Genomic DNA, 72089 nt, shown 5'->3' on the forward strand with positions numbered 1-72089 from the left:
GACAAAGGAAGCACAAGTGGTCAAAAAGAGGCAGGAAGCAAGAAGAAGCAGGATCCCAAGAATTAAGAAGAACCAAGCGATAAATAAGAGGTAGTCTCGTTCCTTAATAATCAAATGATAATTGGTGAATTGTCTTTATGAGCTTTCTTTCATCATAAGTCATTTAAGTTTTATGTGGAGTTTTTTTTTTTTAGTATGAGTGTCTGTTATTGCTTTGAATAAAGTGAATGCCTAGATGTTTGGATATAACTTCACCTTCTTAAACAAGTGCTTGCCATGCTTGTTCTGTTTCCAAAAATAAAAGAAAAGTTTGAACAAAAGTAACTTGGCTAAATTAGTGACAAATCAAGTAGAATTAAGTGGTGGTATGCATGCTTGATTGTTCAGTCAGATCACTGGAAATAGAGTGTAGAATTATCATTTTTTATGTAGAAATTGAAAACTGTCTATGGATCTTGATGAATAAATGTCTTTGGCCATGAAAAAGAAAGAAAAAGAAGAAGAAAAAGCCACTGAAAAAGGGCAACCAAAAAGAAAAAAATTTGAGAAAATAAGCTAGGCACCAATGGTTTGAACTTCTGAGACAAATGCCTGTGGTGTTCATGTATTAAGGATATGCTTGGATGAATAGGTTCTGAGGAGTGTTTCAACACTTGGTAACTTGGGTTAACTAACCTGGGATTATCAACCAAAAGTCCATTATCAAGAGCAACCTAAATACAAAACATTTAGTCACACAAAGAGGTGCTGGGCACCAATGTCTCAAGAAGAAATGTGAACTAAAATGCCTGAAGTGGATATGTGTAGTGCACTGATAAGAAAAAGAAAATGCCAAAGGCTTGTGCAACACATGACACCAAGCAAACAAGGAGCAAAGGAGCTCTAAGAAAAAGAAAAGAAAAACAAAGAAGAGAAAGGTGCCAAGGACATAAGAATAACAAGAGGCCATAGCAGTGTTTGATGGATGCAATGAAAAAGTGATAATCTTACCTGATAAGTATGAAAAAGTGATGCTGCAACTTTCTGCATAAAACCCTTCTGATGAACTTCAAATGCTTGCTACTATAGCCAATGTAATTGCTTTCTGTTTCATACTTTCTTCTCAAATAACTCAGGACTTGCTTAGGGACAAGCAAGTATTAAGTTTGGTGTTGTGATGCCAAGGCATCTTAGGCTAGTTTCACTAGCATTTTTTTGATAGTTTTAGATGTTTTATGCATTTTCTTGAGATTAAAGTAACCAAGAATGGTTAAAAGAAGAACAAAGCAATGAACCATCCAAACAATATGATTTTGATTCAAATTCCATGAGTTTTAGTTATATTACTTGAATGCTATGAATGGAAGATTTCTCATGAAATTTTGCAAGACTTTGATGCAATTGTTTGGATGATTTCAGGGAAGAAGAGGCTAGGCAAGGAAGCAACAAAGTCAATAAAGGAAGCTTGAATATCACATGTGGAGTTTAAGTTCCAGTTTAAGCCTAAACTGGAGCTTAAACGCCAGAATCATGAAGGCTAAGAAATGCTGGAATTGAAGTTTAACCTCCAGTTTAACCTTAAACTGGAGGTTAAACGCCAGAATTAGAATTCCAATCAGGAAGCACTTCCACGTTTAACCTCCAGTTTAACCTTAAACTGGAGGTTAAACGCCAGAAGTGAGAAGAGCACCAAGGGGGGCAGTTCCACGTTTAACCTCCAGTTTAACCTTAAACTGGTGGTTAAACGCCAGAAAGGGGAAAAGCACCAGGGAGCCATTTCCACGTTTAAGCTCCAGTTTGACCTTAAACTGGAGCTTAAACGTGTTCGACCAAGTTTCTCCTCCAGGGTTGCTTTCTCCATTTCCACGTTTAAGCTCCAGTTTAACCTTAAACTGGAGCTTAAACGTGTTCGACACCTCCAGGGCTACCTTTCTCCTCTTCCACGTTTAAGCTCCAGTTTAACCTTAAACTGGAGCTTAAACGTGTTCGACCTCCAGGATGCCTTCTTCCATTTCCACGTTTAAGCTCCAGTTTAACCTTAAACTGGAGCTTAAACGTGTTCGACCTCCAGGGCTGCCTTTTCTATCACCACGTTTAAGCTTCAGTTTAACCTTAAACTGAAGCTTAAACGTGTTCGACTAAGTTACCCTCCAGGTCTGCCTTCTTCCATTTCCACGTTTAAGCTTCAGTTTAACCTTAAACTGAAGCTTAAACGTGCTACCACAAAAGGCATCACTGGAAGTGTCTGGCGTTTAAGCTGCAGTTTAAGCTTAAACTGCAACTTAAACGCCACTCTTGGAAAAGGTTTCTGGGCCAAAAATATTGCGGTTTAAGTTAGTATTTGAGCACAAACATTAACTTAAACTTACTCTGGTATGAAACCCAATTGAATATCATGGTTTATGGGATTGGGCCTGAAGGATTGATGAGTCTGAAATTTCAATTTATTGAGTCATGTGTCATTATTTGATTATCACTAAGTTGGCTCAATGAATGTTACAGAATTTGGATCAACAGCCTCATCAAGATTATGGATCATAAACCCAAGGCAAAAGGAAAGCAGGGAGAGGCCTCAAAGCCCAAGAAACTCAACAGAAGCTCAATATAGAAAGTGTATAAATAGGATAGAATTTAAGTTAGGAGGGACTTTTGACTTTCATTTTTAGCTAGTTTTCATATCTTTGTAATTGAATTCAGAGCTATGACTCACTAAACCCCCTTTCATTGGGTTAGGGAGCTCTATTGTAATTCAATGATTCAATAATAGTTTATCTTCTTCTTCAATCTTTTCTCTTGAATTTTGTTAGAAAGCTTCTCGATCTAATTCCATTGGGTAGTTGTCTTGGGAAAGAAACTACCCATAATTGGAATCCTTCGGAACCTTGGGAAAGGAATGGAGGATTCATGCTAGAGAAGCTTTCTCACAGTGAATTGGATTGGGGTTTGGATGGATATTGTGACATGTAATCCTACCAAATTGTGGTTCATGAAACTGTGTGGTATAATCAGTGATCGAGCATCATCTCTTCTTATGAACATTTAAACCAAGGGATTGGGAATTTGTTCGTTTTTAGAGAGAATTGGTGAGCCAAGGGATTGGGATCCAATCATATAAGATTGCCAAGCAAAATTCAATGAACGCATTGCTTGAGGAAGAGATAAACATGTTTTGATTTGGAGATCTCAATATCTCCTATAACCCAATGAATTCCCCATTTCTGATTTCCACTTTCTCTTTACATTCTGCAATTACATTCATGCAATCACCCCCATTCCCTTTTAATTTCAGCAATCTAGCTTCTGCTCTTTACTTCATGCAATTTAAGATTCCGCCATTTAAATTTCTTGTCATTTACTTTTCCCGCCAATTTTACATTCCGCAATTCTCATCTAAATCTTGATTCCGCTCAACTAGAACACACTTCTAATCCGAATTGCTCACTCAACCAATCCTTGTGGGAGTCGACCTCACTCTATGGTGAGTTTTTACTTGACGATAACTGGTGCACTTGCCGGAAGGAATTTTGCCGATCGTGCAATTTCCTAAATCGTAGCATAACAAGTTTATGCGCATCAGTAGTGAGGGTTACTCTTGATAGTGGACTTTCAGCTGATAATCCCAGGTTAGTTAACCCAAGTTACCAAGTGATAAAGCACCCCCAAGGGCTTATTCATCCAAGTAGATCCCCCACACAGGAGCACCACAGACACATGCTTCAAGATTAAAACCATTGGTGCCTAGCCTTATTGCTTTACTTTTTTTTTTATTCTTCCATTTTCATTGTTCTTTCCCTCTTTCTTATTAGGATCTTTTTATTTAGCTAGTCTCATGGGGTGTGTCTCAAGCATAGTATTCATGACAGATAGTTGTCTTCCCACCTTGTGGTTGAACCAACTTAGCTAACTTATGACCACACCACAAACTCAGGAACTTACTCCATAGTATGAACTCTACTCTGGTCTTCTATAAAACACTCATTCTCTTTTCATTTGATTCAAAAGGGACAAGCATACTAGTAAGTAAAGTAAGGATGCAGTAATGACATTCAGACTAGAAAACACAACCTTAATCAATAAAAAGTTTAAAAGACAGAATTGACATGCTTATTCACAAGGAGAAAGCACATATACATACACAGAATATAGAAGACAATCATGCAAATTAAAGTGCTGGAAATAAGTAAGAGGAGAAAGGAACTTTACCACCTTGTATTTTATCTTCATTGTTGTTGCCCTTTTCCTCCTATTCTTCCCCTTCCCACACCAGACATAGAATGATTGCTTATACTCAAGCAACAATTAAAACAGTGGTGACGGGGTTTATAATGGATCATGAATGTCTTAAAATAAAGTGTGAGTATGCATGTGTTTCAGCAAGCAAGATTATGGATCACAACAAAAGCACAAGAAGTAAAACAGAGACAATGTGATTGCATTAATAAGTGGTGTTGGCATGGTACTTTGTATGAAAGTTAAGTGGCAACACCAAACTTAGTGTGCCACTGTCAATTTAGAATGTTGCAAGTACCCAGTGAAGATTGAAAATCAAATTGTTGCATGGCAACACCAAACTTAGAGTGCAATCATATGCCAAATTATTGAAAGTAAACTAAGCAAAGCAAGAAAATGTTACCTACGGTTGGGTTGCCTCCCAACAAGCGCTCTTTTAATGTCATTAGCTTGACATGTTATTCACGACTTTTTTCCTCTTCTTCCAGTTTGTTAAGATGAATGACCTCAAGAGGAAAGAGGAGCCAGTTAATGCCCCTTGTTTTGAGTGCCTCTCCCCAGCAAGCCTTCTTCTGTTGTTAGCTTGAGTAAACTTGCTTGTTGGGGTAGGGGTAGGATGGCTTTTGGTTGACCTTTTCTTCTTCATGAATATTGTCCTTCTTTTCTTGGTCACCATCCTTTTGTTAGTGTTCATGTTGATTGCATTTACCACCTTGATTTCAGGACTTGGGTATTGTATGATGGTTGGAGCATCCTCTTCATCAAGAACTTCTTGAATTGGTGGTTCAATGAACTCACCCTCTATGCAACTCTCTGTTTCCTTGGAGTGTGGACTCCCTTGATTGACTTCCTCATTTGTTCTTGACCTTTGAATGAACTCCTCTGTTTCTGGAGAGAGTGAAGTGGTCTCTCTTTGTGCTCTCAGCTCTTCAATGAATTGTTCTTCAGAATAGAGTTGTGCATTCTGTCTCAATTTTTCTTCATGGTCCCTTCTTGCTATTTTCTCCTCTTCATTTGTCTTTATTATTTCTTCAAGGAGGAGCTCTATCCTAACGAGTCTCTCTTCTTCTCTACTTCTTTTGAGCTCTTCCATGAAGAGTTCCATCCTAGCAAGTCTATCTAAAGGTGGTTGGGTAGGTTGTAATGGTTGGACGGGGTTGGTTTGTGAATGGAATTGGTTGTTTTATGGTTGTGTGTTCTGAAAGTGGTATGACTCTTGTGGTTAGCAGTGGATTGAGTTTTGTGGATGGTGAAATGAATTGTATAGATTTTGGATAGACTTTTGTGCTGAGGCATACTCAAATGATGAAGGATTTAGGCATGTGAAACTTAGAGGTGAGGTTGTATAATTGAGAGGTGATGGCTCTTGATGAATGGGGTATGAATGAGTGAAATCTCTTTGACTTTGATCTTCACAGCCACAACTTGAGTAGTGATCAAAGTCATCAAAATATGGACCATTTTGTGGCCCTGGGAAGCACCCCATTTCATGTTCTTGATACTCCCACCCACCATGAGCATAGTAAAGTGAATCATTCTGTGGTGGTGAAGAGTTTCCAATGAAATTTGATTGACTAGAATATGATGGATGCTCCTTTCTTTCCTGCAGAAAGCTCTGTCTCAAATAATAATCACCAAAAGAAATTGGAATCTCCATTGTCACAGATGAGGAAATTTTCAGTGAGGCAATATCACAAACAGTTAGTGAGCAAAAGAAAATAAAGAAACAAAAGAAAACAAAGACAAAAGAAAAGTGTCTAATCTAGTAAATCAATCAACCGGTAGTTTGTTAATCACGATTAATCCCCGGCAACGGCGCCATAAACTTGATGCACGAAAAACTTGTCTCTCAACAAATTTCTTTCAGCAAGTATACCGAATTGTCGTCAAGTAAAACTCACAATAGAGTGAGGTCGAATCCCACAGAGATTAACGGATTAAGCAATCAATGGTTAATTGATTATCCTAGTTAGACGATTCAGATTTGGATGATGAGCAACAAGGAAATGTAAATTGACAGAAAAGTAAAGAAAGCAATAAAGTGCAGAAAAGTAAAATGGCAAGAAAAGTAAATGTAAGAACTAAAAATAAAATAAACATTGGGATCAAGAGATATTGCAATCCTCCGGATCATGTTCATTCTCATCTCTTCCTCAATCAATGCACTCATTGATCTCCTTGGCAATCTTAAGTGATTGAATTACAATTTCTTGTAATTCAATCTCTCAAATCTTGATCAATAGCCAATTCCTTGGTCAATTGCTCATGAGAAGAGATGAAGTATGGTCACTGATTATACCACATGCATTTCTCAAATCAAGTGTTGAGAGGATTATAGTCACATATCCATCCAAACCCAATTTGGTCCAGCATGAGAAAGCATTTCTAGATTGATCTCTTCATTCCTCTTTCAAGGTTCAAAAGAGATCCAAGTATGAATAGCTTCTTTTCCAAGATAACTACCCAATTGGATGAAGACCGAAAGCTTTCAAGTAAAATCAAGAGAAAAGAAAGAAGAAGAAGAATAAGAACTACAATTGATCCATTGAATCACAATAGAGCTCTCTAACCCAATGTAAAGAGTTAGTTGATCATTGCTCTACCAAAATAGAAAAGAAAGAAGTGCATAAAAGTAAAGATGAAGATTAAAACTAAAATTGAAACTTCAAAATTCATAAATGAAAAGTGCAAAGAAAAGAAAGAAAAGGAAAAGTGTGTGAGGGGAGGGAGTCCGAAGACCCCTCTCTAATCCCTCCTTCCAGAATTCCCAGCCTCTTCTAGCCTCAGATGATTTCAATGTAAAAACTAAGGCCTTTATATAGGCTCTCCTAAATTACAAAATGAAATTAAAAGCAAATTACAATTAAATGAAAATTCCTATTCTAGATGCTTCTTGTGGCCTTGATTGGTTGACAATTGTGGGCTTGCTTGCTTGAGCTTTGAAGTGGGCTTGAGAGAGAAGTGAGTCAAGTTGAGGTCTAGGTGCTAAAGTTAGTGCCAAAGTTAGCCAAACTAACGCTACAAGTGTGGTGTTAATGCTGAAGTTATTGTGGCTAACGTTGCACTTGCTGCCCAGTTGGTGTTTTTGGGGCTTAAAAGATGCCTCTTTTTGTACTCCTATTTCATGCCCACTATAGAGTATTATATATCGTTAGAAAGCTTTGAATGTCAGCTTTCTAACGCAACTGGAATCACCTCAATTGGACCTCTGTAACTCAAGTTATGCTCCTCTGAAGTGAACATGGTCGCTGGCATATATGCCAACGTTACTGGAAATGTTGATTGCCAATATCGCTAGCGATTTTCCGTTTTTGAAGCTCAAACTTAGTGTCCATCCCATAATATTATATATCGTTGGAAAGTCCTGGATGTCTACTTTCCAATGCCTTTGTAAGCGCATCATTTGGAGCTCTACAACTCGAGTTATACTTCTTGGAAGGTGAAAAGGTCAGTTGGCCTAAATACAGGCTGATACCATGTTCATCATTGCACTTTCGGGGCAGGTTTTCTCCCTCAAATTTAGTGTCAACCATGTAGTGCCATATATGCTTGAAAAGCTCTGGAATCCTACTTTCCAATGCCACTAAAATCACCTCATTTGGAGCTTTGTGGCTCAAGTTATGCATGTTTGAAGAAGGCATGGTCAGGCTGCCAGGTGGGACTTTTGCCCACGTTAACTACCACATTAACTAAGTTAACGTGGAAGTTAACGTGGCTTATTGGGGGCTTGTGAGTTCACTCCAACATTGGTGAGAATGTTTGGTGTCACTAACGTTGTCGATCACCACCTTTCTCCACGTTAGCTTCCACGTTAACTAAGTTAACGTGGGAGTTAACGTGGCTTCGTTGTAACTTGGGCCAACGTTAGTGACAATGTTGAATGTCACTAACGTTGGCTTTCCCCCTTTCTTCTTAACGTTAGAGGCCACGTTAACTAAGTTAACGTGGCAACTAACGTCCCCACTTATGAGCTTGGTCCAACGTTAGTGATAATGTTAAGTGTCACTAACGTTGGCTCCATTTCCTTTCTTCAAAGTTAATGCCACTAACTTTTCTCACTAACGTTGGGGCTTTCCTTCCTTCCACGTTAGTGCCTACGTTAGTGTAACTAACGTAGCCACTAACGTGGCTCTTCTCTTCTTCTTTTGGCCTGAAATCAATCAAACAAAGTGCATCAAAGTCTTGCTCTTAATCATGGGATCATGCATCATCCAATTTATCATATAATTCATGCAAAATTCTCATGAAATCATGTAAAGTGCACAATGTATGCTTGAATCAAGATGTAAGTGAATATCTACCCAAAACTAGCTTATTTTCTAAGAAAATGCATGAAACTACCTTAAAAACAGTAAAGAAAAGGTCAGTGAAACTGGCCAAAATGCCCTGGCATCACATTATAATTAGGTTTATTGTTGGATTGCTCTCTAGTCACTAACACCAATCCTCCCAAGAGCGGATTGGAACTTGTGGATAGAAACAGCATTCCAACTTGTTTAACTTTCCCTTACTTAGTGAGGTACAACTAAACATAATAACCCTCAATTGTCAATTAATCTTGAGAGTACTCCAACAAGAATAGGGCTTCCAGCTAATCAACTCCCAGTCAAGGCTTTTATTTAAATTTATATAAATTATCTAATTTAATTTTCTGCCATTCAACTCAAACCTTTTTGAAAACATCTGATTAATAAAATAGCACACTTTTCTGCAACTCGTTGGGAGACGACCTGGGATTCATACTCCCAGTATTTCAATTTTAATTTCTGTGACACCCTTCTAAATTGATAAGCGGATTTCTGGTTGGTTGAGAACTATACTTGCAACGCATATTTTATAATCATTCTTAACTCGCCAATTTCCGCCCACATCAATGTCCCATTCATTGAACATTTCAGGTGGACATTTTCTAATCAGGGCCTTGTATCTCTTCCAAGCCTCATAGAGGAATTCTGCATCCATCTGTGTGAAGGTTTACACCTCTGTCTTCAATCTGATAATCCTTTGAGGTGGATAGAACTTGGCCAAGAATTTACACACTAGATCCTTCCAGCTAGTAATGCTTCCTTGTGGGAAGGCTTCAAGCCATTGAGCAGCCTTGTCCCTCAATGAAAATGGAAACAGCAACAATTTGTATATGTCTAGATGCACACCATTGGACTTCACTGTATCACAGATCCTCAAGAAGGTAGATAAATGCTGATTTGGATCTTCTATTGGACTTCCTCCATAGGAGCAGTTGTTTTGTACCAAGGTGATGAGTTGTGGCTTCAATTCAAAGTTGTTTGCATTGACATTTGGGGTAAGGATGCTACTCCCACAATGCCTAGGATTAGCAAACGTATATGAAGCCAAGACTCTCCTCTGGGGCTGACCATTGTTCTTGGCCACTCCCACTGGTGGATTTGTTGGATTCTCCTCCATTTCTTGGTACTCTTCTTCAGAAGTTTCCAGAGGTGGAAACCTCTCTCCTTGCTTCTGTCATACAACCAAAACAACAAGAACACATAGAGCACTCTGTAGCTTGAGTGCGGTGAGAATTAGTAGAGACAAAGTCTCAAATAGTTAGTGTGCTTGTTAAAAACAAAGAAAATGAACAAAAATAAAGGAAAAGTGCTTACTCTAGACCACCACCTTACTTAATCATTGTCAATCTAGATCAATCCCCGGCAACGGTGCCAAAAACTTGATGGGTTGAAATCGAATTCCAACACCTAAACTCACCGGCAAGTGTACCGGGTCGTATCAAGTAGTAATTACTCACATGAGTGAGGTCGATCCCACAGGGATTAAAGGATTGAGCAATTTTAGTTAGATGGTTGATTTAGTTAAGCAAACAGTTGATGATTTGAGTGAATTGTAACTAACAGAAGCTAAATTGCATGAAACTAAAAGGGAGAGGGAGAATTGATAGAAAACTAAAGTGCAGAAGAGTAAATTTGCATGAAACTTAAAGTGCAAGTAATGTAAATAACTGAAACTTAAATTGCAAGAAATGTAAATAACTGAAGCTTAGAGAGCAAGAAATGTAAATTGCTTGAATAGTAAAGGGATGTGGGATGCTGGGATGCATAATTTAACAATAGAAAGTAAAGAAGATGAAGTAAGTGCAGTAGATCTAAACAGAAATGGCAAATTGCTAGAAGAACAACACAGAAAGTAAATTCAGCTCAATTGTAAAAGCTAGAAAAGAAATTCAAGATCTCAGGGGCTCAATGAGACTAGAAAACAGGTCTAGATCTCAATTCCTTCCTTGATCCAACAGAGAATAATTTGCAGAAGAAAAAAATAAAAGCAGTAAAGGAAACTCAGATTCAAATTTTTAATTCACTAAGATTACGCAGAAGAAGAACAAAGAGATTTCAGATCAAGATTTGAAACAGAATTCCTTCAATCTCAATCTAAAATTCCAAAATAGAAAGTAAGAAATGCAGAAGTAAGAACAAGAGGAAGAGAACTCTGATCTCAATCCCAATTCCCCAATTCAAAGCTAAAATATAAAAAGTGAGCTAAAAATAAAACTAAAAATAAAAGAAAGTTCAAAAGTGAAAGTAAAGGTCCTTTACAAATTAAACTAACTCCTATTTATACACTTCCTAATTTTTATCTTCAGAATTTGGAGTGGAATTTTCAAATTGGTGAAGAATTGGATCCAAAATTGGTTACTGATTGAAATTGGGCTAAAGAACCACCTCCAGTGGAGCGCTCAGTTATGTAAGGTAACTGAGCGCTACATATGCTTCTTCCCAGGCTCATCCCAACCTTCTTGGCAAGGCTTTGCATAGCGCTAAGTTAAGAATCCAAACGTAGTGCCCCTTTGCTTGAATATGGGTTTCCAGCTTCGAACCATAGCTGTCCCATTTGAGTCAATTCCCTTTGTGAAACATTGTAGCGCTTTGTTAAATCATTTCACGCAGCGTGATGAGAGAACTTTTGCGTGGTCTAGAAATTTGCGGATAAATCCTCGTTGCACGTATAGTTTCTAAACCTTCAAAAGTCCTTTCATACAAACGTTTTGGGTGTCACAAGTAACAAACCCCTTTAAAAATTGTTAACCGAGTATTCAAACCTCGGGTCGTCTTCTCAAGGAACTGCAAGGAAGTATGTTCTTACTATTGGCTATAAAGGTTGTAATCGGGGTTTAGAAGGTGAGAAGCAAGTGATTTAAATGACAAGTAAAGTAGAGGGTAATTAAAATAAATAAATACTGTAAAGCAAACTTCTGGCAAGGTAAGAGAAATTGGAAGTCCAACTTAGTTATCTCTCTCAACACTAATGAAAGTTGAATCTAAATTCCACTTAGTTAACCTTTGCTAAAACAAAGGAAAGTCAAGGGACTAATTAGTTGGACCTTCGAATCCTATTTATTTCCTAAGAAAAAGTTGGGATTATTGAAGTTCAGTTCAATTAGCAAGATAACGATTATCAATTATGTTGAGTTTGATAACTGTTGAGTTACTGATTTCTTAACCAAGACCAAAAAGGGAAAAAGTAAATTTGCTGGAATTAAATATCTTCAGATTGGAAAAAATGGTAACACAAATTAAAGAGAAAGCAATCAATAACTGAAATACCTCAAATATCATTAATTCAAATAACAATCTGTAACATGGAATGGGTTCATAAGTCAAGTTGGCAACATTTATAGATACGAATAAAAGCATTAAAGTAAAAGTAGCATAGAAACATAAATTAAAGTAAATACTAAACCTGGATCGAGAGTTACTCTTAAAAACTAAGAGAAGTCCTAAATCCTAATCCTAATCCTAAGAGAGAGAGGAGAGAATCTCCCTCTCAAAAATAAATCTAAATCATGGAAAGTAGTAAAAATGCGAGCTCCCTTTGAATGGATGCATTCCCCCACTTTATAGCCTCTAGTCTGTGTGTTCTATACTTGGATCTGGGCCAAAAGGGCTTCAGAAATCGCTGGGGGCGTATTCTGTAAATTCTGATACGTGGCCTCTGTCACGCGTCCGCGTGGGTCACGCGGTCGCGTCATCTGGAGTTTTCCTTGTGGCGCGGTCGCGTCATTCACGCATCTGCGTCGTATGTATTCTACTTAAGTCACGCGGCCGCGTCACTGCTTCTTCGCTCTTGGCACGCGATCGCGTCGTCCATGCGATCGCGTGGATGCCAGTTTCTTCAAAACTCCGTTTCGCACTTTCCTTCCATTTTTGTACATTTCCTTTTCCATCCTTTAAGTCATTCTGCCTTAGAAAATCTGAAACTACTCAACACACTAATCATGGCATCGAATGGAAGCAAGGTAATTAAAATAATTAATTTTAAAGCTTAGGAAACATGTTTTTCACATACATCACATAATAAGGAAGGGAAAGTAAAAGCATGCAATTAATATGAATAAGTGGGTGAAGGATTGAATAAATCACTCAAACTAAGCACGAAATAACTCATGAAATATGGGTTTATCAACCTCCCCACACTTAAACAATAGCATGTCCTCATGCTAAATCCAAGGTAAAGAATAAGGTAAGATTAAAGTGGTGGAATGTTATGCAATGCAACCTATTCTAAATGCATCTACCTAAATGAGTCATGCAATTCCAATTTATCCACTCATATATAAAGCTTACATGTAGTCAAATTAATTCACATTCTCAAGGAGTCATATATATATATATATATAGCCAACTCTTAAATAATAAAGCATTTTAGCAAATGAGATGGGAAATAAAAATATTGTACAAACTTGCAAAATAATTATTTAAATTAAGCACAGATATATGTTGATGAGTTATTGAACCCTTACTGGATTTTGTGTTTACCCTCTAGTCACTCAGTGTTTATTGGGTTTATTCACTCTACTTTTCTTTTTATTCCTACTTTCTATAACTTTGTTCTTCATCTAACCAATCAACAATTATAGAGTATAGTCATACCGAAAATCATGAGGTCTTTAATTAAGGTTGTAATGGGGCCAAGGTAAAGGTAAGGATATATGTATAAGGCTAAGTGAGCTAATAAGTGAATCCTTAATTAGACTAAGATCTCACCTAACATACATATTTAGTAGAACAAGCTTCTTTACCAATTTTCCCATATTATCCCACTTGTTGTTACATGCTCATGTTTCAATTTTATTTTTATCCCATGTGCATTGCTTTTATTGGGGAATTCTTTTGTATCCCCTTTTATTAAATGCTGAAAATAACTTTTTTTTTAATGCACATGGTAATTGAATCACTTTGATTTCTCATGAGCATGCTTCCCAAATTTTATTTTATTTCTTTTAACTTTTCTACCTTTTGTTTCTATCATCCATGTTCCCAATAGGTCTCCCATATTTTAATCTATTCATAATTTTCTATCTTAAGCTAACCAAGGATTCAACTTGAAATTTTATTTTGTTTTTCTGCTTAAGGCTAGTAGTGTGGCTAAATAGAATAAAAGGGATTTTAAAGGCTCAAGGGGGCTAACAAGGGTGATGTGAAAGGTGGGTTATTTTGGGGTAAGTGAGCTAAAATCAAATGATGGCCTCAATCATTCTTTTTGGTATGTATCTATATTCTATATTCTATAATTGGACATATAGATTAAAGCAAAGTAAAGAACATCAGAATAAAAAGAAGCGAAACACACAAGAATGAAATTATGGTTTGAATGCAACCATACAATTAAGCTCAAGACTCACTGGCTGTGTGTTCTCTAACTCAAGCATCATATATCATTCATATATGTTATGCAGGTTTAGTTAAAAATTCCCATTATTCTCATAAAAAAAATTATTTAGGGTAGCCTTTAAATTTTTAATGTTCCTCCTTGATGAAATGTTGTCAACTTAACTATATGATGTAATGCTATATATACAAGGTTTATGGATTTAAATCTGTTATGTTCAATTTCCTAGCTTACTTCCTTTTTATATTTTTCAATTTAACTATGCTATCTTATGCTAAAAAGGGTAAACTATACTAATTAATCCACTAATAAGCCAGAATTGCAAACTAAACTAAATAACTAAAAATATGAACTAAAAATGTAAAATACAGAAATAGAGTAAAAATACATAAAAGTAGCAATGTATAAGTACTCAGAAAATAACAGTAAAAACAAAAATACAGAAAAATATCCAAAATAGAAGAAAAGAAGAGATGTAGTGGTTCACCAAAATAAAACGCTAGAGATGGCGACCTCCCCACACTTAAAATGAAGCATCGTCCCTGATGCTCAGTCAAGCCGGGTGTGAAGGAGTGTCATCACTGGTAGGGATGGTAGCTGGAGGCTCTGTGGTGGTGGTGGGCTGAGCGTCTGGCTGCTGTAGAGGCGGTGCTGACTGGATCGGGATCTCCGGATCTGCAGCCTCAATCTGATGCGTAACTCCTGATGTGGTGCAGCCTGCTCTGTGTCTGCCTGCTGATCAGTCTCCTCCTGGAAGTGAGTCTCCTCTTCGTACTCATCCTCCTCCTCCTCTGATGGCTCTGATGGTGTGTCGGGCTCGGAGGGGATGTCACCACCCTGTCGGATCATCAGCTTCAGATGCGAATAGCGTCTCATGCCGGCGCTAGTTACGGCGCTCCATCTGATCAAGCTGTCAGAATAGGTGGTGCACGAGGCAGTATACGGGCTCAGAGGCAGGTGGAGGTGCAGTGGTGGCAGCAGGGGCAGCCATGGATGAAGGGGGTCCAGCAGACGGTGGGGCTGTCTCATCAGTAGCAGTGAAGGGTGGTGGTCTGTAGCCCAAAGCTAGGAAGTTTCGGTTGTGAGGAATGATCTTCCTGCAGTCCGCCGCTGGTGGTCTCTCATCGGCATCCTCCCATGGCACGTCAGCTCGACGCCCTAGTTGTGTAACCAGATACGAAAAAGGGAGGGTGCCTCAGACGTGGACCCTGGCCATATAATGCCGGATAAAGCGTGGCAGATAAAGGTCCTTACCCTCCATCACACACCATAGGAGGGTGATCATAGCAGCCGGGATCTCCGTCTCATGAGTACTCGGCATCACATAGTTGCTCAAGATCTGGTGCCATAACCGAGCCTCATCATTTAAGTATGCCCTCTTGATCCCTCTAGGCATGGTGGTGTCCTGACCCATCTCCCAAGGAACAATCGAGTCGAGAGCTATCCGTGCCTTCACAGCATCCCAATCAAACTGCATCAGGTGCATGTCCTCCTCAGCCTTTGAATAACCATCAGGCTGATCGGACTTGGCCGGGAGCCGGAGAATGTCCTCTATGGCCTCCTCAGTGACCAGAATCTGCTTTCCTCTCAGGTTCACTGCATCGAGGGTGGTGATGTAGTAGTTGCAGTAGAATTTTCGGACCCAAGATGCATTGACCTCGGTCAGTGTTCTCTCCAGAAAGAACCAGCCTCTTTGCTTAATTTGCTTAGTGGTGTACTGCTGGAGTGCTTCTGGAATCTTCAGAGTTCTCTCCAGGTATAGATTTCTGGAGTTTGCAAAGGCCGGATACTTCAGCTCGCAGTATCGGTTTGCAAATTTTATTGGATCATTTACAGGGAGCAGCTGGTCAGCTTTTTCCTGCTGTGTAAAGTTCTTCTCCCGCCATGAGGAATCATGCATGAGGGCAATGATGGACTGGGAGGAATCTCCTCTTTTGCGCTTGCCAGTAGCTTTGCCCTTTCCTTTCCTCTGTGAGGCAGACATCCTGAAAAATGGAAAAACCAGGATATATAAAAATAGGAAAGCAAATAGGCAATTAAACAAAGAAAACTCAAAGCGGCAAAGGAGAATGGGAAGTAGGTAAATGAGTTAAGTAATGGCGTATTAAGGATTGTATAGTAGTTTAAAAGTTGAAAGGAAGAATTTACAATCCAAAATGTATCAGAATTCAAGTTAAATAGAAAAATTGTCATTATGTCATGGTTAGAAAGTTAGAGGAAAGTGAAAAATCAGAAAAGAGATTTTGAAAAGGTTAGTATGGTTAGAAGTTGAAAGAGGAGTTAGTAAATTAAAATTAGTGAAGCAGTAAAATGTGGGTTCAAGTAAGTGGCATAAAGAAAATATTCCATGTAACAAGGATTCACAATTATGACTAGAAATAGCTCACAACCTAACAAGGAAAACAGGGTAATGTTGATTCTAATAGATATAAAGAAAGCAAGAACTGGAATCAAAATATCACAGATGCAGTTTATAAACCAGGAAATCAAAGAGGATAAGAAAGTCTGCCATAGCATTCATGAAATGGTTTGGGTAAAGCAGAGGACAAATTTGATGAGAGAACTTTTGCGTGGTATAGAAATTTGCGGATAAATTCTCGTTGCACGTATAGTTTCTAAACCTTCAAAAGTCCTTTCATACAAACGTTTTAGGTGTCACAAGTAACAAACCCCTTTAAAAATTGTTAACCGAGTATTCAAACCTCGGGTCGTCTTCTTAAGGAACTGCAAGGAAGTATGTTCTTACTATTGGCTATAAAGGTTGTAATCGGGGTTTAGAAGGTGAGAAGCAAGTGATTTAAATGACAAGTAAAGTAGAGGGTAATTAAAATAAATAAATACTGTAAAGCAAACTTCTGGCAAGGTAAGAGAAATTGGAAGTCCAACTTAGTTATCTCTCTCAACACTAATGAAAGTTGAATCTAAATTCCACTTAGTTAACCTTTGCTAAAACAAAGAAAAGTCAAGGGACTAATTAGTTGGACCTTCGAATCCTATTTATTTCCTAAGAAAAAGTTGGGATTATTGAAGTTCATTCCAATTAGCAAGATAACAATTCTCAATTATGTTGAGTTTGATAACTGTTGAGTTACTGATTTCTTAACCAAGACCAAAAAGGAAAAAAGTAAATTTGCTGGAATAAAATATCTTCAGATTGGAAACAATGGTAACACAAATTAAAGAGAAAGCAATCAATAACTGAAATACCTCAAATATCATTAATTCAAATAACAATCTGTAACATGGAATGGGTTCATAAGTCAAGTTGGCAACATTTATAGATACGAATAAAAGCATTAAAGTAAAAGTAGCATAGAAACATAAATTAAAGTAAATACTAAACCTGGATCGAGAGTTACTCTTAAAAACTAAGAGAAGTCCTAAATCCTAATCCTAATCCTAAGAGAGAGAGGAGAGAATCTCCCTCTCAAAAATAAATCTAAATCATGGAAAGTAGTAAAATGCGAGCTCCCTTTGAATGGATGCATTCCCCCACTTTATAGCCTCTAGTCTGTGTGTTCTGTACTTGGATCTGGGCCAAAAGGGCTTTAGAAATCGCTGGGGGCGTATTCTGTAAATTCTGATACGTGGCCTCTGTCACACGTCCGCGTGGGTCACGCGGTTGCGTCATCTGAAGTTTTTCTTGTGGCGCGGTCGCGTCATTCATGCGTCCGTGTCGTATGCGTTCTACTTAAGTCGCGCGGCCGAGTCGCTGCTTCTTCGCTCCTGGCACGCGATCGCGTCGTCCATGCGATCACGTGGATGCCAGTTTCTTCAAAACTCCGTTTCGCACTTTCCTTCCATTTTTGTACGTTTCCTTTTCCATCCTTTAAGTCATTCTGCCTTAGAAAATCTGAAACTACTCAACACACTAATCATGGCATCGAATGGAAGCAAAGGTAATTAAAATAATTAATTTTAAAGCTTAGGAAACATGTTTTTCACATACATCACATAATAAGGAAGGGAAAGTAAAACCATACAATTAATATGAATAAGTGGGTGAAGGATTGAATAAATCACTCAAACTAAGCACGAAATAACTCATGAAATATGGGTTTATCACAGCGCTTCAAGCTTGTACAAAGTTCCAAATTCCAGCCTTGTTGAGGCCAATTTTATGGCCAATTTCCTTGGCCCAAGCGTTCTTCACAGCGCTACGTTAATGAAGAAAGCGCAATGCCTTTGCTTTGTATGTGAGGTTCCCAATTCGAACCATGGTGAAGCCAATTTGGCTCACTTCCTTGTACTAGTGCTCAGTTAAGTAAGGGAACTGAGCGCCCTTACCTTTCTTGTGTAGCGTTTCTCTTGGCTCCCTAGGTGCAAGGTTCGAACCTTGGTTGCTTCACTCCTTGGTATTGCACCTTGATTTTCTTTTGGTTGAGGCACGATAAAGGTAAATGAGTTAACTGAGCGCTCCTCATTTTGCTTGCTTCCTTGGGCGCTCAGTTAACTTTTCAACGCAGCGCTATGCCCCTTGCCTCCTTGGTCATGCTCCCCTTTCTTTAGCGCTCACTTTTTGAGCGCTACACTCACTTTTTGAGCGCCATGGCCTTGCCTTGGTTGATGCTACACTTTTGTTTCCTTAAGCCACGCTTTATGGGCACGCTTTCCTTGTTTCTTTCTTTTCTTCACCTACAAGTAATCAAACAACCAATCAAAGTATCACCACATTCACAAGGTTTATAAATCATTCAAAAACCAACTAATTCTAGCTTAAACCTCATGATTTAGTGTCAAATAAGGGATGGTTGATTGATTCATCAAAACCATGCAAATTCACTCCAAATTACTTACTTACAATACAAGAAAATGCATAAAACCTAATGAAACAAGTTAAAAATGCTTGAAAAGCTAGCATAAGATGACTTGTCATCAATGATGAGATGAGTTTCAAGGTAATTCTGAAAATAATTTTTTCAAAGTAATAATAGAATCCAAGGTAGAAATAGAATATTTTCTAATACTTCTAACCATTAGTGATGAAGAACAAAACTCAATCTTGAAAAGCAGAAAAGCATGAATTAGAATAAAAAAAACACTCACATTATAAATCCATAAATCAAACAGAGCTCCAAACCTTCAATAACAGAGCTCCAAACGTATGTGGATTACCAGATGTCCTGGATGTCTCTCCCTTGTAAAATTTGTTCACTTATTTATATTCTAAGTTCTATCTAAAATTCAAATTCAAAAACCAATTCTAATCTTATCTTTAGGAATGATAAGATAACTACCTACTTAAATTCAAATCAAATCTTAACAATAATTCAAATCAAATATATAAATAAATCCTAACAACCAAATCTTATCTTTCTAAAAGGAGTTAAATGCTAACTAATCCCAAGAGTGCATAGTGAAATTGGGCCTTAGCAAGTATTGCATCTTGGGAGTTTGGAGCTTGAAGTGTTGGGCGCTACTTCTTTAGTTTGGGCGTTGGCCCATTTTTGCCTTTAGGGGGACAAGGGGCGTTGGGCTCCGTTGTAATATTTTGGGTGCCCAGTCTTGATGTTTTGGGTCCTAGTTGGGCTTTTCTTGGATTGTACTTGTGTTTTCTTGTTAAAAATACTTTAATTTTTTATTAATTTGAGAACAAAACTTTTGAAAACACAAAAATACTAAAACAACTCCAAATACTTGATTAGTTTTAAAACTCCACTGAAAAACATAAGAATTTTGATTAAAACCTAAGAAAACTAATGAAAGAGAAACCTAAAAACTACTAAAGAAGCCTAAGCATAATTTTTGGAAGAGATCGATCTGATCTCCTCAACCATGTGTGACAATGGAAAATTGTAACGACCCACATTTTTGAAAATATAAATATAAATAATTTATAATTTAGTTTATAAATTTGAGTTTCTTATTTTTAGAAATTATTTTGTTATAAGTAATTGAATTAATTTTATAACTGTTTGAATCCAATCAAATTCATATTCTTATATATATTTTTGTTATGATAAAATATTTTACATAATTAAAACTATAATTTTATTAATTTATAAATAATAAAAATTATATATATTTTAATTTAAGTAACTGATATTTTAATTTAAAAACAAAGTTTATTTAATAATATTATTATCGAGTTCGATATTCGCCAATATGAGTAAATATAGGTATTTCTCGGTGAACGTAGCTTTGCTAATGCTTCACCGTATACCTTTTATTGTTATGCTGCTAATGTCATTTATATTAATAACTTATATATATTATTACTTGTATTTTAATATATCCCGCTTTCATAATTATCCGTTTAAGATATTTATAACTTGAATCGCTAATTCAGCAGCTTGAAACTACGACACCCAACCCCCTTAATGACATGTAGCCCACTATTTCACTATAAAATCATCACCACCAGCCCTTAATTTCCCTTTTTCATCACCGAAAGAAGAATGAAAACAATAGAGAGAGAACATGAGTTTCCATGAACCTGAAAGCTTCTGAGTTTAATTTCTTGAGATCCGTAACTCCAATAAAAAATCTAATCTGATAAAAGTCTTCGTATCTTCTTCCTCTTCACGTTGACTTTACTTTTGTTCGGTAGAAGTTGATGGTGACATAGCTCCCCTTCCCCTTGAGTTCAACCAATTGGAGTTCTAGGAGGCACAGACGATTTCTGACATTTTCTTCTTCAGCCGCTCGGTTAGAAAGCTTCTTCGGAGCTTCAATTATTTTTATTTCGTATAGAGGTATAGTTTGGTAATTTTATAATAATTAAATATGAATTTTATAAGTAAATGTTGGCTTGATTGATTATTGTTGAGTTTGGTTGAGTTTTATGTTGAAATTTTGTTGAATTATTGTTGTTGCTTGTGAATTGTAGTTGGGCCATGAAGACAGCCCAGCTGGGGTTATTTTGATGATTTTGGGGCTGTTGTGAATAAGGATTATTGATTAAAATTGATGAGGTTTGATGACCGATCGGTAATAATAAAGCTTAAAAACGGATTTAAAACTCAAGCTGAAAACTTGAAGAATTTTGGAAATAGGGTTCAATCCTTTGGTACAGTTATAATCAGGGAAATAAAATTTATAATTTAGATTGAAATAGTAATTTAATAAAAATTGAAGTTATTTTTGTAATTATATATGTTTGGGGGTATTTTGAGTAATAATTAAGAAGTTCAAGGATAAAATGGGTATTTTAAAAAAGATGTAAGGTTATTTTGGTAATTATACTATATTTAAGAGTATTTTAATAAATTATGAAATATATTAGGGTAAAAATATAAATATTTTAGAAAGCTCAAAGATTCAGAATAATTTATAAAAACTTAATAATAAAGCTTAAATTATAAGTTTTGAGTAATAAAGAAAATTATTATTATGATTATTAATTTATTAAGATTATTATTAAAGTAATTTTGAAATATTATACATTAGTAATTTGTACTATAACAAAATAGAAGAGTTAAATTGTAACCTACTTAAAAGTTATAGAAAGACAAACCTAAGTTGAGAATTTTATGATTCACTCTTCATAAAACATCTAGGAAAAGATGAGGGAAGAGTGTCAAGATGATTTCTGGTAATAAAACAAGAAAAATAAAAGAAAAATAAAAGAAAAGATTAAAAGAATCTAAAGAACCTCTACCACAGGAGAGCAGAGAGCAGGAATAAAAGAAACAAAAGAAAGAATAAAATAAAAAGGAGATTAGTAGAAGTATTGTTTGGCATTGAGGACGAGCTGAGATGATTGTGTACCTGCTGAAAATGAGCAGAGATATGGTGGTGAGTCCACCGAAATTTTCTTCCAGAGATACGTCGGCCAATCCAGGGGATGGTCGCACCTGTAAGACAGAGGTTGCTTACAGAGGTTATCGATACATACATTGGCTAAAGAGAGCATCACCTGTAAGACTGATGTTTTTTACAGAGGTTATGTTTGCATACATCGGCTTAAGAGAGTCGCACTGGTAAGACAGAATTTGCTTACAGAGGTCATGGCACTGGAAACCAAACTCAGACAAAGGTTGCTGAGTTATGCGGGAGCGGGTCAAAACCGACAGATGGTCTCATTACCTGCAATAGGGATAGACATGCATCATACTTGTTTGCACATATTTGTTTGTGAGTGTGTTTTCTGTGATTGTGGGTGTGCTAAATGATTGTTGAATTATGTGTTCTATAATTGTTGAATTGGCTGGTACTTTGTTGACTGTTGTTGCTTACCAAGTATATATAAAATGAATATAACTATACACCCCGACCCTACTAAGAACTCTCCAGTTCTTACCCCCTATTTCCACCCCTTTCAGCTATAGGAGCGAAGATTTAGTGCGGAGCTACAGAAGCATAGAAGATTATGTTCACAAGTTGAGTTGTTAGAATTTATCTTCCTCTCGTCGTTTATTATTTTGGTTTTTAGAGGGGATAGGATATATATATATATATATATACCTTTGTGGTTAAGTGGCTTAAAATAAAGAATCATCGTTTTCTTAATTAAAGTATCGGTACGTATTCGCGAAGGCTCAATATTAAATAAAGATAGTATAGAATAAAAAGGTTTAGAGGTACGTGACGTCTGGACTTTTAATACGATCATGAGGTGCTAAAAGTTAGGGTGTTACAAGAATCATTATCTAATAGATGTATTTTTGGCAACAATTAACTCTCAGATACAAGAGTTGAATAACATATTTAATGAGCAAATAATAGAGTTTTTGACTTTAAGTTGTGCTTTAGATCCCAAAGACAATTCCAAATCATCTAACATCGAAGAAATTAGCAAGTTAGTAGAAAAGTTTTATCCCCTTGACTTTCCTTCTAATAAACTAAATATTTTGAAATCTCAGTTGCAACATTATCAGCAGGATATACCAAATCATTTGAAAAGTGTTGGTGCATTTTTTGAGTTGTGCAACAAATTGGAAAAAAAAAATCAAGAACTTATCACATAGTTGATAGATTAATACGTCTTGTTTTGATTATACTAATATTAGTGTCTAAAACAACAACAGAACTTTTTCAACAATGAAAATGATAAAGACAAGATTCCGAAGTAAAATGACAAATAAATTTTTTACAGATAATTTATTCATCTACATAAAAAAAATCAGTAACTACTTTTGACATAAATTTAATAATAGATAATTTTAAAAATAAAAAAACATTGAATAACCTTTTTTTGATACAAAAATTATAAATAATAACTTTTATAAATTATTGTTTTACTTTATTCATGATATGTATTTTTATTTACTTATAAGATTATTTTATTTTTTTACAAAGAAAAATGTATAATATATCTATAACAAGATATAATGGAAATACGGGGGGTTTGGTATCCAATTCTTTTTTCCTATTTTACTCCTATTTTTATAATTTAAAACTACATACTCACTCACATACTCACGTTTTGTAAATTCTCCAATAATTCACGAGAGAATCATGTAACTGCTTCACTTTCAACCGTAAAAAAAATTTAAAAAAATTGCTCACTCTCAATCCTAAAATTATTAAAATGGCTCCACTTGCAAAATAGTTTAATCAAGGTAATTTTTTTAATTAAATATATAAAGAGTAATTTTTATTTTTAAATTATTATCATACTATTTCAATATACTCTTGATACTTATATATATATAATGATAATTGGTGTCTAAATTTAAGTTCCAATATTACTCTTAAAAAGACTTTATTATTAAAAATATTCTTTCGTCAATTACGTTAAAGAAAAAAATTTTTACCCATTTTTTCCTAGTAACCTCATTAAGATATTCCTATTGGATGTAAATTATTGTTACAAATTTTTTTATTAGCATATGTTTTTAAGGAATAAAAGTAAAATAGTTCAACAAGGATAATTTTTTTAAAAAATAAATTTACACAAAATAATTTTTCTCTTCAAATTATTAACGTACTCTTTTAATATATTCTAAGTACCTACACAATATATAATATCAATTAGGTTAAAATTTAAGTTCCAATATTATTATTAATGAGCGAGGTTTATTATTTTTTTAAAAAATTTACGCACAATAATTTTTGTGTCAATCTGTCATGATTCATTTTGCATATAATATTTATTCATCTAAGTTCATGGAGTGCTTTAAAAAAATTATATTTAAGTAATTTTTTTATCTGTTAACTATTTTATATTTTGAGATTCAAAATTTTGTATTTTTATTTTTATTCAAGGTTTATTTTTATATTTTATTTTAATTATGTTAATCAAAACTATGAATATTTTTAGGATAGATAAAAAGATGAAATATTTTTTTATAAATTAAATTATTGTAAAACTTACTAATTATAGAAGAAGTCAAGTCTATTTCTTGACTATAGGAATACATATAATTCACTCTTGAATGTGATCAAAATAAATATAAATTTATTTAATTTTTTAAAATTTACATTAATTATTAAAATTATGATATAATGAATGTACTCCCATAAGAACATAAAAATGACTTCATAACTATTTTTTTGTTTGGAGAAAACACGACTCAATAGGTATAAAGTCTAATTTAAACAACTGTAAATAAGTAAAATAAGTAACAAAAAATGAACAAAAAATTTAACTTTTTTGTTATTTAGTATAAAAAAAATGTAATAAAATAAATCATTATTCTCATACATAATGGCATAAAATTTGATATTATCCTTTTTTAGAATTATTATTTTTTTAGTTTTTATCCTTATTTTTGTGCTTTATTTTAATTTTTTTAAACAAAAAAGTACTAATATCATTTAATTTTAATTTTTAACTTTTACTATAAATGAAAATATATGACTTTGTGTATATTAAATAATAAAAAAAATACTCATAATAGAAAAAGTTAAGTTTACTCCTTTGATATATTTAGTGTAAAACGCGTTAATAAGCCAAAGCCAAACTAAAATTTCACAAATAAGCCAAATTGAAAATCGATACATGAATCAACCAGAAGCACATTTTCATGTAATTCGAATTAGGCTAATTCGAATTACACATTCAATATAATTCGAATCACACTGATTCGAATTACACACACGCACACAAGCACTAATTCGAATAAACTTGATTTGAATTACACACTAATTCGAATCAAGGTGATTCAAACTACACACATGCAATCCATAGTAATTCGAATTGGCCAGCTTCAAATTAGTCATGGTATAATTCGAATGATGCTGCTTCGAATTATAAAGGGCCAGACGTGTATAAATATGGTGTGAACGTGAATTGATCTCATTAGAGTGACAAAATGACTAGTGGGGAGAGTTTTGTAGTGTTGGTGCATCACAGAGGATCAATTAAGAGAAAAACACGATCTGGTGTGAAGTTCACCGATAAGGATCCTCTAAGTATTTTTATCAGGCCAACGACGAGATATGATGACTTTGCAAATTCTATACAATAGAAAGTTGGTCTGCTAGGCGTGAAACGGGTTCAGAAGTTATTTTATCGCATTCCAATCTCAGTGCTGCAAGAAACTGTGAAGTATGATTGTTTCAGCATAGCCAGTAATGAGGATTTGCAAGTCCTGTTTCATTGTCGTCGGCAGTTTCATGAGGTTAGGACACCTGAGCTGTTGGTGAAGTTGGTTGACGTGGTATCTAGCTTGGGGGTTCGAACCGGAATACCCACACTATAGGCACAGTAGCCGGTTCTAGCTCGAGACCTGTTGGTGCATCTTCGTCCGTTCTTGTGAATGAGCACTAATAAAACCACCAACAAAACCACTAACAAAACCACCAACAAAACCACCAACAAAACCACTAACAAAACCACCAATCAAAATCACTAACAAAACCGTTAACAGTACAACACCCTAAACCACTAACAAAACCACGAACAAAACCACTAACAAACCCACCACGAAAATCACTAACAAAACCACCAACAAAACCACTAACAAATCCACTAACAAAACCACCACGAAAACCACTAACAAACCCAGCAACAAAACCACCACCAAAACAACCAACAAAACAACCAAGAAAAACCGCTGACAATACAACTAACAAAACCACTAACAAAACCACTAACAAAACCACTAATACAAACACTAACTAAACCACTAATAAAACCACCAAGGCAAAATCACGAACATAAACACTACTAAAATCAATTATAAAACCGCTTACCAAACCACATACAAAATCACTAACAAAAACTATAAAATCATTCACATACAATATTACCAACATCATTCACTATCAAAACCACTAACATAACATATATAAAGAAACAAATAAGTTGCTCAATCCTACTTTTAAAAAGATGAGTTCGTACTTACCTCTTCGTTGACGACACCAGCTATATGGGCTACTCAATCCAAGCGATAAAGTCTGTCTAGATTATCCCCCATCTGCTAAATATTCTGTTCAGGCCTTTGTTAGAGTCGTTTTAGGTTGTTTTCTCTGGGATTTGGTTGGGCGGGATTTGGGGTTGAGTGGTTCGAATGAGGTTGGTTCAAACTCCTTTTATAGCCAAACAATGAGTAATTCGAAACACACTAATTCGAATTACTATGAGTACCAAAAATTGAGTAATTCGAAGCTGGCCAATTCGAATTACTATGGATTGCGTGTGTGTAGTTCGAATCACACTGATTTGAATTAGTGTGTGTAATTCGAATCAGTTTGATTCGAATTAGTGCTTGTGTGTGTGTGTGTGTGTAATTCGAATCAGTGTTATTCGAATTACATTGAATGTGAAATTCGAATTAGCCTAATTCGAATTACATGAAAATGTGCTTCTGGTTTATTCATGTATCGATTTTCAATTTGGCTTATTTGTGAAATTTTGGTTTGGCTTTGGCTTATTAACACGTTTTACCCTTATATTCACTACTAGAAAACTAGTTATTACAGACAGATATTTCTGACGGATTTTATCCCACAGAAATACAGACGAAATTTTAGAGGGATTTTTTGTCGGAAAATAAAAAAAATGAATTAGCATAAATTACAGACGGAAAAAAAAATCCGTCGATAATTCTGTCGGAAAAAAAGAATTTTTTTTCGTGGGAAATAGTTACAGACAGAAAATCTGTCTGTAATTAAATGGACAAAAATGGTACGTTTTGTTAAATTATTACAGACGAAAAATTCGTCTGTAATTTAAAAATTTCCGTCGGTAATATTGATTTAAACTTATTTTAACCTGAGTGTTTCGAGCTTTATTCACACTGCACACAAGCTTCTTCCTCTTTCTGTCGCACGAACAACTTCTTCTCTCCGTCGCATGAGCTTTTTCCGCCGTTACCGCCGTTCGCGTCGCATGAGCTTCCTCCGCCGCCGCTCTCGTTGCATCTGCTCCCTTCATTGCCGTCGTCACAAAACTCTCTACGTCGCCGCTCTTGTCGCGTTTGCTCCCTTAGTGAATTTTAGGTATACTCTGATTTTGTGATTCTGGTGCTTAGGGTTCAATTTTTCTGTGCCAATTTTAGGTTTATCAATTTTTCTTAGCAGTTTCTATCTTCTTGTTGTGTTGATGCTGATTGAGCTTGTTGTAGGTTTATCAATTATTTTATTATCAGCGAAGAAAGAGATTTTTTCTCGGTCCTTTCTGCAACGATTCGTTCAACTCAGTGGAAACTTGGTGGTTGTTGTTGAATGGCGAAGCTTGGAATGATAGTTGACTCCGTTGGTAACTTCTTCTCCGGCAAAGATCAGCTTCCCTAGTGTGACCCTGACATCGTCGCTGTAAGCCTTTTCTTTTTCTCGATTCCATTTTCTTCATTCAGAATTGATATCAACTTGTGATTTCTTGTTATCTATTGGTCATGATTTTAGTCTTGATGTTTAGGTCAAAATCAAGTTAGCGCTTGCAATAGGTTTAGGGTTTAGATATAAATCAATCACATATCTTTTGTTACTTTAGTTAAGGAGGAAGAATTGTAGCTTCTATGAAATAATTCCCTGTTATGATGGATCATTGTGTAATCAGTTATAGTTATAGCTTTGATTTTGAAGTGTGGCATTCCTCCAAATTAGGAAATTAAAGTGTGTCATCATAGGTGGGTTGAGGATTTATTTTCAATTTCTGAATGCAAATGATTCAGGAGTTGTTAATGTATTATAGAGCAATGACTTTTTGCTTGTTTTAAAATCCAGTGATCCACTTGTTTAATCATGGCTTCTTTGAGTATGCCTTCTGTTTTAGAACAGAACAATAGTTGACTTTTTGTTTCACTGACTTCTTCATTTTGGTTTGCAATATCTTGAAACAACAAAGGCAAGACAACCAAATCCAATCATATACAGGAGATTACACCGCAGATCAGTGGCAGCGAGAATTTCAGGCAAACAAACTGAGGCAAGATACTGCTTGACAACCAAATCTAATGATTCTGAGGATTCTTGAACTGATGGGAGCAGAAATAACCTTTTGGAAGTTAATGGTTAGTATTTTTTGGTACTCTCTATAATTCTTAAGTCTTTTGGGGCTTCCATGTTATTCCACTCAAGCATTCACCAGTGGTGTCACTATTTTCACTGTTTTCAAGTTTCAGAAGTAGATCACCATGAAAGACAAGTAAAGGAAGCTCAGCAGAAAGGATTGTCCCTCACTGATGGAGATAAGGTATAATTTTTTATATTAAATATAATTTTAAAAAGAGTCTAATAACTAACTAGAGAAGCAGTTTCTGATAGTCAATTTCAGTCAATTTCACTTTACTATTTCTTTTGGATTGCTTACTTGAAAAATTGAGGCCACATGCTTTTAATTTTTTTTTCTTGGACATGTGAGGAAAAGTAACAACAGAAAATATATATTTAAGTGTCAATATAAAATGTTATATAAGCTCATCTATTCTTATTCCCTGCTTCTATGAATTTTGAAGTAATTATTATAACGGCCAAATACTTTCAATGATATGGCAACACGTCATTGGATGCCTATGTGAAAAACTTATGCATGCTTGTCATGCATCAAAATCAAATTATCAAAAATAACTTATCTATATGCATGCTTGGGATTTTTATTTATATCATTCGACTTCCACTGAGTGTAAATGTTGATTATGATAATTAATCAGATGTTGTGCTTCTTTTTGATCCTGTGGAAATGTGTACTTAGTTCTATGCTTTCATTTTTTGCTAATGCCACTTACACACATCAATCTCTTCTTATTCATCATGTGACGTTGATTGTTGGTATTATTTTCTGTTTGACATTACCCACATTGACCAGTTTTTGTTCATGTTCTTGTTCCCGGTGAACATATACAGTGTTACACTATTAAATTACCAGATATAAATGCATCATACCCAGAAAAATAAGATGTATATTTTGCATTGGGGGATCCAATAAGAGCAAGAGCAGAAGCAGAGTGAATAGTAGTGTAATTTCATTTGTAGACTAGTTGTAACTCAGACTCTGCATCACTTGCCCTCTGTTCTAATAATACTACTACTAGTTATATATATTTGGTGTTTATACTGCACTTCTGATCTGTTTAGGGGTTCCTGCAGTCGTTGGAAGTATCTGCATTTATTTTTTACGTTAATCCTACTTGAGTTTGTTATCTCTTACCTGTTTATAAGTCAAATTCACTTCCTTATTTACTCTCAATTCTCAGTATTTGAAATCACAAAATATTTTTAGAATTTTATTGTGGGGCTTATGGTGCATAAAGATTATGGATTCGCCAGAATAGTTTCTTCATGAAACTGTGAATTTCTGCTTATATTGTCAGTATTGTATTTATTATTTGTTTTTCTTCCAGAATATGGTGTACTACAAAATATCACATTGTGATGGTCGGATAACTAACCCAGAGCAAAGAATTGCAAGCGATGTGCCACAGTTCTGCTCAAAGTTAAGTGAAATTGTTTGGGATGATTTAACTGCACTAACTGATGGACTGCTATACACTTGGCGGCTGTGTTCATATGCAAGTCCAAAATATGTCTTCTGGATATTGGTACCACCATAATTGAAGTTTTCTGTTATGCAGATGTCTCATTGACAGTTACTGTTAACATTTTTTCTAGATATGTTGCTGATGGCTGGAGACTGTCAGACAAATGTTACGCAGAAATCATTCTTTATATTCTCAATAAATGTTGTTTCCTCTTCAGGGCTATGTACTTGTAGCTGGGACCACAATCAGAAAATGCTCTCCTCTATTTGGTAAACTAATGTCCAAAGAGTAGCAACTGGAAGGAGACTATCGACAGCTTCACTTGCGATTGAGGACTCACTTGGAAAGTATAGCATTTTATGGTGGAGAGATGAGAGAAGATGCCCACATTCAGCAGAAGTTTAAGACCTTGGTTAGGCATTTGAGTAGTGTCCTACATGACCATTGGTGGTTTGGCATGATTCAGGACTTTTTATTGAAGTACCTTGGTGCTACAGTTGCTGTTATTCTGATAATTCAATGCCACATTACTGTTTAGTTATATTGAATTGTTATATTTCTTTACTTTATTATTCATCTGAATTGCTTGCACATCTGTCCAAGGTTGATCTCGAGTATCTTTTGGACCATTACCTCCCTAAAAAAGAGGTAAACTGGGGTGATGAACTTTCTTTGGGTGAGCAACAAAGATTATGCATGGCTAGGCTTTTCTACCATAATCCTAAATTTGCAATTCTGGATGAATGCACAAGTGCTGTCACAACTGACATGGAAGAACGGTTTTGTACTAAAGTTCAAGCCATGGGAACATCATGCATTACCATATCACATCGTCCAACATTAGTTGCATTCCATGATGTAGTTTTATCCTTAGATGGTGAGGGAGGCTGGAGTGTTCGTTATAGAAGGTTTGAACTTTACTATGCTGCTTGTTGCTGTTCAACTTTGGATCTATGCTATTATTTATAGGATTCAAATTTGCTACAGGGAGGACTCTTCTTCTGAATTGGTGATTGATACAATGAAGGCATCTCAGACAAAGCAACAGCGTGATGCACAGACAGTTCAAGAAGCATTTGCCACGAACAAAAAGGTTCAAATATTTCTGATTCTGGTTCTTGTGATATCTTCAATGTTCATTATTTTATATTAATATGAAGTATTCCCTACCTCCTATTTTCTTCTTCTCTTGTCCAGGGTTCTGGATTCTCAAAGTCAAGGGCACAATCATATATCACAGAAGTGATATCATCATCTACATCCATGAATTCTATTATTTCACCATCTGCTGTTCCCCAAATTAAAAGTAATTTGAGGCCATTGCCACTAAGAGTAGCTGCCATGAGCAAAGTATTGGTAAGTACCTTCTGTAGATATGCTCTTAACACACACACAGATGTATATATGGTGGGGATGGACAACTATCCTGTCATAATAGATTAATTCTACATGTGTTTGAGTTATTTATGAAAATCTTAGATATTATTGTTTGGTGGTAAACATATATTTATATGCATATGCAACTACAACTTTGCTATACTCAAGTTCTACACTCCTACAACTTATGGGTTCTACGGTACTCCGATTGATAATGATATTGCCTTGAAAGTTTTACTTGCTACTGATTGTCGTTTTTAGGATTTAGTCAGTTCTGAAAGCATTCTCAAGATATGCCTTAGTTGAGATAAATAAATTTAGAGCTATAGTAATTTCAGCATTCAAGTATCTACTCTATTAGTATCTTATGAGAAGGAAGTTGAGAGAGAAACTGCAAAAACTGCTGACATGAAGGAGAAGGGTGCTGACCCTTATGATCTCAAGCAGCAGGTATCTAATTTCAATTTATCTATTTATTCAAAAATAATATGTGATTGTTTTTAAATATAGTTATTATTAGATTGAAGTTTTTAAATTGTACATCTTACTGGATTGTGCTGACTTTTTTAAATATAGTTATGCAAGCATCTCTCTCTCTCTCTCTCTCTCTCTCTCTTGCAGTTCTGTTTTAAAGTTGTGTTTTTGTTATCTTCCTTCATTTTTTATTAATCCTATAAAACATTGCTAGACTTCTGAAATCTTTCCATGTCCTATTTTTTGACACCAGAAAACTGCATATGCTCAGTCCAATGCAAACAAATCAAAGAAGAAGAAGTAGATGAACAAATACTTTCAAGTTTCAGCCACATAAGAGTCTACCATGGAGTGAAGAATCATGTAACTCAGATTAGATTGGAGAGTTTAAACTTTAAAGAGAGCATGAGGAAATAGTTTTAAAATTTAGGCTGAAAGTCATACCCTTCTTTGTTGTAGTTTAAAAGAAATTTTGGAGTATCTTTTTATTGAGATAGTGAGATATTGGATAATGGTGTTGAAAAATAACATCCAATTTTATAGGTATCATGTGATGAATATTATGTTTATCTATGTGATTTTTGGCTTTCTTTTTTCAATTTACAATGTGTTTGATGGAGTAAATTTAGAAAACAAATCTAAAATATTTATTTTACAATAGAAAAATTTAAAAAAAAATTATTTTACCTTACCGACGGATTTACAGACGGATTTTCTGTCTGTATTCAGAGTGTGGGATGATTTTTCAAGGTTCAAATTACAGACAAAAAATCTGTCAGAAAATATGTCTGTATTTACATACGAAAAATCCGTCGAAAAATCCGTCTGTAATTACCGACAGAAAATCTGTCGGAAAATCCGTCTGTAATTACAGACGGAAAATCTGTCGGAAAATCTGTCTGTAATTACAGACGGAAAATCCGTCGAAAAGTTTGACGTTTCAGGGAAATGGATGGAGAATTTACAGAGGAAAAATACGTCGGTAACTGGTAAAAATCCGTCGGTAATTTTTCGACGGAAAAAAATCCGTCGGTAAATAATTTCCGACAAGGCTTTTACAGAGGGACAAAATCCGTCGGTAATTTCTTCAGTAACCAAAAATCCGTCTGTAATAAAGACTAAATCTGTCTGTATTAATCTATTTTCTAGTTGTGATTTGTAGGAGTGTATGATTCACACAAAGTGTTACAAGAAATTTTTTTTACTTTATTTTTAAAGTAGTATTCACATTGAAGTGTAATAATTATAAATTAATATATAGTGATAACTAATTGCGATTGAAGAGAATGTAGAAAGAGAAAAAGAGAGAATAAGCTAATATAAGAGTGGCGGTGAGCCAATAATAAATATGTAGATAGATAATAGTAAGAAAAAAGAATAATGAAAATAAAAATTAAAAATTATAAAAGAATAATAAAACTAAAGATAATTTAAAATGTTGAATATAAATTATTAGAAATAAAAGTTTTTTAGCCATTAAAATTATGCGAAAGAAAAGAGTGATTTAAATATAAATTTTTATATCTACTTTAGATGAAATAAAATTGAGAAATAAATAAATTTATAAAAAATTGTAAATTTTTATCTTCATTGTTACACATAATAACAACTTAATGATTTTAGTATTATACCTAAATTAATTTAAATTTAATTATTCTATATATTAAAAAAATTAAATAACTTATAGATTTTTTTATTTTTTATTTAATTATTCTATACAAAGTTTCTGAATGCTTGAGATCTTAAATTTTTTCTTAAATGATAAAGTATGATTTAACAAGCAAGTATGAAAAATAAATATCTATATAATAGTTATATATCTAGATATCTAAATCCAACAAAAGAATAATTCTTTTAGCAAATCTTTAACAACTCAAAAATTTAATATAATGGATAGTTATGGATCAAAATGATGAACAAAAATGAGAGATGCCATAATGGTACGATGGTAATTGATTGTGGTTGGGGTTAACAGAAGAAGAAAACAAGGAAAAGAAATAAAACAACGCAACATAATAGTAACAATGAGACAATAATAGTTATTATACATGTAAAAGAAATGATAAGAAAAAATGGATATAATCAAAATAAAAATTAATAATTTTAAAATAATAATAAAATTAAAAATAATTAAAGATATTTAATATAAGATTAAAGAAATAATTTTTTTATCTATTAGAAATATGCATAGATAAAGAATGTTTTGAATATAAATTTTTAAATTTATTTTAATTAAATAAGATTAAGAAAATAAATAAATTTAATATATGAATAACTAATTTATAAACAATGTTGGTAAATTTTTATCTTAATTTTATTATACATAATAATAATATAATTTTTTTTCACTTTTCTCAATTTAAATTTAATTATTGATATTAAATTTATAATTTTAAAAATAAAAATATAAAAATATTTTTTAACTCAATTAAAAAACGGCTGAAAAAATTAAATTAAAAATATTATAAATTAATAGACGACATTCAAAGCTTTTAAAAAAATACAATAGAAATATTATCATTCTGAAAATACTCTTTGTATATTTAAGGATAATTGAGAATACAAATCTACTTTATCGAATATTTCACCTTATATATTATCTAAAATTTTAAACTATGACAATTTTATATTACTTCTTTATTGTGCACTTTTTTAATTTAAAATTTTAAAGATTTTTTATAGTAATTTTAATTTCAACAAAATAAGATATAAATAAGATCACGTTAATATTAAAAAACAAAAAAATATTTATCAAATAAATTTAAAAAATAAATAATATATTAACAAAAAATTAATTTTTTAAAAACAATGAAAAAACGGCACGTATCTGTTGAGCCGCTAGTAAATATATATATATATATATATATATATATATTTTCGTATATATATTTAAACAAAATTATATATTTATTTTTTTTAATTTTATCATTAAGAATAATAATATAAAATATTTTTAATAAATCATTAAACATGGCCCCTGAATTAAACATGCCAATGAGTAATAGTTCAAATGACATAGACTCCCCATACTCAATTAAGAGGTTGCGGGTTCGAGTCTCCTATCTTTTCAAATTTTAGGCAATAAATAATAGCTCAAATGGCATAAACTCCTCATACTCATCTAAGAGGTTGCGAGTTCGAGTCTTCATATCTTTGTTAAAAAAAAAAAAACATGGCCCCTGAATAATTTGTCTAGCTCCACTCTGCAGCAGCATCAGGACACAAATCCAGTAACCGATGTCTGAAGCAAACGTATTTTGACTCTTCTTCCAGTCGCCTGCCTCATTATATTCTGCAGAAGCCTTCTTTGCTTTCATGTAACTGCCATGTTCATTGCACTTTGCTCACCGCTGATAAAAGCCGTTGCTCTCTTCCAAAATCATCAAGACAGGACAAATCCGACGATTCCGTTCTAAAACCACACGATCTTCACTCTTCACTTCAGTTATCGCAAGGTTCTTCAGTCATTCGGTATGCAGTTCCAATCCAATCTCAAAATCTTAGATCCATTTTTTTAAATTCCTCAAATTATAGAATCTCATCTTAGTGACAAAAGGAATTGTTCTTGGTGCAGTTATTGGTGGATTAGATAATTAGATTCTTGCTTGTAAATTTAAATCCCAATGACCCAATGTCAATGGAATTCAATAGTTTGAGCCTTCCGCCGGTTTTGACACTTTTCCCAGGGTTGAAACCCCCTAACAAAACCCGACTGTTCCATCAAACCTGTGTTCTTGTCGTCACGTTTCTTGCATATGCTTCCTTCCATGCCTCTAGGAAGCCACCAAGCATTGTTAAGAGTGTTCTTGGTCCCACAGTTCCTTCGAATTCAACTCAAGCTCCCAATTTGAGTCCCACTGATGCAGGCTGGCCCCCTTTCAATGACGCCCATGGAACTCACCGGCTCGGTGAGCTTGATCTGGCATTCCTTAGTTCCTACTCCGTAGGCATGTATTTCGCCGGTCATGTTGGCGATCGGATCGATTTGAGGCTGTTTCTTGTGGTTGGGATGATGGGGAGTGGGATCTTTACTGTGCTTTTTGGGTTGGGGTACTGGTTTGATGTTCATGTGTTCGGATACTTTGTTGTTGTTCAGATTTTTTGTGGAGTGTTTCAGTCCATTGGGTGGCCCTGTGTGGTGGCAGTTGTGGGGAATTGGCTTGGTGAATCCAAGAGGGGATTCATAATGGGGGTGTGGAGTTCACATACATCAGTGGGGAACATAGTTGGTTCGTTTGTAGCATCTGGAGTTTTGGAATTTGGATGGGGTTGGTCATTTGTGGTGCCCGGACTTCTGATCATTTTTGTGGGGATTTTGGTGTATGTGTTTCTTGTTGTGAGTCCAGAGGATATGGGATTCGTGCGTCCTGGAATTGAGGTTGAAATGAGTGCGCAAGAAACGAGCTTGGTCAAGAATCCACAGGGAACAGAATCAGAGGAAGCTATGCTTTTTCAGTCTGAAGATGCAGCTTCTTCTGATTCTTCATCTGCAATTGGGTTTCTGGAGGCATGGAAGATACCAGGAGTAGCATCTTTTGCTTTTTGCCTCTTTTTCTCAAAGCTTGTCGCTTACACTTTTCTGTATTGGTTGCCCTTCTACATAAGGCACACTGGTAATTGCTGATACATGCAATAATATATGATCTCTAATAGAACTTGTTTGCCATTTTGAGTCTTACGTATTGTGTTAATATATCAGCCAGTTTATATTACTAGTTGCAATATCTTTCTAATACATGGATTAAATGTTTCTCTCCATGATTTAATGCTGTTGTTTTTAAGTCGGGGGTGTTCAAAAATTGTTCTTTATTCATTTTTGCTATATTATCCTTGTCTTCGTTTTGTTCAAGTGGCACTGTTTTGATAAGTTGTCATATGGAAATTAGTGCTTTTTATTTTGTTTTTTAAGGGTAATGAGAATCAAGTGTTATCCAACTATGAAAAAGGCAAATATCATTACATATGTTGCTAGTGTTTATGTTAACTCATGCTGATTTACCATTGGTTTTAATGGTAATATTCTTTTGCTTTTGTTCATTCGGTGATCGTTGCAGCTGTTGCCGGTATGCATATATCACACAAGACTGCCGGTTTACTGTCAATGATATTTGACATTGGAGGAGTCCTTGGCGGAATTACAGCAGGGTTCATTTCTGATGTAATTGAAGCACGTGCCATTACATCAATACTGTTCTTGTTCCTATCAATTCCAGCTCTTATTTTGTATCGTGCTTTTGGCAGCCTCTCTATGCTGGCCAACATTGCATTAATGTTTACGTCGGGATTCTTTGTTAATGGTCCATACTCCTTAATCACGACTGCTGTGGCAGCTGATCTTGGTACGCAGAGCACGAATGGTGGAAATTCCCGTGCAGTGGCTACTGTGACTGCAATCATAGACGGTACTGGTTCTGTGGGAGCTGCTCTTGGACCACTTCTGGCAGGTTATATTTCAACTAGAGGATGGAACAGTGTCTTTCTTATGCTGATTCTGTCTATTCTCTTTGCTGGTTTATTCTTGATTCGTGTTGCAAGAACTGAGATAAGTGCGAAGCTTCCAGAAAAGTGACTTTAAATATTTTGCACACATTTGACTATTTTATATGAACACTCAAGTTTGACACGGGCAAAGTTCTTTTTCTATTTCAGTTTCCAACTTTTTTTAGTTGAAAATTACAAACTTAAGTTTACAAAAAAAAAAAAAGAGGTTAGAACAAAGAGAAGTACAAAGTGGGTGCCATTAGATTTTTCCATTTCATTTAGGCCATTTTGTTGATAGTATATAGAGGAATTATTGAAAAGCATCATTTGTTGTATTCTTGTATCATGTTCTCAGGTTAGCTAGGAATGTTTCTGGATAGAAAATTTCAACACTTTTTGATGTTGTTAACTGTTCATTCTATTGTCGTATTGTTTAATGGATAGGTCATACTTGTTATTGAGATTTTCGTTTCTAATGATCTGTGTTATAGATGGCCTCTTAGTAAACGATTTTCTTTTTGTACATTGTAATCATCATATATTCCTGACGAGAGCTTTTGGATTGACTTTTGAAATAAGTATTTTTTTCAAAGAGAGTTTTTTTCAGATATATTTTATTAGAAAGTAATTTATGTTTGAATAGATAATATAAGAAATTGTTTTTATTCTTTTAGAAAGTAACAAATTGTTTACTTGAAATACAAGTTTTTTTTCCTTTTCTTAAATAAAAGTATATTTTTTTTAAGTTGTATCCAAACTAATTTAAAATTTAGTAAAAGTAATTTTTTTTAATAAAAGAAATGTACTTTTATCCTCTAAAGAGCCAATTGTAAAGAAAGAGGGAGATCAAGCTGCAGAACAGAAAAACAAAATAGAGAGATAGAGGAGAAGAAATCAATATAATTGACTGAATATTACTGAACTGAATTAGTCAATGGTGTGCCAATATTTGCACAGATGTATAAACCAGTGATGTGGGCGGAAATTGGCAAGTTAAGAATGATTATAAAATATGCGTTGCAAGTATAGTTCTCAACTAACTAGAAATTCGCTTATCAATTTAGAAGGGTGTCACAGAAATTAAAATTAAAATACTGGGAGTATGAATCCCAAGTCGTCTCCCAATGAGTTGCAGAAAAGTGTGCTATTTTATTAATCAGATGTTTTCAAAAAGGTTTGAGTTGAACGGCAAAAAATTAAATTAGAGAATTTATATAAAATTAAATAAAAGCCTTGACTGGGAGTTGATTAGCTAGAAGCTCTGTTCTTGTTGGAGTACTCTCAAGATCAATTGACAATTGAGGGTTATTATGTTTAGTTGTCCCTCACTAAGTAAGGGAAAGTCAAACAAGTTGGAATGCTGTTTCTATCCACAAGTTCCAATCTGCTCTTAGGAGGATTGGTGTCAGTGACTAGAGAGCAATCCAACAATAAACCCAATTACAATCTTTTTCTTGAGCATCCCAAATCAAGGGTTCCTTTCAATCAACTCCCCATCAAGTTAGGGAACTACTCGCTCATTGTAAATGTAAAATTCATAACATAAGAAAGGAAATTAAAGGAAGACATGATAAATAATGATCAGAGGATTAATTGAAAATAAAAGTAATTCTTGTATTAATAAATGCTAAAATAATCCAATAGTAAAATTAAGTAAATTAAGGAACATGGAAGAGTAAGAGACAAGTAAAGAGAACGAACTAGAATGTCGAAGTCTTGATGAGGCAATAACTCTTCTCAATATCCCAATGCAAAAACAATGAAAAATAACGAATCCTAAAAACTATGAATGTGCAGAGAGAAAACCTAGAGGACAGAAAAACTAGATCTTAAAAACTAAAACTATGCGGAATGAATGTTGTTCTTGGTTTCTGCATGTTCTCTGGCTCTAGTCTGCTTTTCTGGGCCGAAACTGGGTCAAAATAAGGCCCGAAATCGGCCCTAGCGATTCTGCAGATTATGCAGATCGCGCATGTCACGCGGATGCGTCATTCATGCGGATGCGTCATTCGGCGTTCTGCCTTGCCACGCGGTCGCGTCGTCCATGCGGCCGCGTCACTTGTGCTATTCCATGCCGCGCGGTCGCGTCATCCATGCGGCCGCGTCGCTTCTCGCTGGTCATCTCCTCAATTTCTTGTGTTCCATCCATTTTTGCAAGCTTCCTTTCCAATCTCCAACTCATTCATGCCTTATAAAGCCTGAAACACTTAACACACAGATCACGGCATCGAATGGAATAAAGGAGAAATAAAATACATAATTAAAAGTCTCTAGGAAGCAAGTTTTCAATCATGCAATAACTTTAGGAAGGAATTATAAATGCATGCTTATTTAATGAATAAGTGGGTAAAGATCATGATAAAACCACATAATTAAACACAATATAAACCATGAAATAGTGGTTTATCAACCTCCTCACACTTAAACATTAGCATGTCCTCATGCTTAGTTGAAGGAGATAAAATGAATGAGTAAGAACATGTAAAACCTGTGCAATGCAATGCAACCTATATATATGAATGCAACTATATGATTTTTGTCCACTTGATCAAAAGTAAGTAAGCTCTTCAAAACAATTACAAATCAAATTCTACTAACTCAATTCTTATACAGTAAGAACAGATAAAAATGCAAGAATAGCTCATGAAAGCAGGGAACATAGAAATTCAAGCATGGAACCCTCACTGATGATGTATGTACACTCTAGTCTCTCTAGTGTATAGGGTCATCACTCTATCCTTCTCTAATCATGCTCTCTAAGTTTTGTTCTTCTCCTAACCAATCAACAACATTTAATATACCAATGCGAACATCATGAGGTCTTTTTAAGGTTGTAATGGGACCAAGGTAAGGGTAAGGATGCATATATGGCTAAGTAAGCTTATAAATTGAATCTTTAATTAACCCAAGCTTTAACATAACCTATATATATTCCATGTAACTTTTAAAATTCATACCAAGCTACCCAGAAAATTCCTTTCACATTCCATACTCATGTTTCAACCTTTTATTTTGATTTTATCATACATGCATTGATCTTTGAATGCTTGACTTAGCATTGGGGTAATTTTTTCCCCTTATTTATTTGTTGAATATATATATATATATATATATATATATATATTTTCATGAACATAGAAACATAAAAATAACATAGCTTATCAATGCACATAGATTTTTAATTCTTACAGTTTCTCATGAGTAGGTATCCAAATTTCTAGTATATTATCATGACACATTCCCTTATTATCTTTTGCTTCCATAATTTCCCATACTTAAATAACACACACAATTCTATCTTAAGCTAACCAAAGATTCAATTTGGTATATATAATTGTTTTTCCGCTTAAGCCTAGTAATGTGGTAAAATATAGAACAAATGGGATTTAAAGGCTCAAAGTAGCTAACAAAGGTAATTGAAAGGGTAGGCTTAATTTGGATAAGTGAGCTAAACAAATAATGGCCTCAATCATATGCAAACATATAAATATAATAAACATTGGACATATAGGATGAAACAAAATATGGATTACAATCATAGAGAAGTAAACACACAAGAATAAAATAATTATGGTTAAATAATGTAACCATTCATAAAGGCTCAAATCTCACAGGTTGTGTGTTCTTTAGCTCAAAAATCATGTTCCAAATACAACTTCAAGCAAATTTGACATAAAAGTTTAATTAAAATTAGTGAAATTTTGTTCCAACGATAGGGTCTTAGAAGAAACTTATTGTCTTTTCAATCAAGCAGAACATGCATGCAACTAATCTATTACTATGCAATTTATCCTATTCTACAAAAGAAAAACTAACTAAATATCCTAATTTATTGGTGTTAGGGAAGAGAAATTACCTCCGGAAGTCAGGTACTGACCGACCTCCCCACACTTAAGGCTTTGCACCGTCCTCGGTGCCATCTGTCAAGAACAAAGGTGGGCTGGTAGCAGTATCTCTACAGTTGGGACCATCATGGCTCCCTGTGCTGGTAAAAGAAGTGGAGACCGGGGTGTCTGAGTCCTTGAATTTTCCCATGATCAGCTCCTTGAGGTATGTGAATCGGCGCTTGTTACGGCGCTCTCGCAGCTTAGCTTTCTGTTCATGCCGATCCAACTTGTCAAGTATCTGATGGAGCAGTTGGGCTGTTGTAGGTGCCTGTGGTGTTGAAGAAGGAATATCTTCAACCGGTTCAGTAGGCTGGCTAATAGTGGCTGCTGGAAGTCGAAGGTACTTCCCGTTGGGGACATACTGATCATCCCGTGGGAGCATGGCTTTGGTGTCCCCAGCTCTGTAGGAGACTCCGGCTGCTGAAACAAGATCTGAGACCAGGGCGGGAAAAGGTAAGTTGCCCGCGATTTGTACGTGTCCCATGGCATTCCAGATATGTCTTGGTAGATTCAGAGGTTGGTTTGTAAGGATGCACAATAGTAGAACGGCCATGTCCGCAGTGAAGGAGGACTCAGGAGTGCTCGGAAAGACGTAATAGGACATAATCTGTGCCCATACGCGAGCCTCCAAGGTAAGTACCGAAGCCGATAATCCTTTAGGGCGGGTACGATGGTATCCGTAGATCCATCTGCTGCCAGATAGTGTGATAACTCTGAGAACGGCGTCCCAGTCAAATTGGTACATCTGGCGCTTGAGTGCGGCTTCTTGAAAGGCGTCCAATCCTTCTAGAACAGGGGGAAGACCTAGAGCTTTTTGAATGGCTTCTTCAGTAATGGGGACTTGCTTCTGACGGACATAGACAGACTGCATGGTTGGCAGGTGGAAGTTGGAGTAGAACTCGACTACCCAAGAAAGATTGACCTGCCTTGGCTGTCTCTGTAGGAAACCCCATTGTCTTCGGGAAATTTGCGGCTCAACAAAGGTAGCAATATTGGGCGGGAGGAGAAGAAGGTATTCGTTGTTGTAACTCCTTTCAGCCAGGATGGGGAACATCTGCTCACAGTAGCGATTGGGGAATCGCGCAGTGTCCTTTGCTGGGAAGGCTCTTTCTTTATCATCAACCTTTATGATCCTCTTAATCTTCTTTGTTGAGGGCTTAACTATAGTTGAAGAGGGTTCTGCCACTAATGCTCTTTTTGTACCTCTTCTTGCTGGTTGTTTGGGGGTAGCTTTCTCCTTTCCTTTCTTGGTGGCCATCCTGAAAGAGGGAAGAGAAAGTAAATTAAATTTAAAGGGGTGAAGCATGGAAGAGGGTGATGTAAGTGATAATCAATGCACAATAAAGAAGAATGACGTTAACACATGGTCCAGATTACATGTGAAAAGTTCATCAATGGAAATATAGCAAGTGCATGTAGGACAATGAAATGCAAGAGGTTTATTGGCATGCAGGCAAAGGCATGAGTAGCATAGATCAAGCATTCAATGTCCAATTTAAATATGTTATCACTCGTAACTAACCATCACATTTGTATTGACAATTAAATTCAATGAATAAAATAGTAAAGGGGATTTGTGAAAAGCAAGCATTGAATATTAGAGTAGAAAAATGTAAAGAAGGTCATAATGCCATATGGGCTTTTTCACAAACACGTAGCATGCATGTAGGAGAAGCTCTTGAAAATAAAAATTTGAACATGCAAGTAATCCCTTAAAAAGTAATATATAATTGTCAAACAAATTTACAACAATCCACAAGCATATAATGAAAAACAATGACTCAAATAAATTTATAACACCAAGTAAAAAGGAAAAAGAAAGGAAGAAAAAGAAGATATGGGTAATGAAAGTAAAAAGAAAAGAAAAGAAGATAACATATAAAAATAAGAAGAATAATAGAAAAGTAAGGAGGGAAGGAGAACAAGAAGAACCTTGTTAACGGGGGTGAGAGAGAGAAAAAAGTGAGAAAGAAGGAAGAAGGGAGGAAGGGAGGGAGAAGAAATAAGGAGGGAAAAGGGAAAATAGGATATGGGGAGAAAAAGATATGATAATTGGCAAATTAGGAAAACTGTGCGGCGCAAGCGACGCGGTTGCGTGGGGCACGCGGTCGCGCGACTTGCGTTGAAATGGATTGACGCGATCGCGTCGGTCACGCGGTCGCGTGACCCGTTTTAGGCTAATGGCGCGAGGGTAGCCTCGCACTCGCACAACTCTTTGTTCAAAATCATATTAGTGCCAAATTTTAAGTGACGCGATCGCGTAGGGCATGCGATCGCGTGAGTGGGCTTTAGAAAGATATGACGCAGTCGCGTGGGTCATGCGGCCACGTGGGAAGGATTATGCATTCAGCACCAATCCAGCACCACTATCGCACAACTTTCGGTCGTGCACCCTTTTTACGTCGAAATCCAGGTCATGCGGCCGCGTGGGGCACGCGGTCGCGTGGGAGGCCATTATTCCCATATGACGCGGCCGCGTCAGCGACGCGGTCGCATGGGACGATTTGTGCCATTGGCATGCCTCCATCCACACTCTCGCGTGACTCTCTTTCAATTTATTATTCTCTCCCACACCTACGACGCGGACGCGTCAATGGGGCAGTCGCGTCGCGTGAAATTTTTTTTTTTTAGTATGGAAATGCAGATGCATGAAATGTACTAATGAAGAGAAGAGTTATTGAATAAGAAAACTAAAAATAAAGAAAAGAACGATCATACCATGGTGGATTGTCTCCCACCTAGTACTTTGCTTTAACGTCTATAAGTTGGACGCTCCACTAGCTCAGTCTTCGGCTATGTGGGGATCTTCCAAGAGGAAGATCTCAAGCTCCTTGTTTTTCTTCAACTTCTCGCCATGGTACAGCTTTAAACGATGTCCATTAACTTTGATAAGTTCAGAGTGTGAAGGATGGCTTAGGTGATAAACTCCGTACGGTTTGGCCTTCTCTACTTTGTATGGACCTTCCCATCTTGATCTCAACTTGCCTAGCATGAGCCTCAGTCGAGATTTATAAAGGAGGACTAAGTCCCCAGGTTGGAACTCTTTCTTCTTGATGTGCTGATTGTAACGATCCAATTTTCAATATGTCTAGATCATACCGAAAACTGAGCGCTACCAATTTGTCTTCCTAATTATATTATCATTATATTAGTATTAGAAAATGCTTGAATGATATTATAAGGTTACTTGGTCTGTTTTAGTTAAAAATAGAAAATCGGTTTAACCAGGTTCATAATTTACTGGTGCACCTTAGCACCAGCACTCTCTGATGACTTTAGCAATGCTAAGGCCTCATTATACATGTTTTATTCTCATAATAAATATTTTACTAGTGTCATTTATGCTAGTAGCTCAGAAAATAATTTTTAGAGATGTTTTTACAAGTGTTCCGATACATCTAGTTTCAGTAGTCATACACCTGAGATATTTTAATATTATTTTATTCCACCTCCAAGCCAACCAATCACAACTCACCTTACACCCCCAAGACACTCCAAGGCTGGTCATTTACTCCCTTTGGCCGAAATTGAAAGGAGAGAAAAGAGAGAAAACTTCATGAACACTTAATCTTCAAAGCTTGATTTCTTCTGAACTAAAACTCAAATCAAAACTCTGATTTCACCAAAATGAATCTCTCTTCTTCCTCTACATAACCATGTAACTTATCAAGGATGGAAATAAGGTGAGATGGTTGTTCCTTTCCCCTTTCAATTCGGTTTTCAAGGAAACATGCTCAAACATGTGTTTTCTTGATGTTCTTCCTTAGGAATCATGCTTAACTTGACTTGAGGGCCAAGAAACGTTAATTTCCAGTAAGTCTAAGGTGAGATATCCCTTCCTAACGTGCTGAGGGAGATTTGGCTAGTTGAGGGTTTTTGGATTTAAAGTTGTTCTTGATGTGATTTAGGAGGAAAAAGTGCTAAAGGACCACCTGAAAGTCTAACCGAATTAGGAGCAGCAAAACCAGGTAGGTGATACCAGGGCATCTTGGCCAGTTTCACTGACCTTTTCTTTACTGTTTTTAGGTTAGTTTCATGCATTTCTTTAGGAAATAAGCTAGTTTTGGGTAGATATTCACTTATGCCTTGATTCAAGCATACATTGTGCATTTTACATAATTTCATGAGGATTTTGCATAAGTTTAGTGACAAATATTATGTTGCATTACTCATGACTTGGACTAGAGCTTTGATGCACTTTATTGCTTGATTTCAGGACCAAAAAGAAGCAAGAAAAGGGGAGGTAACTTGCAAGGTTAATGAGAAAAGTGATTGCCAATAACACTCTCAAAAAAAAGCCATCAATGCCCACGTTAGAGAGTCACGTTAACTAAGTTAACGTGAACTCTAACGTGGAGAAGAGAAGATGAGCCAACGTTAGTGACACTTAACATTGTCACTAACGTTGGCAATTACTCATAAGTGGCCACGTTAGAAGCCACGTTAACCTAGTTAACGTGGCCTCTAACGTTAAGGGAGGAAGAGAAGCCAACGTTAGTGACACTCAACATTGTCACTAACGTTGGCCTATGGTGCAAAGTACCACGTTAACTCCCACGTTAACTTGGTTAACGTGGGAACTAACGTAAGAGATGAAGAGTTGTCGACAATGTTAGTGACACTCAACATTGTCACTAACGTTGAAGCAACCACACAACCCCCAAGAGTCACGTTAACTTCCACGTTAACTTGGTTAACATGGAAGCTAACGATGAGGAATGAAGGATGAGCCAACGTTAGTGACACTCAACATTGTCACTAACGTTGGGATGGCTAAAGATGGCCACGTTAGAAGCCACGTTAACCTAGTTAACGTGGGCTTTAACGTGAAGCAAGAAGGGGCACACTGGAACGTTAGTGACAATGTTGAGTGTCACTAACGTTCTCGAAGGTTAACAAGGCAACGTTAAAAGCCACGTTAACCTAGTTAACGTGGGTTTTAACGTGAGGCAAAGGGGTGCATTGGAACGTTAGTGACAATGTTAAGTGTCACTAACGTTCTCGAACTTATATTCTCACTAAATATTAACACCCCTAACGTCCTGAACTAAAGTCTCCGCCCACTTCGCACTTTCTCTCTGCAAGTAAAGCCAAGCCCAAATAAAGAAAGGAACTACTTCAAACTCAAGATCCAAAGGCCCAAGACTTGAAGAATCATACTAGAAGCTGAGAAGAGTAGTATATATAGGAGTAGCTTTGAATTGAGGAAAGTTCTGGAGGCTGGGAAAAAGAGAACTACTCTCTGTATTTTACTTTCTTTGCAATTTCTAGTTTTATGATGTATTCTCCATTTTTGTTTTCATTTTCAAGAGCTATGAACAACTAAACCCCTTTCATTGGGTTAGGGAGCTCTGTTGTAATTTGATGGATGATGAGCGGATATTTTATACGCTTTTTGGGGTTAATTTCATATAGTTTTGAGTATGTTCTAGTTAGTTTTTAGTCTATTTTCATTAGTTTTTAGGAAAAATTCATATTTCTGGACTTTACTATGAGTTGTGTGTTTTTCTGTAATTTCAGATATTTTTCTGGCTGAAATTGAAGGAGCTGAGCAAAAATCTGATTCAGGCTGAAAAAGTACTGCCGATGCTGTTGGATTCTGACCTCCCTGCAGTCAAAATGGATTTTCTGGAGCTACAGAACTCGAAATGGCATGCTTCCAATTGCGTTGAAAAGTAGACATCCAGGGATTTCTAGCAATATATAATAGTCCATACTTTTCACAAGGATAGACGACGTAAACTGGCGTTCAACACCAGTTCTTTGCCCAATTCTGGCGTCCAGCGCCAGAAAAGGATCAAAAGCTGGAGTTGAACGCCCAAACTGGCACAAAAACTGGCGTTCAACTCCACAAATGGCCTCTGCACGTGAATTGCTTAAATCTCAGCCCCAGCACACACCAAGTGGGCCCTAGAAGTGGATCTCTGCATCATCCATCATAGTTTACTCATTTTTTGTAAACCTAGGCTACTAGTTTAGTATTTAAACAACTTTTAGAGACTTATTTTGTATCTCATGACATTTTAGATCTGAATTTTGTACTCTTTGACGGCATGAGTCTCTAAACTCCATTGTTGGGGGTGAGGAGCTCTGCTGTGTCTCGATGAATTAATGCAAGTATTTCTGTTTTCTATTCAAACACGCTTGTTCCTATCTAAGATGTTCATTCGCGCTTAACTGTGATGAAGGTGATGATCCGTGACACTCATCACCATTCTCAACCCATGAACGTGTGCTTGACAACCACCTCCGTTCTATATCAGATTGAATGAGTATCTCTTAGATCTCTTAATCAGAATCTTCGTGGTATAAGCTAGAATTGATGGCGGCATTCATGAGAATCCGGAAAGTTTAAACCTTGTCTGTGGTATTCCGAGTAGGATTCAAGGATTGAATGACTATGACGAGCTTCAAATTCCTGAAGGCTGGGCGTTAGTGACAAACGCAAAGGAATCAAGGGATTCTATTCCAACCGGATCGAGAACCAACCGGTGATTAGCCGTGCTGTGACAGAGCGCGTGAGCATAGTTTTCACTGGAAGGATGGAAGGTAGCCATTGACAACGGTGATCCACCAACACACAGCTTGCCATAGGAGGATGTGCGTGCATGAACAAGAAGACAGAGGAAAACAGAGATTCAGAAGACAAAGCATCTCCAAAACTCCAACATATTCTCCATTACTGCATAACAAGTAACCTTTAATCCATGCTCTCTTGTTTATTTGCAATTCAACTGATAAACATATTTGACTTCCTGACTAAGATTTACAAGATAACCATAGATTGCTTCAAACCAACAATCTCCGTGGGATTCGACCCTTACTCACGTAAGGTATTACTTGGACGACCCAGTGCACTTGCTGGTTAGTGGTACGAGTTGGGAAAAGTGTGATTCACAATTCGTGCACCAAGTTTTTGGCGCCGTTGCCGGGGATTGTTCGTGTTTGGACAACTAACGGTTTATTTTGTTGCTTAGATTAGGAAAAATTTCTCCTTTTTTTATTTAGAGTCTCTTATTATTGTCGTGTTAACATTTTAGAATCCTTATTTTCTTTTTAAAATCTTTTTCGAAAAATAATTTTTCTACTAAATTCTGTGCCAAACTTTAAGTTTGGTGTTTTCTTGTTAATTTTTCTTAAAATTTTTGAAAATTTATTTTGGTTTTCTAAAAATTTTAAGTTTGGTGTTCGTCCTTCATGTTCTTGTGTTCTTGTGAGTCTTCAAAGTGCTCTTGAGTTTTTCTTGTCTCTTGATCTTAAAATTTTTAAGTTTGGTGTTCCTTGGTGTTTTCCCTCCAAAATTTTCGAAAATAAGGAGCATTAGATCTAAAAATTTTAAATCTTGTGCTATCTTATTGTTTTTCTCTTTCTTCTTAAAAATCAAAAATATCTTTTCTCTCTATTTTAAAAACAATTTTTCGAAATATATTTCTAAAAATTCAGATTTTTATTTCAAAATTAAAAAATTTTTTTTTTTCAAAATCATCATATCCTTTTCAAAACTTCCTAACCACTTTCTCTCTCCTCAGTTTTTCGAAAATCTTCACTCAATTTTTATTTATTTTAATTTATTTCATTTTCGAAATAAATATATAAATAAATAAATAAAAATATTTTTTCTATTTTACATCATCTCCCTTTCTCCATCATGGACCTAAGCGGAAATGAACAGTCCAGGAGGACTCTGGGGTCATATTCTAACCCCTCTACTGCTTCATATGGGAGTAGTATCTGCATACCCTCCATTGGAGTCAGTAGCTTTGAGTTGAATCCTCAGCTCATTATCATGGTGCAGCAAAGTTGCCAGTATTCCGGTCTTCCACAGGAAGAACCTACAGAGTTTCTGGCACAGTTTCTACAGATTGCTGACACAGTACATGATAAAGAAATAGATCAGGATGTCTACAGACTATTACTGTTTCCATTTGCTGTAAAAGATCAAGCTAAGAGGTGGTTGAATAACCAACCTAAGGCCAGCATAAAGACATGGAAACAGCTGACAGAAAAATTCCTGAATCAGTACTTTTCCCCAAAACGGATGACACAGCTAAGGCTGGACATCCAAGGCTTTAAACAAGGAGATAATGAATCTCTTTATGATGCCTGGGAAAGATACAGAGAGATGCTACAAAAATGCCCCTCTGAAATGTTTTCAGAGTGGGTTCAGTTAGACATCTTCTATTATGGGCTTGCAGAAGGAGCTCAGATGTCTCTTGATTACTCAGCTGGTGGATCTATTCACATGAGAAAGACAATTGAAGAGGCTCAAGAGCTCATTGACACAGTTGCCAGGAATCAGCATCTGTACCTAAGCAATGACTCTTCCATGAAAGAAGAGGTTAAGGCAGCAACTGCTGAACTCAGTCCTGTAAAACAAGCTGCTGAATTCAATCAGCAATTGGACTTTCTAACAAAGCAGTTAGCCGAATTCAAGGAAAGGTTACAAGAGAAAAGGATGGCTAATATACATATGGACGAACAGTTTAAGCAAACAAAGCAGCACCTGTCAAGGCAAATAGCAGAAGAATGCCAAGCAGTTCAACTAAGAAGTGGGAAAACATTAAATACCCCACCTCAAGGTAGCAAAAAGCTAAGAAATGAGCAAACCACCCAAAATTCACCTGAGGACAGTAAGAGCCCAGGGAAAAGTAATTCTGGAACTAAAACGCCAGAAAATAGGTGGAAGGCTGGCGCTGAACGCCCAGACCATGCTCAGGACTGGCGTTCAACGCCAGAAACAAGGCAGGACTGGCGTTCAACGCCAGAAATGGGCAAGGATCTGGCGTTGAACGCCCAAAATGGGAAAGATCTGGCGCTGAATGCCCAAAATGGGCACAGTTCTGGCGTTCAGACGCCAGGAGCAGACAAGGAGCTGGCGTCCAATTTCACTCCAGCTTCTAACTCTGGCACTCAATCGCCAGTGAGGGATCAGACACACACAAATGCTGATAACAACCCCTCTAAAAAGGCTTCTTCAACCACTTCTGTAGGCAATAAACCTGCAGCAACTAAGGTTGAAGAATATAAAGCCAAGATACCTTATCCTCAAAAACTCCGGAAAGAGGAGCAGGATAAGCAATTTGCTCGCTTCACAGATTATCTCAGGACTCTTGAAATAAAGATTCCATTTGCAGAATCACTTGAGCAAATACCTTCTTATGCCAAGTTCATGAAAGAGATCTTGAGTCATAAGAAGGATTGGAGAGAAACAGAAAGAGTTCTCCTCACTGAAGAATGCAGTGCAGTCATTCTGAAAAGCTTTCCTGAAAAGCTTAAAGACCCTGGGAGTTTTCTGATACCATACATATTAGAAGGTAATTGCACCAAGACAGCCTTATGCGATCTTGGGGCAAGCATCAACCTAATACCTGCATCCACTATCAGAAAGCTTGGCTTAACTGAAGAAGTTAAACCAACCCGGATATGTCTCCAACTTGCTGATGGTTCTACTAAATACCCATCAGGCGTGATTGAAGACATGATTGTCAGAGTTGGGCCATTCGCCTTTCCCACTGACTTTGTTGTGTTGGAAATGGAGGAGCACAAGAGTGCTACTCTCATTCTAGGAAGACCCTTCCTAGCAACTGGACGATCCCTCATTGACGTCCAACAGGGGGAAATAACCCTGAGAGTCAATGATGATGAGTTTAAGTTGAACGCTGTCAAAGCCATGCAGCATCCAGACACATCAACAGACTGCATGAAAGTTGATCCTATTGACTCATTGGTAGAAGAGATCAACATGGCTGAGAGTCTCGAATCAGAGTTGGAAAACATCTTTAAAGATGTTCAGCCTGATTTGGAGGATTCAGAGGACATGAAGGAGCCTCTGAAATTTCTTCTGAAAGAGGAAAAACCTCTTAAACCCGAGCTCAAGCCATTACCACCATCCTTGAAATATGCATTTCTGGGAGAAGGTGACACTTTTCCAGTGATCATAAGCTCTGCTTTAAATTCACAGGAAGAGGAAGCACTTATTCAAGTGCTAAGGACACACAAGACAGCTCTTGGATGGTCCATAGGTGACCTTAAGGGCATAAGCCCAGCTAGATGCATGCACAAAATCTTATTGGAGGATAATGCTAAACCAGTGGTTCAACCACAAAGGCGGCTAAATCCAGCCATGAAAGAAGTGGTGCAGAAAGAGGTCACCAAATTACTAGAGGCTGAGATTATTTATCCTATTTCTGATAGCCCCTGGGTGAGCCCTGTCCAAGTCGTACCAAAAAAAGGAGGCATGACAGTGATTCATAATGAAAAAAATGAACTGGTTCCTACAAGAACAGTTACAGGGTGGCGCATGTGTATTGACTACAGAAGGGTCAATACAACCACCAGAAAGGATCATTTTCCTTTACCATTCATAGACCAGATGCTAGAAAGACTAGCAGGTCATGATTATTACTGCTTTTTGGACGGCTACTCAGGCTATAACCAAATTGCAGTAGATCCTCAGGATCAAGAGAAAATGGCATTCACATGTCCATCTGGAGTGTTTGCTTATAGAAGGATGCCATTTGGGCTATGTAATGCGCCTGCAACCTTCCAGAGATGCATGCTCTCTATTTTCTCTGATATGGTGGAAAAATTTCTGGAAGTCTTCATGGATGACTTCTCAGTATATGGAGACTTATTCAGCTCCTGTCTTGATCACCTGAAACTTGTTCTGAAAAGATGCCAAGAGACCAACCTAGTTTTAAACTGGGAAAAGTGTCACTTCATGGTGACTGAAGGAATTGTCCTTGGGCATAAAATCTCAAACAAGGGAATAGAGGTGGATCAAGCAAAAATAGAGGTAATTGAAAAATTACCACCACCTGCCAATGTTAAGGCAATCAGAAGCTTTCTGGGGCATGCAGAATTCTATAGGAGGTTTATAAAGGATTTTTCAAAAATTGCAAAACCTCTAAGCAATCTGCTAGCTGCTGACACGCCATTTGTGTTTGACACAGAGTGCCTGCAGGCGTTTGAAACGCTGAAAGCTAAGCTGGTCACAGCACCAGTCATTTCTGCACCAGACTGGACGTTACCATTTGAGCTAATGTGTGATGCCAGTGATCATGCCATTGGTGCAGTATTGGGATAGAGGCATGAAAAGCTTCTGCATGTCATTTATTATGCCAGTCGCATTCTAAATGATGCCCAAAAAAATTACACAACCACAGAAAAGAATTACTTGCAGTGGTTTACGCCATTGACAAGTTCAGATCATACTTAGTAGGATCAAAAGTCATTGTGTATACTGACCATGCTGCTCTTAAATATCTACTCACAAAACAGGATTCAAAACCCAGGCTCATCAGATGGGTATTGCTTCTGCAAGAGTTTGATATAGAAATAAGAGACAGAAAAGGGACAGAGAACCAAGTGGCTGATCATCTGTCCCGGATAGAGCCAGTGGAAGGGACGTCCCTCCCCTTTCTTGAGATCTCTGAGACGTTTCCTGATGAGCATTTATTTGCCATTCAGGAAGCACCATGGTTTGCCGATATTGCAAACTATAAAGCTGCAAGGTTGATACCCAAGGAGTACAACAGGATATAAAAGAAAAAATTAATTACTGATGCAAAGTACTACTTGTGGGATGAACCTTATCTCTTTAAGAGATGTACAGACGGAATAATCCGTAGGTGTGTGCCTAGAGAAGAGGCACAGAAGATCCTATGGCATTGCCATAGATCTCAATATGGAGGCCATTTCGGAGGTGAGCGAACAGCCACCAAGGTCCTCCAATGTGGCTTCTATTGGCCCACACTCTATAAAGATTCCCGAGAGTTTGTACGTAACTGTGACAGTTGCCAAAGAGCTGGTAATCTGCCCCATGGTTACGCCATGCCTCAACAAGGAATCTTAGAAATTGAGTTGTTTGACGTATGGGGAATTGACTTCATGGGACCTTTCCCACCATCATACTCAAACACTTATATTTTGGTGGCGGTTGACTATGTATCAAAATGGGTTGAGGCTATTGCCACACCCACCAATGATACTAAAACGGTTCTGAAGTTCCTCCAGAAACACATCTTTAGCAGGTTTGGTGTCCCTAGAGTACTAATCAGTGATGGGGGCACTCACTTCTGCAATAAACAGCTTTACTCTGCCATGGTTCGGTATGGAATTCGCCACAAGGTGGCCACTCCATATCATCCACAAACCAATGGGCAAGCTGAAGTCTCTAATAGAGAATTAAAGAGAATCCTGGAACAGACAGTAAATACCCGTAGAAAGGATTGGGCACGGAGCTTGGATGATGCTCTGTGGGCTTACAGGACAGCATTCAAGACCCCTATAGGTACCTCTCTATACCAACTCGTGTATGGTAAGGCATGTCACCTGCCCGTGGAACTGGAACATAAGGCCTACTGGGCAACCAGATTCCTAAACTTTGATGCCAAACTAGCAGGAGAAAAACGATTGCTCCAGCTAAATGAGCTAGAGGAATTCAGATTCACAGCTTTCGAAAATACCAAGCTTTATAAAGAAAAATTAAAAAAGTGGCATGATAGAAAGCTGTCATCTAGAATCTTTGAATCAGGACAGAAGGTTCTGTTGTTTAACTCTAGACTCAGGCTATTCCTCGGGAAACTGAAATCCCGGTGGAGGGGACCATACGTGATTACAAGTGTATCACCATATGGTTATGTGGAGCTTCAAGATATTGATTCTAATAAGAAGTTCATTGTCAATGGACAGAGAATCAAGCATTATCTTGAAGGCAACATTGAGCAAGAATGCTCAAGGCTGAAGCTAGATTAAAAGCTCAGCAAGGTCCAGCTAAAGACAATAAAGAAGCGCTTGCTGGGAGGCAACCCAGCCATGGGGCATCAATCCTCTAAGCATTTTGCCCTATTTCTATTTTTATTTTTACTTGTTTATATAGAGTTCATTGATAACAAGGTAAATAATCAATTGCATAAGTTCACAGGGTTACAGAAGGAATCTGCACACAAAACAGAGAAAAAGAGCTCACTGGCAAGAAAACGCTAGTAAAAGTGTATTTTGGGCGTTCAACGCCCAAAATGGGCATCCACTGGGCGTTGAACGCCAGTAATGGTAGCAATCTGGGCGTTCAACGCCAGAAATGGGCACCCACTGGGCGTTGAACGCCAGTAATGGCAGCAACTGGGCGTTGAACGCCCAGGAGAGCAGCATTTGGACGCTGAACGCCCAAAATAGGCAGTGTTTGGGCGTTCAAATGCCAGGAAGGCAGGGAGGAGCCAAATTCATTTTTTCCACACGTTTTTCCATTCTAATTTCAAATTTTATGCTTCAATGCATGATTTTACATAAACATGTCAAGAACCCTGATTTCTAAATTCCATAATTTCTAAAAACCCTACCACTAAAAATATCAAATGTATTTTAATCCATAAGCACCAGGCATCTTTACAAATTCAATCCAACTCTTTTCAAAATTTCTTTTACAAATCTATCTTTTTCAAAACCTCCACTTTATCTTTATCAAAAATTAAATCTATCTTTCTCAAAAATCTTTCATATCCTCTCAATTTTAAACTATATCTTCTCTTATCATATCTTCTATCTTATCTTTTCCAAATAAATCTTTTTATCATCTCTTTGTCTCTTTTTTCAAAAACCCACCCTCCCCCCTTATAAATTTGAGTTCGGCCTCCCTCCTCTCCCATTAACAATTGCCCCTAGCTCTCATTCTATCCCTCTCCTTTCTCTTCTTTTGCTTGAGGACAAGCAAACCTCTAAGTTTGGTGTGTTTATTCGCAATCACTAAGATCATGGCCCCCAAAGGAAAACAACCCACTCCAAGAGGCAAGAAAGAGAGCGTTCCAAAACCACTTTGGAATCAAGGAAAATTCTTATCTAAAGAACATTCGGACCATTATAACAAAATAATGGGTCTGAGATCAGTGATCCCGGAAGTTAGATTCGATCTGAAAGAAGATGAATACCCGGAGGTCCAGGAGCAAATTCGAATCAGGAGCTGGGAAGTCCTAGCTAATCCTGAAATGAAAGTGGGAAGGAACATGGTCCAGGAGTTCTATGCTAATATGTGGCAAACTGACAAGCAGAAACTATCTGGGACTACTCTCTATGACTATCGGACCGTGGTCAGAGGAAAGATTGTTCATACCCACCCTGACAGGATCAGGGAGATCTTAAAGCTACCTTAGCTGAAGGATGATCCAGACTCCTTCAACAGGAGGATGATGAGAGCAGACAAGGGCCTGGATAAGATTCTAGAGGACATATGTGTCCCTGGAGCCAGGTGGACCACCAACACAAAGGGTGTCCCAAATCAACTCAAGAGAGAGGATCTCAAACCAGTCGCCAGAGGATGGCTAGACTTCATTGGGCATTCTCTATTGCCTACTAGCAACCGTTCTGAAGTCACAGTTAAAAGAGCAGTGATGATCCATTGCATCATGATGGGAAAGGAAGTGGAGGTTCATCAGCTGATTTCAGTTGAACTCTACAAAATTGCTAACAAAAATTCTAAAGAGGCCAGGTTGGCTTATCCAAGCGTGATTTCTCTGCTCTGCAAGGACACTGGAGTAAGGATGGGAATAACTGAGTATATCTCAGTTGAGAAGCCAATCACCAAAGCATCAATGAAAAAATAACAAGCACAGGATGATCCCATCAAGAAGAGAGCGCAGGAATTTCTTCCAGAAATCCCTCAATCTGAATACTGGGAGTATCTTGAGACGTCTGTTACTAAGATACGGGAAGCTATGGAGCAAATAATAAAAGAACAGAAGGAACACAGTCAAATGCTGACCTATATGTTTAAAGAACAAGAGGAGCAATGGCGTGACTTAAGGGAATTGAAGCGCCAAAAGTCTTCTCTTGCAGGACCAAGAACCCCAAGGATCAGAGGAACCCCCGTTCCCCCAGAATAAAGGTTGTTAATTTCCAATTTCTGCCTTAACTCTGTGACAGTGTCCTTATAGAAGTTTACCTTAGGAGTCATATAGTAGTAATTAGTATCTATTTTAATTTTATCTCTAATTAAGCTATAGTTTATTTTTCTCATGATCAGCAAACATGAATAAAGTAGTAGATCTTTTGAATAAGAGGCAATAAAATTTTGAGTTTTAATAAGAGAAATTCTAATTATTTAAATGTGGTGGCAATGCTTTCTGTTTTCTGAATGAATGCTTGAACAGAGCATATGTCTTTTGAATTTATTGTTTAAGACTGTTAAATATGTTGGCTCTTGAAAGAATGATGAACATGAGACATGTTATTGATAATCTGAAAAAAAATCATAAAAATGATTCTTGAAGCAAGAAAAAGCAGCAAAGAACAAAGCTTACAGAAAAAAAATATATATATATAGAAAGAAAAAGAAAAAGCAAGCAGAAAAAGACAAAAGCTCTTAAAACCAAGAGGCAAGAGCAAAAAGCCAGTGACCCTTAAAACCAAAAGGCAAGGGCAAATAAAAAGGATCCCAAGGCTTTGAGCATCAGTGGATAGGAGGGCCTAAAGGAATAAAATCCTGGTCTAAGCGGCTAAACCAAGCTGTCCCTAACCATGTGCTTGTGGCGTGAAGGTGTCAAGTGAAAACTTGAGACTGAGCGGTTAAAGTCAAGGTCCAAGGCAAAAAAAAGAGTGTGCTTAAGAACTCTGGACACCTCTAATTGGGGACTTTAGCAAAGCTGAGTCACAATCTAAAAGGTTCACCCAATTATGTGTCTGTGGCATTTATGTATCCGGTGGTAATACTGGAAAACAAAGTGCTTAGGGCCACGGCCAAGACTCATAAAATAGCTGTGTTCAAGAATCATCACACTGAAATAGGAGAATCAATAACACTATCTGAATTCTAAGTTCCTATAGATGCCAATCACTCTGAGCTTCAATGGATAAAGTGAGATGCCAAAACTGTTCAGAAGCAAAAAAGCTACTAGTCCCGCTCATCTAATTAGAATCTGAGCTTCACTCAAAAACTCTGAGATATTATTTCTTTTCAACCTATTAGTCTTCTATTTTATTTGTCTAGTTGCTTGAGGACAAGCAACAGTTTAAGTTTGGTGTTGTGATGAGCGGATATTTTATATGCTTTTTGGGGTTAATTTCATATAGTTTTGAGTATGTTCTAGTTAGTTTTTAGTCTATTTTCATTAGTTATTAGGAAAAATTCATATTTCTGGACTTTACTATAAGTTGTGTGTTTTTCTGTAATTTCAGGTATTTTTCTGGCTGAAATTGAAGGAGCTGAGCAAAAATTTGATTCAGGCTGAAAAAGGACTGTTGATGCTGTTGGATTCTGACCTCCCTGCACTCAAAATGGATTTTCTGGAGCTAAAAAACTCGAAATGGCATGCTTCCAATTGCGTTGGAAAGTAGACATCCAGGGATTTCCAGCAATATATAATAGTCCATACTTTGCACAAGGATAGACGACGTAAACTGGCGTTCAACGCCAGTTCTCTGCCCAATTCTGGCGTCCAACGCCAGAAAAGGATCAAAAGCTAGAGTTGAACGCCCAAACTGGCACAAAAACTGGCGTTCAACTCCACAAATGGCCTCTGCACGTAAATTGCTTAAATCTCAGCCCCAGCACACACCAAGTGGGCCCCAGAAGTGGATCTCTGCATCATCCATCATAGTTTACTCATTTTTTGTAAACCTAGGCTACTAGTTTAGTATTTAAGCAACTTTTAGAGACTTATTTTGTATCTGATGACATTTTAGATCTGAATTTTGTACTCTTTGACGGCATGAGTCTCTAAACTCCATTGTTGGGGGTGAGGAGCTCTGCTGTGTCTCGATGAATTAATGCAAGTATTTCTGTTTTCTATTCAAACACGCTTGTTCCTATCTAAGATGTTCATTTGCGCTTAACTGTGATGAAGGTGATGATCCGTGACACTCATCACCATTCTCAACCCATGAACGTATGCTTGACAATCACCTCCGTTCTATATCAGATTGAATGAGTATCCCTTAGATCTCTTAATCAGAATCTTCGTGGTATAAGCTAGAATTGATGGCGGCATTCATGAGAATCCGGAAAGTCTAAACCTTGTCTGTGGTATTCCGAGCAGGATTCAAGGATTGAATGACTGTGACGAGCTTCAAACTCCTGAAGGCTGGGCGTTAGTGACAAACGCAAAGGAGTCAAGGGATTCTATTCCAACCGGATTGAGAACTAACCGGTGATTAGCCGTGCTGTGACAGAGCGCGTGAGCGTAGTTTTCACTGGAAGGATGGAAGGTAGCCATTGACAACGGTGATCCACCAACACACAGCTTGCAATAGGAGGACGTGCGTGCGTGAACAAGAAGACAGAGGAAAGCAGAGATTCAGAAGACAAAGCATCTCCAAAACTCCAACATATTCTCCATTACTGCATAACAAGTAACCTTTAATCCATACTCTCTTGTTTATTTGCAATTCAACTGATAAACATATTTGACTTCCTGACTAAGATTTACAAGATAACCATAGATTGCTTCAAACCAACAATCTCCGTGGGATTCGACCCTTACTCACGTAAGGTATTACTTGGACGACCTAGTGCACTTGCTGGTTAGTGGTACGAGTTGGGAAAAGTGTGATTCACAATTCGTGCACCAATGGATCAATACTAATTTTCATTATTCTTCTTCTATCTTCCCTCTTAATTTTACTTGAAAGCTTTCGATCTTCATCCAATTGAGTAGTTATCTTGGAAGAGAAGCTATTCAAACTTGGATCTCTTTTGAACCTTGAAAGAGGAATGAAGAGATCAAGCTAGAAATGCTTTCTCATGCTGGACTAAATTGGGTTTGGATGGGTATGTGACTATAACCCTCTCAATACTTGATTTGGGAAATGCATGTGGTATAATCAGTGACCATACTTCATCTCTTCTCATGAGCAATTGACCAAGGAATTGGCTATTGATCAAGATTTGAGAGATTGAATTGCAAGAAATTGTAATTCAATCACTTAAGATTGCCAAGGAGATCAATGAGTGCATTGATTGAGGAAGAGATGAAAATAAACTTGATCCGGAGAATTGCAACATCTCCTAAGCCCAATGAACTCCCCATCTCTGATCTTACCCATTCTCTTTAATTTCTGCCATTTACTTTTATGAGCAAATCCCCCATTCCCATTTACAATTCTGTAATTTATTTTCAGTCATTTACTTCCAGTTCTTTAATTCTAGCATTTACTTTTCTGTTATTTACATTCCCGCCATTTTACTTTCTGCAACTCTCAACCCAAATTCTGGATTCGCTCAACTAGAACATTCTTCTAATTAAAGTTGCTTGATCAATCAATCCCTGTGGGATTCGACCTCACTCTATTGTGAGTTTTTACTTGACGACAAATTCGGTACACTTGCCGAAGGGAGATTTGTTGAGAGACAAGTTTTCCGTGCATCAGTAGGGTGTCACGAAATTAATCTTGATTATTTGTGTTTGAGTTGTTTGAATGTTGTATAAATTGGCTGTGCTAAAAATTGGTTGCATATATGATTGATTCTTGGTGAAAATTTGGTAAAATTTTGATGAAATTTGATGAAATTCAAGCTTTAAAGTTCATGTTCTTGGGCAGCTGGAAAAATGAAACCCTAAGCTTAAATTGAGGTTCAATTTGTGTTGAAATGATGTAGAAAAGATGGGGTTTTAGTGGCTGCTAATTTATTATGAATTATAGTAAAAATTGGTTGCTGAAAAGACTGAAAAACGGGTAAAAACAGAGAAGGAATCTGAAGAATTTATGAAGAACATGAAGAACACTTTGAGTGTGATGAAGAACAATGAAGAACACCTTTTTGATTCATAAAAGGGCAAGGAAGTAATTAATTTGGTGTTTGGGGGGTTATTTGGTAATTTCTGAAAGTTAGGGTGGTAAAAGTAGAAATATTAAAAGTTACGGGTGGTAAAAAGTGAATTTTAAAGGTTAAAAGTAAAAGTAAGTTAATTTTCGAAAATTTAATGATAAAATAATAAATAATAATAAAATATTAAATAATAATATTTAATTAAAAATAATATTTTAATAAAAATAATAAAATAATGCGGAAACGGCAGTTTTCTGTAAAAGCTTTAGAAAGACAACTTTAAGCGCAGGATCTCATAATTACCTTCATAAAACATTTAAGGAGTGGTAAGAACATATTAGTGAGGCAAAGATAAAAGAAAGATAAAAAGTTGAAGAAAAGATAAAAACTAAAGAAAAGTCTGTAAGGTTTTAATAACAGAAAAATAGACAGAAATTAGTGAACGAACTAGGGCAACATAGTTAGTCCTTGAGTTGCGGTTAGGGTTAAGTATAATATGAAAAGTTAAACTGTTTCAGTATAGACTTAATGAACCTATACTTGGGACAGGCAAACTATTCATACCGAAATTTACATAAGCTTTAAATACATACGTTAAGCAGAGAAAAGAGTAACCAGAGCAGAGTAAAGAGATACAGAGAACAGAGTAACCAGAGTAGAGAAAAGAGATCAAGAGAAAAGAGAATATGATACAGAAAAATGGTTTGAGTTGAGATATTGTAAAAGTGAAAGATGTAAAGTTTGTATAGTATGATCGAGTTTGTATAGTATGATTGAACAGAGAAAGAAAGAGGTATTGCATAAGAATGTCAAAGTGATGATGAATAAAGAGAATGATAATGAATGATGATAATGAGAATAGTTATGTGATGATTTGTTTCTTGAGGCAATCCAAGAGATATTTATTTGTTGCTTGAGGCAACTCAAGAGATGTGTTTATTCATTTGTTGCATCAAGGCAACTCCAGAGTTATTTGTATGATCATCTGCTGCACTGAGGCGGTCAGATAGATGGTGGTACGACCACTGAGAACGCTTTCCTGGGATACCTTGCTATAATACTTTGCTGTAAGACAGAGGTTGCTTACAGAGGTATCGAGATGAGTGTGCTCCTGTAAGACAGAGGTTGCTTACAGTGAGTGTGTTGTACTCATGTAAGACAAAGGTTGCTTACAGTGAGTGTGTTGTGCTCTTGTAAGACAGAGGTTGCTTACAGTGAGTGTGTTGGGCGTATATCAGCTAATAAGTGCCGCCACGCAAGACAAAGGTTGTTTGCAGTGGATACCCTGCAAAACAAAGGTTGCTTGCAGTGGGTGTTGCCAACAGGAAAGCCTTATCCAGACAGAGGTTACTGGGTAACGTCGGGAGCGGGTATGTAACCGACAAATGAGCTCATTACCTGCACTAGGGCTAGACATGCATCATTCTTGCTTGCACATCATTCTCTGTTACATTCCTTTCTGAGTGTGGTCTATTTCTTTATGTTTGTCTGCTTGCATGTTATTTCTGTGTTTTATTTTCTTGTATTCTTTTGATTGTGTTATGCTTTCTGTTGTCTCTACTTTCTCTTTCTATCTTTATTTTCTATTTACTGCTTTACTATATTATGTTATTTGTCTATTAATCAACCCCAAATTAATGAACTTAACTAATAACCCCGGCCCTACTAAGAACTCCCCAGTTCTTACCCCTTCTCTCTCCCTTCCCCCTTCAGATGGAAGCAGGAGTACCCTTCCGTAATCTACCGATGACCGTTTCGCAAAGAGGATTCCGCTCTAGGTAGATCATACCGGAAACTGAGCGCTACCAATTTGTCTTCCTAATTATTATCTATTATTTATCATATGAGCCTGATTCGTTGTTAAAAGCGTAGTTAATTTGCGAGGTGTATTTTTTTTTTTTGAAAATGTTTGGATTAATAGACAGAATCATTTATAATCAATTCACAAATAATAACAGATAAAACAGTTATAAACAACCACACATAAATACATCACAAGTAGTTGACAACATTTGGTGATTCAGCCTTTATTAGAATATAGATTGTTAGTTAGAACACCCCTAGATATAGCTAAATAATATCTATATACATGTATATACATACAACATCCCAGGTCCTGACCTGTTCAAGAGGTCCCTAAGCTGGCACCTAGGCTAGCCTAAACTCTATACTCACCTAGTCCCTCTAAACTACTAAAGCGAGGGAAAGTACGTTCTAGGTCTTCAAAACTCAAGTTAGGTGGAACGTCATCAAAAGATAGAACATCATCTGCTACTCCTCTGAATGATCAGACTTTTCCACAGGACGTCTCTCTGGTACCTCATGAAGTAGCCACACAATAGGAATCTCGTACACAGGATTTAGGTTAAAGTGCGCATACGAACGGGGTGCAGACGTTGGCTGGTCTGACAGTATATACATATAATCAGAGAACGATATTCACCCTAGACTCAGAAGACTATCTAGAGCAGAATCCTCTTCTTGCGAATGGTCATCAGCGAACTATGGTAAGGTACTCTTACTTCCATCTGAAGGGGAAGGGAGAGAGAAGGGGTAAGAACTTAGGAGTTCTTAGTAGGGTCGGGGTTATTAGTTACGTTCACTAATTCTATGTTGTTTAGCAGACTATTAGCAGAATACAAAGAAGCAGTAATTAGAAAACACAGATAAGTAGAGAAGATAGAGAAAACAGATAGCAGAACACAAACAGAAGAATACAAGAAAATAACACAAGCGCAGAGAATGGAATACAAACAAGGAAAGCATACATTCATACCACAATCATAACAAAGGAAATGCACAACCAAGTATGATGCATGTCTAGCCCTAGCGCAGGTAATGAGCTCATCTGTCGGTTTCTACCCGCTCCCGACGTAACCCAAAGCAGCTGAAACGGGTATGGTTTTCCAGTCAGCATAGGTACAGTTCTCACTAACCGACGTATGCGCCATATCCTCTGTAAGCAAACTCTGCCTTACAGGTGGCGGTATTCCAGCCGTGTATGAAATCATATTCTCTGTAAGCAATCCTTCCCTTACAGGTGCGGCATTCTAGCAGTGTATGAATTAATATCCTCTGCAAGTGATCCCAGGTTATCAGTTGCAGGTACAACTCTCAATAGCTGTGTAACACTGGAAAACGTTCTGTGGTCGTACCACTATCTATCTGACTGCCTTCACGCAGTAGATCATTACATAATCATTCTCATTATCATCATTCATCATTTTCACATTCTTATGCAGTACCTCTTTCTTTCTCTGTTCAATCATACTATACAAACTTTACATCTTTCACTTTTACAATATCCTGGCTCAAACCAATTCCCTTTATCATATTATTCTTTTCTCTTTGTATCTCTTTACTTTACTCTGGTTACTCTGTGCTCTGTGTTACTTTATTCTGCTCTGATTTCTCTGTTTAACATGTGTATTTAAAGCTTATGTAAATTTCGGTATGAATAGTTAGCCTGTCCCAAGTATAGGTTCATTAAGTCTGAAACAGTTTAACTTTTCATATAACACCTAACTCTAGTCGCAACTCAAGTACTAACTAAGTTGCCCTAGTTCGTTCACTAGTCTCTGTCTATTTTTCTGTCATTAAAATTTTATAGACTTTTTCTTTGGTTTTTATCTTTTCTTTAACTTTTTATCTTTTCTTTATCTTTGCCTCACTATCATGTTATTACCACTCCCTAAGTGTTTTATGAAGGTAATTATGAGATTCTGCATTTAAAGTTGTCTTTCTAAAGCTTTTACAGAAAACTGCCTTTTCCGCATTATTTTATTATTTTTATTAAAATATTATTTTTAATTAAATATTATTATTTAATATTTTATTATTATTTATTATTTTAATACTAAATTTTTGAAAATTAACTTACCTTTTACTTTTAACCTTTAAAATTCACTTTTTACCACCCGTAACTTTTAATATTTCTACTTTTACCACCCTAACTTCCAGAAATTACCATATAACCCCTTAAACACCAAAAATTTTACTTCCTTGCCCTTTCTAAGATCTAAAAGGTGTTCTTCAATGTTCTTCACTACACTCAAAGTGTTCTTCGTGTTCTTCGTATATTCTTCAAATTCTTTCTCTGTTTTTACCCGTTTTTCAGTCTTTTCAGCAACCGATTTTTACCAAAATTCAAAATAAATTTTTAAGCCACTAAAACCCCATCTTTTCTACATGATTTTAACATAAATTGAACCTCAATTTAAGCTCTAGGATTTCGTTTTCCAGCAGCCACAAGAACACACATTCATAGCTTGAATTTCATCAAATTTCATCAAATTTTCACCAAAATTTCAACAAGAATTACTCATACAAACAATCAATTTCAAGCACAGCCAAACCATATCATAATCACACAATTCAAACACAATCAATCAAGATTAAATTCGTCAATCCCTACCTGGTTTTGCTGCTCCTAATTCGGTTAAACTTTCAGGTGGTCCTTAAGCACTTTTTCCTCCTAAATCACATCAAGAACAACTTTAAATCCAAAAACTCTCAACTGACCAAATTTCACTCAGTATGTTAGGAAGAGATATCTCACCTTATACTTGCTGGAAATTCACGTTTCTTGGCCCTCAAGTCAAGTTAAGCATGATTCCTAAGGAAGAACATCAAGAAAACACATGTTTTGCATGGTTTTCCTTGAAAACCGAATTAAAATGGGAGGGAGACAGACATCTCACCTTATTTTCATCCTTGATAAGTTACATGGTTATGTAGAGGAATAAGAGAGGATCATTTTGGTGAAATCGGAGTTTTGATTTGAGTTTTAGTTCAGAAGAAATCAAGCTTTAAAGATTAAGTGTTCATGAAAGTTTATCTCTTTTCTCTCTTGTTATTTTCGGCCAAAATGATGAAATGAGACAGTCTTGGAGGTCTTGGGGGTGTAAGGTGAGTTGTGATCGGTTGGCTTGGAGGTGGATTAAAATAATATTAAAATATCTCTGGTGTACAACTACTAAAACTAGGTGTATCGAAACACTCGTAAAAACATCTCTAAAAATTATTTTCTGAGCTACTAGCATAAATGACACTAGTAACATATTTATTATGATAATAGAACATGTATAATGAGGCCTTAGCATTGCTAAATTCATCAGAGAGTGCTGGTGCTAAGCTGCACCAGTAAACCGTAAACCCGGTTAAACCAATTTTCTGTTTTTAACAAAAACAAACCAGGTAACCTTATAATGTCATTCAAGCATTTTCTAATACTAATATAATGATAATATTATACTATTATCTCTCTCCTCTCATGAATCGAGTCCGGTTCTTCAAATAGAGACTATTTACGAAAATCAGAATCAAAACTGCCAACCGATACGGTTCAAAAACTAGGTTCTTCGCGATTGCATTATCGAGCTTGCCTCAGTGGAGGTTTTAGCTTAAGGATGACATAATGATAATTAGGCTTGAGATGATTGATGATATAGCAGAGATGTTCCCTTTACTGATCTTCCAGAGAAATCCGTACTTTCAGAAAAGATCTCATGTACTCGAAAATCAGGGTTGTTACACTGATCATGTACAGCCTTCATCTTCTCCTTGTACAGTCTTGAGTTCTCATAAGCTTCTAGGCGAAGGCTCTTCAGTTCCTACAGTTGCAACTTCCTTTCAGCTCCGGCTTTTTCAATTCCCATGTTGCATTCCTTTACTGCCCAAAAGGCTTTGTGCTCTACTTCAACAGGGAGATGACAAGCTTTTTCATAAACTAAGCGGAAAGGACTCATCCCAATGGGTGTTTTGTATGCTGTTCTGTATGCCCAGAGTGCATCTTGTAGCCTGGTGCTCCAGTCTCTTCTATGAGGTTTGACTATCTTCTGCAAGATACGCTTTATCTCTCTATTTGACACCTCGGCTTGCGCATTAGTCTGAGGATGGTAGGCTATTGTAACTTTATGAATTATCCCATGCTTCTTCATTAGTTCTGTTAGTCTCCTGTTACAAAATTGGTGCCTTGATCACTCACGATTGCTCGTGTTGATCCAAAGCGACAAATAATATGGTTTCTCACAAAGGAAACAACAATGTTAGCATCATCATTGCGGGTAAGAATTGCTTCCACCCATTTGAAAATGTAATCCATAGCTAACAATATATAGAAATAACCATTAGAAATGGACCCATGAAGTCAATTCCCCAAACATCAAAAATTTCACAGAAAAGCATAATTTGTTGAGGCATCTCACCCCTCCTGGATATATTACCAAATTTCTGGCATGGAAAACAAGATCTACAAAATTCAGCAGCGTCCTTAAAAAGAGTAGGCCACTAGAATCCATAGTCTAAGATTTTTCTAGCAGTTCTTTGAGGGCCAAAATGTCCTCCACTCTCAGATGAGTGACAGGCCTCTAAGATGGACCGAAATTCTGATTGAGGCACACACCGTCTAATTACCTGGTCAGCGCCACATCTCCATTAATATGGGTCATCCCATATATAATATTTAGACTCGCTTTTCAGCTTATCTCTTTGATGCTTAGAAAAGTTCGGAGGGAAGGTGTGGCTAACTAGATAATTAGCTACAGGTGCATACCAAGGAACTATCTCAGATACTGCTTGCAGGTTATCAAATGGGAAATTATCAGCTATAGGAGTGGAGTCATCTGTAATATGTTCAAGGCGACTCAAGTGGTCTGCCACTGAATTCTGGTTACCACTCCTGTCCTTAATTTCCAAATCAAATTCTTGTAATAGCAGTATCCAACGTATAAGCCTTGGTTTGGACTCCTTTTTAGCTAATAAATACTTTAGAGCTGCGTGGTCTGAATACACTACTACTTTAGTACCAAGTAAATAGGCTCGGAATTTATCCAGAGCAAAAACAATAGCAAGAAGCTCTTTCTCAGTAGTAGTGTAATTCGACTGAGCGGCATCTAAAGTTTTAGACGCGTAAGCAATAACAAAAGGATCCTTACCTTCACGCTGAGCCAGTGCTGCTCCTACGTCATGGTTGGAAGCATCGTACATTATTTCAAATGGTTGGCTCCAGTCTGGTCCTCTTACAATTGGGGCTTGAGTCAGTGCGGTCTTCAGCTTATCAAACGCTTGTTTGCAATTTTCACTGAACTCGAACTCAATATCTTTCTGCAGTAATCTGGATAGGGAAAGTGCTACCTTACTGAAGTCCTTAATGAATCTCCTATAAAAACCTGCATGGCCAAGGAAAGAACGGACCTCCCTCACAGAAGAGGGGTAAGGTAAACTAGAAATAACATCCACCTTTGCTGGATCTACAGAAATGCCAGTGTTAGACACAACATGTCCTAGTACAATCCCTTGTTTAACCATAAAGTGACATTTTTCAAAATTTAATACCAGGTTTGTACTGACACATCTATCTAATACTCTAGATAATCCATCTAAGCAAAGGCTAAAGGAATCACCGTATACACTAAAATCATCCATAAAAACTTCCATACAGTCCTCAATAAGATCAGAGAAAAGACTCATCATGCACCTCTGGAAAGTAGCTGGTGCATTGCACAAGCCAAAGGGTATTCTCTTGTAAGCATAAGTCCCAAAAGGACATGTAAAAGTGGTCTTTTCCTGATCCTCAGGAGCTATATGAATCTGGAAATAACCTGTGTAACCATCTAAAAAACAATAATGCGATTTACCTGACAGGCGATCTAGCATTTGATCAATGAATGGAAGAGGATAGTGATCCTTACGGGTTTCTTGGTTGAGGCGTCTGTAGTCAATGCAGACCCTCCAAGCGTTCTGAACTCTGGTTTTCAGGAGCTCTCCATGTTCATTCTTCACTGCAGTGACTCCAGCCTTCTTTGGCACCACTTGTAATGGGCTTACCCATTCACTGTCTGAGATGGGATAGATGATATCTGCCTCTAGTTGTCTGGTCACTTCCTTTTTGACAGCCTCTAGGATAGTGGGGTTCAGTCTTCTCTGGGGTTGACGGACAGGTCTTGCTCCCTCTTCTAAAAATATCCTATGCTCACAGACTTGAGGGTTTATGCCTACTATGTCTGCCAAACTCCACCCAATTGCCTTCTTGTGCCTCCTCAGCACACCAAGTAGCTGCTCTTCCTGTTGAAAAGTGAGTTCCCTTGCAGTGATAACCAGAAACTTCTACCCGTCTTTAAGGTAAGCATATTTGAGGTGTGGAGGAAGGGGTTTTAATTCTAACTTCTGATCATGGTCAGGCTCTGGGTTGTCTGGAGCTGGTAACAGTGGTAAGGCACTGTCATTGTCCTCTGAGAATGTCCCCACACTTGGGCCTTGTCCTGTGTGCTTCTCTTCAAATTCCTCCTGGTGGACTTCAGCCAGGGTTTCATCTATAATGTCACACTTGAGGATAGAGTGATCCTCCAGTGGGTGCTTCATATCTCCGTTCAGATTGAAAATCACTACTCGGCCATCTATTTCAAAAGAGTATGTTCCTGAAAAAGCATCTAATTTAAACTTTGAGGTCTTCAGGAATGGCCTTCCGAGTAGGATTGATGATGGCTTATCTGAGGCATTCTGGGGCATCTCCAGGATATAAAAATCAATGGGAAATGTGAGCCCCTTAATGCCCACTGATACATCTTCAGAAACTCCAGCCACTGTGATAATGCTTTTATCTGCTAACACAAAACGAGCTGCCGACCTTTTTAAGGAAGGGAGCCTCAAAATATCATATATAGACAAAGGCATTATACTTACACATGCTCCTAAATCACACATGCAATCAGAAATTATCACACTACCAATAGTACAATTAACTATACAAGGACCTGGGTCACCACACTTTTCAGGTAAACCTCCCATTAAAGCAGATATGGAACTTCCTAAAGGAATAGTTTCTAATTCATTAATTTTGTCTTTATGTATACATAAATCTTTTAGAAACTTTGCATACTTAGGTACCTATTGAATAACATCAAATAGAGGAATAGTTACCTCAACCTTTTTGAATATCTCTACCATTTTTGGATCAGGTTTCAGCTGCTTCTTGGGCTTCCTTGCAAGTTGTGGAAATGGAATGGGAGTGGCGTTTTCTGCAGTGTCTGCGCCTTTTAGTGCCTCCTCTTGTGGTTGCACTTCTTCTTCTTCAGCCATGTCCTGTATGTCCTCTTCCTCTTCAACATCTTCTATTTCCACTACCTCTTCAGCTGAGGCGTGTTCTGGTGAGCTTGGCTCCTCTTGGTTCCTCTCCTGCAGTGTGGTTCCGGACCTTAGGGTGATGGCATTAATACCACCCTTGGGATTAGGTAATGGTTGAGAGGGAATCCCACTGGAGCTCAAAGGTTGATTATTGGAGTTATTCATTGATCCAATCTGTGAGACAAGAGCTTGCAAAGTAGCGTTCAGACCATTTAGAGTGGCATTAACATTGTTTTCCATGGTCTGCTGTCTCTGATCAATAGATTGTAGTAAGTCGTCATTGGCAGATGAAGAAGGATAAGTAATTTGAGAGGTCTGCTGTAGGGTATTCTGTGGTCCTTGGGATTGCCTTAGGTGAGGTGCTCTGTAAGGCTGATTCTGATTCTGCTGCCTGTTGTTGTTGTTATTGCACCTCTGATTTTCCTGATTATCTCTGCTTCCTCTGTTGTTGTTGTCTTTCCAATTCTGGTTAGAATTGTCTTGCCATCTGTGGTTGTAATTGCCACCTTGATTGTACCCTTGGTTGGGGCGGTCATAGAAGTTATGTGTGGTTGCCACGGTGTTGTCTTCCTGCTGGAGCTGCGGACATTCGTCAGTATAATGGCTGTAATCAGCACAGATTCCACAAACTCTTTGTGGGACTAACTGTTGGTTTTGCTGTGGTGGAGAAGGTTGAGCTTGTTGAACTTGTTGTTGGTTCAATTGCATCTGCTTCAGCAAGTTGGTCATTTCACAGATACTCTGAGTTAAAGCAGTAGTCTCTCTGCTAGAGGATACTTCTGCAACGGCTTTTTCACGGCCTTGTTTCTGCCTGTGATTCCTAGTAGATTCAGCTAAGTCACTGATCAATTGCCATGCCTCATCAGTGGTCTTGTACTTTTTCATAGACCCATTGCTAGCACTTTCCAATGTGGTCTTATCTTGGGGCCTCATGCCCTGTGTGACATAACCGAGTAACACTATCTTGTCAATCATATGGTGGGGGCAAGCTTCCAGAAGGTTATTCAAGCACTCCCAGTATTCATAGAGAGTTTCAGAGTCATCCTGAACAATCATGGAAATGTCTTTCCTCTGTTTATCAGTAACTTCAGCTGGAAAGAACTTTTCCAAGAATTCTCTTCTCAGTGTATCCCAGTTGGATACAATTGCTGCTGGTTGAGTGTAGTACCACTCTCTTGCCTTCCCCTCAAGATAAAATGGGAAAGCTTTCAGCAAAATTGAAGTTTCATCTGCACCATCACGCCTGACAGTAGAACAGGCTGCCTAAAAATCTCTCAAGTGCTTGATAGGCTCTTGAGCAAGTAAGCCATGAAACTTGGGAATCAAATTGAGCAGTGCGGTCTTTATTTCAAAGTCTATAGCCACCGCTGGGTGATGCGATTGAAATGGTTGCATTGTAAAATTAGGGGCTCCAGCCTCTTGGATAGTAACTCTCCTAGCTGCTGCCATGTTACCTGCACGTAAAACAACCAAATCAGTAGAACGGGGGCTGGTTTCTTTCTCAAGTGACGTTTTAGATCCGCCCTCAGAGAGGACTAACCGACGCCGAGCTTGCCTTGTTCGTGAAATAGTTCTTTCAATCTCAGGATCGAATACTAGCAAGCTTGGGTCAGGAAGCGAACGTGTCATCTAACAAAAGAAACAAGCAGCTCATAGTAGCAAAATAAAATAAAATGCAAATAAATAAATTCCAATTAATAACTTTAGCACTCTATTGCAACTCCCCGGCAACGGCGCCAAAAATTGATGTGGGCGGAAATTGGCGAGTTAAGAATGATTATAAAATATGCGTTGCAAGTATAGTTCTCAACCAACCAGAAATTCGCTTATCAATTTAGAAGGGTGTCACAGAAATTAAAATTAAAATACTAGGAGTATGAATCCCAGGTCGTCTCCCAACGAGTTGCAGAAAAGTGTGCTATTTTATTAATCAGATGTTTTCAAAAAGGTTTGAGTTGAACGGTAGAAAATTAAATTAGAGAATTTATATAAAATTAAATAAAAGCCTTGACTGGGAGTTGATTAGCTGGAAGCCCTATTCTTGTTGGAGTACTCTCAAGATCAATTGACAATTGAGGGTTATTATGTTTAGTTGTCCCTCACTAAGTAAGGGAAAGTCAAACAAGTTGGAATGCTATTTCTATCCACAAGTTCCAATCTTCTCTTAGGAGGATTGGTGTCAGTGACTAGAGAGCAATTCAACAATAAATCCAGTTACAATCTTTCTCTTGAGCATCCCAACTCAAGGGTTCCATTCAATCAACTCCCCATCAAGTTAGGGAACTACTCGCTCATTGTAAATGTAAAATTCATAACATAAGAAAGGGAATTAAAGGAAGACATGATAAATAATGATAAGAGGATTAATTGAAAATAAAAGTAATTCTTGTATTAATAAATGCTAAAATAATCCAATAGTAAAATTAAGTAAATTAAGGAACATGGAAGAGTAAGAGACAAGTAAAGAGAACGAACTAGAATGTCAAAGTCTTGATGAGGCAATAACTCTTCTCAATATCCCAATGCAAAAACAATGAAAAATAACGAATCCTAAAAACTATGAATGTGTAGAGAGAAAACCTAGAAGAGAGGAAAACTAGATCTCAAAAACTAAAACTATGCGGAATGAATGTTGTTCTTGGTTTCTGCATGTTCTCTGGCTCTAGTCTGCTTTTCTGGGCCGAAAACTGGGTCAAAATAAGGCCTGAAATCGCCCCCAGTAATTCTGCAGATTATGCAGATCGTGCATGTCACGCGGACGCGTCATTCATGCGGATGCGTCATTCAGCGTTCTGTCTTGCGACGCGGTCGCGTCGTCCATGCGGCCGCGTCACTTGTGCTATTCCATGCCGCGCGGTCGCGTCATCCATGCGGCCGTGTCGCTTTTCGCTGGTCATCTCCTCAATTTCTTGTGTTCCTTCCATTTTTGCAAGCTTCCTTTCCAATCTCCAACTCATTCATGCCTTATAAAGCCTGAAACACTTAACCCACAGATCACGGCATCGAATGGAATAAAGGAGAAATAAAATACATAATTAAAAGTCTCCAGGAAGCAAGTTTTCAATCATGCAATAACTTTAGGAAGGAATTATAAATGCATGCTTATTTAATGAATAAGTGGGTAAAGATGATGATAAAACCACATAATTAAACACAATATAAACCATAAAATAGTGGTTTATCAACCAGCGAACTTGTCTTGTTTTCTAACAACTGGCTTTCCCTCCAATTAACAAAAACTAATAGAACTAACTTAGTCTAACTTGTCTTAATCGGCTTTTTTTACTTTGTCAATGACATTATCCTTTTCATCCTTCCTCAAACTTAGGGGGG

The 72089-nt window shown here is 36.9% G+C and overlaps 1 protein-coding gene and 1 pseudogene across 2 annotated transcripts; both read left to right on the forward strand.

The window, feature by feature from the left end:
• The first annotated feature begins 25046 nt into the window (after positions 1 to 25046).
• On the forward strand, positions 25047 to 35055 carry LOC107630601 (ABC transporter D family member 1-like; annotated as a pseudogene).
• G3PP5 (Major facilitator superfamily protein) lies at positions 34682 to 37463 on the forward strand. 2 transcript variants are annotated; one of them, XM_088509778.1, is made up of 4 exons: positions 34688 to 34979; positions 35083 to 36121; positions 36563 to 36666; positions 36750 to 37463. In XM_088509778.1, the coding sequence occupies exons 2-4, from the start codon at positions 35140 to 35142 to the stop codon at positions 36801 to 36803; spliced, it is 1140 nt and encodes a 379-aa protein (XP_088365904.1). In that variant the 5' UTR covers positions 34688 to 34979; positions 35083 to 35139; the 3' UTR covers positions 36804 to 37463. The 2 variants fall into 2 exon arrangements, with proteins under 2 accessions (XP_016189281.1, XP_088365904.1); XM_016333795.3 differs by having other exon boundaries at positions 34682 to 34979; positions 36563 to 37463.
• Positions 37464 to 72089: the final 34626 nt, after the last annotated feature.

The sequence above is a fragment of the Arachis ipaensis genome, chromosome B3 (genome assembly GCF_059453495.1).
Source record: "Arachis ipaensis isolate K30076 ecotype BB chromosome B3, ASM5945349v1, whole genome shotgun sequence".
NCBI classification, from domain to species: Eukaryota; Viridiplantae; Streptophyta; class Magnoliopsida; order Fabales; family Fabaceae; genus Arachis; species Arachis ipaensis.

Coding starts and splice junctions, on each gene's coding strand:
- G3PP5 (XM_016333795.3), top strand. CDS start 35,140: ATGTCAATGGAATTCAATAGTTTGAGCCTTCCGCCGGTTTTGACACTT. Junction 36,122..36,562: donor CTTCTACATAAGGCACACTG/GTAATTGCTGAT, acceptor TGATCGTTGCAG/CTGTTGCCGGTATGCATATA.